The sequence below is a fragment of the Molothrus aeneus genome, chromosome 3, assembly GCF_037042795.1.
Source record: "Molothrus aeneus isolate 106 chromosome 3, BPBGC_Maene_1.0, whole genome shotgun sequence".
Taxonomy (NCBI): Eukaryota; Metazoa; Chordata; class Aves; order Passeriformes; family Icteridae; genus Molothrus; species Molothrus aeneus.
This window is the reverse complement of record NC_089648.1, coordinates 57,973,129-58,045,217: the sequence shown is the minus strand read 5'-3', so window position 1 is coordinate 58,045,217 and position 72,089 is coordinate 57,973,129. Positions and strand designations below refer to the sequence as shown.

At 39.4% G+C, this 72,089-nt stretch overlaps 1 protein-coding gene across 1 annotated transcript; it reads right to left on the bottom strand.

Annotated features, from left to right (window-relative positions):
• Positions 1-17,227: 17,227 nt before the first annotated feature.
• Positions 17,228-66,557, bottom strand: MOXD1 (monooxygenase DBH like 1). Its single transcript, XM_066545755.1, has 12 exons — positions 66,267-66,557; positions 53,635-53,781; positions 52,059-52,226; positions 51,629-51,712; positions 34,243-34,422; positions 31,776-31,878; positions 29,146-29,312; positions 27,575-27,766; positions 24,861-24,920; positions 22,978-23,120; positions 20,385-20,553; positions 17,228-17,698 (listed from the first exon to the last, which is right to left on the bottom strand). The coding sequence occupies exons 1-12, from the start codon at positions 66,555-66,557 to the stop codon at positions 17,534-17,536; spliced, it is 1,869 nt and encodes a 622-aa protein (XP_066401852.1). The 3' UTR covers positions 17,228-17,533.
• Positions 66,558-72,089: the final 5,532 nt, after the last annotated feature.

The window sequence follows — 72,089 nt, the reverse complement described above, 5'->3', positions numbered from 1 at the left end:
ATCTTCATTCCCTGTTCCTTAGTACTTGTAATTCATGGAGGCTAGGATCCTGGTGAAGGCTGTCAGCGAGCCAGCCATGCCTGCTGAGAGGCACTGGAAATGGTTCAGTGTTAAGGCTTTCCCTGGTACTCATCACAAGGGCCACTCGGCCACTCTACTCTAGTACGCAAGCCTGGGAGATGGTTCCTCTTCCCTTACCCTCCTAGAATATTTATTTCCTGTTGGCAAAGGAGCAGATCTGTCTTCTGGTTGATCCATAATGTGATTCTCTGTCAGACAACCCAAGACCATGGCTCCGGGGACACAAATCAGGGCTTCTTACAAGCCCATCATTCTGAGCTGAATATTAAGCATGCAGTGAACTAGATGCTGGATTTCTTACTATCTCTTTTCTAATGTCTTTAATCTGATGATGCTATTGCCTGTCACATTTCTCCTCACCTCTTTTTGTGATAGATCAAAGTCCTAGGAACAGAATTAAGCCAAATCTAAAGGATGCTATATTTAAACATCTTATCTGAAGAAAAATTCTTATCTCAATCTAAAGATCTATCTCCTAGTCTTTCACAGTAGAGTCATACCATTCAAAAGACTCAACACACCAAAATTACATTATTTTACATATACATAGACTGAATTCCGGAACAAGCCAGTCTGTTAAACTGAAAAAAAAAAAAAAAGGATGAAACATTAATTAATCATCAAACCATTCTAAATTGCTCACTCCTAAAAAAAGATTATTTTTCCTGTTATTGCTTACTATTCCAAATAGTAAATGATAAATTTTAAACAAGTAATAATAGGAAACCCTAGATTTGTGTCGTCTGAAGAATTGTGTGATTAAATATTTATGGTAGGTAAAAATATTTTACTAGGATAATTTCATATATTGCAGAAAGAAAAGGTAAAGCTGTCTGAAGGTCAGAAGGGAAAATTACATTTTCAGAGGAGGAGGTACATACAAAATTCAAGCTGGGACCAATATTTCCTAGTGCTATGATTTTCCTCTCTGTACATTTCTTATGATTAGAATTGCTTCATAATAAGCTCCCCCAGCAAAATTTCACTCTAAGGAACTTAAAAGTAAAACATATGTTATTCTTAAACAAGAACAGAAAGAGTTCTTGGAAAGAATGCTTGCTTTTTTACTCATGAAGTACTCTTAGTGAATTTACCTGATCATTTAACATGAGGTGATTTGGGGACATTTGCTTCTTTGATATCTTTTAATGACACACAGTAGGGATTGCTTAGGTGACCAAATATTAACAATAAATTTTCTTAACTATGCAGAACTTGCTAAATGTACCTCAATGTGGTACATTCCTACCTCTATTCTAATCTCTTTTTTCTACATCACTTCAGTTCCTAAGTATTGCTGAATTTTATTGTTTCTGGGCAGAGATCCTGTTTAATGTGTCTGAATACATTTCAGCACAGTAAGAGTCCAACCTTTCAAGGAGATACATTTTACCTTATTCAATATACAATTTATAGTTTTTATAGTAGATGACACATTAACAGAAGTACATTCTAAAGGGTTTTTTTCCCAAAGAAGCAGAGAAAATGAGAAGAGAATCTGAAGGAAATCCTGCACTGAACAACCAGGGAAAGGTCTGCCCAAGTCCTGCCATGGGCGTCTCTTAAACACATTATAGCACATAGTGTTCTCTATGGCAGGATCCCACAGACATATGAGAGCACAAATATTTATTTCACAAATTTGGACTCTCTGGTGGAACATAAACATTTTGTATGTTGCCTGTAGCTTATTATCACGGATCCAATGTTACATTTCTCAGAAATCAATCACCTAGAGTGCACTTTGTACTGAGATCCAGGGTAGGCAAGGAAAAATAAGGCTGTGTATTCCAATGATTATCCAGATGCAAGTATAGGTGTATCCCCCAGGAGCTTGCTGGAGAGCCCTGAGTGCCTTGACTGCGGGCCAAGCCATTGGTATTGTGCTGTTCATGGTCCTTTCCTCACATTCACAGCCAGCCCTGGAGCCTGCTCTGCCTGGGCTCTCCAAGAGAGCTGGGTGTTCTTGGCCAAGGAGCGGGTGTTTTTCCACAGCTGGGACAGGAAAGGCTCAAGTGGGTACTCATGAATGGAGGGGAGTTGGACGGGTCTCTGCTGCTGGGAAGAGGTAACTCCTGGTCAGGGGTAAGCTGTCAGCAGAGGAAGAGAGGTATGCACACGCCTTTCATGGAAGGAAAGACAGACACCTTGGTAGGAAACACACCCATTTCTCCACGGAGAAGTCTCATCACTGAGATCCACTTGGAGGTCTCAGCTGGCAGCCATGAAGGGTCTTTTGTGTCACATGTATCCACAGATATTTACACACTGGGGAGAATGTCATGTGTGATTTTAATTTGAGATTCATTGGAGTGAATCACATCTAATGCTAATTAGTTGACACTTCTTTACTTTCTCAGTAATTAGAATAATAGAATAATTAAAGGCACTACTTCTCCACCCACAAGACACACTTTGAACCATCCCTCTGCCGTATATTTGAAGAATATTCACTCTGACAACAAGAAGTATGTTTTATGAGTTGAAACAAAATATCCCTCAGTAGTAGAAAAATGTTATCCAACTGACTTTAAACCCACGTGTGCATTGGACTCTTTAAAAATGTATGGTATGACTTTTATAAACTGACTACAAAAAATTTGCAATTTTTGTTCTTAAATTATTGCCCAAGAATAACTACAAATCTCTTTTTGTGTTATGACACAACATAACAGAGGAGCTTTGATTTGTGATTTTGTTTTCTACAGACCATATTCCTCTCACCTTTTCTGAACCAGACGTGAATAAATGCTGCAGTTTTTCATGGTCTGCCACAGCTCACCAGATCACTATCTCTGTTTCAGTCCTATTCTTCAGCCATTTTGATTCTTGCCTGCAGTTGTGGTACCCACAGCACAAATCTGGGCAAATTCATGAGCTGCTCTAGCGTGCAGTCTCCCATCCATGATATTACCAGACCTTTCTATTACCCAGAATTGGCCAGGAACAAACCACTCTTTGTCACTTGTATGCCATGGGTGTCAGGAGAGGTAGAGTAAGGCACTGAAAGACCAATTGTGCTAACTTTATATTGCATGTGAGAAATCCCCTGAGGTTATATTTGGGAGAAATTGAAGACTATTGGTGTTTATGCAGGCATGCTGAGAGGCATTGATGTCACTGAGGACCAGAACCTGGCTCTCTATTCCCCTGATTGTGCTGAAAGCCCAAAGAATGAATTAATGACACTCCTACTGATTTCTTATGACTCTAGGACCCTGCAGCTTAGGAGAATAAAAAGAATCCCATATTGTACCTTGATGAGAGAAATTATATGATGAGATGAAATCTTCTATGAGGTATCAGTACTAAAATTTGGATTAATGCCCATTAATATAAGGATGAGTCAGGAACTGGCTCCTTAAGTCTCTCAGTGATTAAGGGAAGTAGTAAGCTTATGAAAACATCCAACATTACCAACATATAGGTAACCTGATTGGCTGCTGCATCCCTTCAGTGTTGACTCTCAACTTGACCACCTTAAAAACTTGCTATTATTGGTAAATTCTGCCACTTCACTTCCCAGCCACTTTCTAGAGAATTTCTGGATATGCTGAGCACAGATGCTTGCAGAACACAATGGATGACATCTTCTATTGTGAGAAGTTGGCACAGCTCTCTTGGTATTAAAATCCTTTTAGACCTGCAGAGACACCAAATCTAAGTACACAGCTGTGGCTCATCCCAGCAGTTATACCCCTCTGTCATGAAATAATCACCAACAGTGTCTTAAAAATATTTGTCACTCCTTAGATAGGTGAACTGAGAGAAGGATAGAGATTAAGAAATCATGAACAGTGCAATAGATTTGAATAAGAAATTATATTTAGAGTCTGTAGGCTGATTTTTAAAGGTTGCATGAGTCAGTAGTCATCATGAGGCTGAATCAGATTTCTTCTGAATATATAGGAAGGTATGAGGAATTTTTCAAAAATTATTTTAGGTTCCTCTTGCCAATGCTTTTGAGCACCCAGTTTGGGTGTCTGTCAGAAATCCAGAGCATCAAAATTCCCTCCAAAGAAATGAAATCGATAAATGATCAGTTACTCATTTCATTAAACAATCAGTAGAAAGATCATCTGAAACTGTCTTGTGAAACTTCAGGAAACCAAAACCTTGAGATGATTACTGTTTTAAATTGTTGTTTTTGTTGCTCTTGTTAATTGTGGATGTAGCAGGTCATCCGTCTTGAAGAGGATCAAAATTCACTTTTAAAATAGCCTCTGAGATTCAGTATAAGATGTTTCTTGTATTGATTTAAGATTGTACTTTTCAAAACTTCTATGACTTCTACAGTCTACAGTCTTCTATTTACGTGGTCATAAATTAATTAAAGTGAGGTTAAATGAAGTGCAATTTCACATGCATTAAAATAAATTGTTCTTCAACAATTGAGATTAAAAGAGAAACTAATTTAGATGAAGAGAGTGGTTAAAGCTCTAATTTAAAATAGGTGTAAACCAATTTGAAGATGACAGACCATCTGGGAAAGCTCAGAAGCAGAGAGAACATCTTGACTCAGTCTGCATCCAGGTGCAGAGGGCCAAGAAATTTCAAGGAGCTAATGACTGATTCAGGCTGAGTGCTAGTTAGAGACTGTCATATATCCAGTCTTTTCCCCATCTTTAAGTTTCCAGCCCAGAGCCTCAGCTGGCAACTCAACCTGTATGCTGCCATCCTGCTTACAGTCATCCAGTAACACACTGTGATATGTGGTGAGGGAAACAGCATCCTGCAGATAATGAATTGTTGGTTCTTCAACAATGTGTGTATGTGTGTGTACATAGAGAAAAATAGACTGTAGGTGATATAAAAAGAGAGAAAAAGAGAAACAGAGAGGAAAGAAAGCATTTGCCATTGATTAATATTTGCTATGAGGATGGCTTCTGTACAGAGAAAATATTTTCCCCATCAGACTGCTTTGGGGTTTTTTTTCCAAACTGTAGCCTGAAGAAAACAGGAAGAAAGAAACTGAAAATTTTTCCAAATACCATACCAGGATGCCAGCCTTTTCCTAGGTCATCATATCAACCTTGCTGATTGTTCAGCCCACTGCGATCTGCGTAAGATGTTTTAACAGTTGTGTATCAACAGCAAACATTTGCCTGTTGCCTTCCTGTGCCACTGAGCTCCTCTCTTTGCCCAGGAACTCTTGGCCAGCTGCCACAGACAGTAGACTCACCATCTTGACTTGGTCATGATCAGCAGCAGCAGGCATCCCTTACTCAGCTACTTTTCCTGACATGCTCCATACTCATGAGGTGCATTGTGTGATTGATTTGCAGGGTGGCTATCTTCACAGGGCTCTGGAGAAGGATGCAGTCAGAAAGTGTGAAGAGTTAAAACACAAGGCTCCAAAACAAGCCCTTTGAGCCTCTACAACTCCTAGGAAACAACCTTTTCCACACTGACTGATGAAAGCATGAATTAACAGACACAACCTTAATTAATTCACTGTCTCCAATGGAAAATGACATTTCTTGGCTTGCCAAAGAAAGGAAAGAATGTGAGTTTAAAGAAGGGAAAATATTACAGCTAAAAGGGCATAGTTATCTTCAGAGATGGTGATTAATTGCCTGGGAAATACATGGTCTGAGAGCTCATGTATAAATGTTTAGTAAGCACCCAAAACCAATTCATAACAAATTCCCTTGAACATAACTTTTGCCATGCTTGTCAGTTTTGCTTTTATCTTAAAGATGCACGGATGTGTTGCATTGAAGCCACAGCTGCAGAAAGGAGGAGTGTCAGTGACTGATACGGGTACCTGGCAGAATTGTTGCAGGGAATAGAAGGAAGAGATCATTCTGGCAGCCCCTTCCTGCCCTAATGATGCTTCTCATCTGCAGTGACTCTGGGTCATTCACATTCACAAAGAAAATCTAGAGAATGAGAGAGCCAAACAGTGATTTGTCTTGCATTGTCTGGTTTGAATTTTTCTTTCTAATGTGCTGAGCAGGACTGTTAAAGCTCCACTAAAAAAGTCCTGCAAGAGGAGAGTTAGTTTGATAGGTGCTGATTGGTGATCTCCAGATACTACCAGAGGTCTGTTGTGGGAAGGAGAAAGGAGTATTTTCACCACTGACAGCTGTAGCAAAAATCTCTATTAGTTTTATTGTATCTGGTTAAAATAGTTCTCAGCTGGGCTCTGCCTGGAAGTCAAGGCTACACATTGCCCCTGTTTTTCACTCTGAATAGGGATTTTGTTCCTCAGATCCTCTGATGTCATGAGCTCAATTTTACTCTTGATGCAATGCCCACTTGCTTTTTCCCTGGCTGCCAGCAGCACAGAAACAGGCACACAAGGATGAGGGAGCCCACGTGTCCAGTCACCTATCCACCAGGGCACAGGGCTGAAAACAGAAAAGGAAGATGAATAGAAAACAGTCCAAAAGCCAGTCCGAAAGAGCTGAATAAAGCTACAGAACTGGACAAAATGGTCCCTCTTACCTTCGGACCTGCTGTCTCAGCTCTGGAGGCAATAACAAGCTGGCTTTGTTTTTGTGATCCAGCCTCTGGTTTGTGGGAGAAGGCTGGCAGCCAGAGGCCCTTGCCCCATGCTGGCAAGGAGCTGGGGAACGCTCACTTCAGGACAGTCAGTGGGAAGATGAATTTAGGCATATTGTGCAAACCTCTATAAGTCTTCTTTTTTACCATTTTTTTGTTATTTGGGCAAGTATGAACCTTTCCAAGGAAGGGGTGATACAGTAAAAACACCCCTGTAATATTTTTCAAGTAACTGTTCCTTACCCTACTATTTTAAAAAAGAAATTGATAATCTATTGTTGGCATATGACCTGGTCTACTGAAAAGTCATTTGAGAATAGAGCAGAAGAGGAAGGGAGGCAAACTAAGTGATTTTGATATGTCATTTTCCAGGTGATTTCTATTTCATTATAAAAGCACAGAATTTGTTAAAATTTGCAATTGAATTAAGAATGAACAGCTGTGGGACAGTCTGGATAAGCCTGCAAGAAACTCAACAAAAATACTGAATTTCAAGTTTTTTGTAGTTCTCACTTCTAATAATCTCAGTTCAGAAAAATCTTCCCAGTTCTTCCCCAGGTAATCAAGATGTTGAAGAACAGAATGATAACAGTGAGTGGTAATATTTTATATTTGGTTTTGAAAAGTTCATTAATTTGTCTCAGCTACTGCTATATATGTCCACAGAAGATGAGTTAGAAGAGAGGTAAATATCAGCATTGATTAAAAAAAGGTGCAAAAGAATAAAAACATTTTTGTTGAATTATTCATCATTCCATTGGGATTAGTCTAAAACTGCTGAACAGAATCAGTTACTACCAAGGTTTCCCCATCATTTCCAATTTGCAGGTCCTGTTTTCAGTAGCATATAATGTTTCTGAATGCTTCATTTGGATGAAATTTTCCATGTCTAGTGTCTGCTTTAGGCTGCTTTGTTTGTGGAAAAAATCAGCCAAAATGATTCATTGGTTTCCAAGTAAGAGGTTAGTTAAAAATACATTGTTTTTCACACAGTAAAAATGTTCTGATCCCTTTTCCCTGAAGGCACTGAAGTATCCCTCTCATTTGAAACCTGGGATTGGGCTTGGCACAAAGGCTGAAAGGAGAGGGGTATTCAGTACAGGTGGGCCTAGGGAACACTCTAATATATAGGAATTAAATCAGCAAGCCCTGTAGTTTCTCTTCACTGGGCTTCTTCCAGCAGATGTCTGACAAATCTGTTGTTGGCTCATTCCTCTTCTGCCTATCACTCCTGCGCAAGTGCTGTGCAGCTGTCTGCAAGAACCAGGGAGCTTTGGACTGTATGCTTGGAATGCTCCCTGGCTGACCAAAAATTGCAGATCCTTCTGTATCCTTGTCCAGGAGAAACTGAATTGTGGGCATTTGGCTGCTGGATTGTCAACACCTGGGAAAAGCAGCTGGCATTTCCACGGGCAACACCTAGCAGCTTCTGTCTGATTTTCTTTTCTTGCTATTTTTAAGGATGAAATTGCAGGGGGCAAAAAAAGAACATATTCCAGGTTCTTTTCATCTGTGGTTTGTACAAGGTGTCTGCCTTATCAGTTGTAGAGAATAAACACAGGGAAACATGGATAATTCTAAGAACTGGCTGGCAAGTTTTAAGCAATGCACCAGCTGCTTATTCAGCATAGGAAAAAGTACATTGTTATGTGTCTCATCTCTTTGCACAGAGGAAATACAGAGGTGTGGTGCTGGGGGGAAATCCTAATAATCCATCATAGAAGTGGGGCACTTCTGGGAGACTGCTGGTCTGTGTGCTTGTATGGCCATGCCTGGCACTGCATCAGCACATCCTGTCCTGGCTTCCCACCCAGCTCCACTTTGAGTTATTTCCTTCTCTCTGTGTGTAGGTAAGGGGGCAGAAGTGTCAGGAGCTGGAGCAGGGTCATGTCTCCAGGTACCAGAACCCAGAGTGGGAGAGGGTTTGTGTGTCAGTGTGCAACTATCAGACAGTATCACACTGGCTTAGCTGCTGAGCAGGACAAGGGGCTTGCCTGGGAGTTGAGGGGGATGACTCTGTGTGTTTTTGAACACCAGCAAATGAAGCAAGGTGGTGGGACCTGGGGCCTTGTCTGTGCAGGGGACAACTATCAGAGGGATTCCTATTACATATATGCAAATATTTCCCACTGATGGGTCTTCATCATGAGCTGCTGGGGGAGGGAACAGGGTTAGGCTGTTTGTGCTGTCTGTGCATGTGCAAGTGTCACTGTTGGTGTTGCTTTTTGGGGTCAGTCTGTGTATTTGCATATAATGCATGCCTCATGTTTGTGCAGGTGTGCCTGTTGGGGATGCACGCTCAGTCTTGCCACTGGCTGGACTTGGGGACATGCAGCAGCAGCAGCAGCACCTTCACCCCTCTAGGGATGCCAGAATCAGCAAACCCAAATAGTTATGGTATTTCTAAATGCAGCGTAAGCACCCTGTGTGCTGATGGGAAGGTGAAATGGACAAAAAAAATAGGCAGATAAAATCGATACAAGTATTTTAATAGTTTCCATTAGGTGACAACTGAAATGTTGTATTTCAATAATGCTGTCATTTATTAATGCTGTATTTTAACCCCTGCGTCTCACACAGCCTATCATTTTTTTTAAACAGTGATGGGTGTTTGAGGCACTGCTGACTGCCAGAAAAGCAAGACCAGGACAGCTGCAGAACTCGAGTAATTCTCCCTCAGTACCACAAGATGGCAGGACCTTAGTTTTAAATCTTTTCTACTTCTGCCTTATTGGTTCTGCTTTTTTTTTTTTTCCCTGTCATTTTTGGGTTGCCTGACACTCTCGGATACTGCTATTTACATTGTTAAACTTAGAAGGTGAGTATGAATGATGTGTCTTCAGTGATGATTCTTTGTCTGCATAGCAGCTTTGCTTTAGCTCTGGAGGGGATTGAACACTTTAAAAATAATTCTGCTTTATAAGTATAACTTGGTGTAGGTAGGTGCACTTTTCTGGTTCTGTTTTTTGTACCAATTTTTCCCTTTTCTTTCTGGGAGTAGGCCAGCCACTGCAAATAACTTTATACTGGTATAAATTACAGATATAACAGTTTACACATAAAATGTTCCGTCTTTTGTCCCTGTACAATACCTTCGTAAAATGACTTATTTTTTGAAGAAGGCAGATGCTTAGCAGTTGTTGGGGGGTTTTCTACTTCTGTAAAGTGCATTGATAGTGCCTGATTTCAGCTCTTCCCCTCTGACCTCTGCACCTGCACCTGACACTACATCAGCAGGCACTAAACCAGATGGGCACTGAGGATGGGGTTCTAATGGCTGAGTGTACTTTGGGCCTTCCCTCCTTTCCTTCACTGCCACTGAGCTCTCTCTCTTGCCTGGGAAGGCAAGCAAGGCAAACAGCAGGGTTTAGGGTCGGCACAAAACACTGGTTAACATGAGCTCTTTGTTTCTTCCAGGGTATGAAGTGTCCCTTTTATCGAAAAGCTTAGAGCTGATAGCATGTGCAGATCTCTCAGAGGACAGCAGAGAGTGCTATTCAATAAGCAGTTATTTTTTCAGTCTGGTTCTCTCTTTTTCAGGTTTTAAAGCAAAATCGAAGAGGAAACCATGAAAGATTGGGGGGCGGGGGGGGGGGGGATGTGCAGGCAAGAAATATTTTATTCCTTCTGCTTGTAGGAAAGAGCCCTCCCTCCTCTACAAATTAAGATGGATGTGGTCAAAAAAAGACATGAAGAACCTCTCAAGTTTGGCTGGGTATCTCAGCTGTCCGTTGCTTCAAGGCTAGCAGATGGGCAGGGGGGTAAGACCGCAGCATATCGTGGGGAAACTGGCAATTACCTGCTACCATACCAGAAGTCAACACTTTAAAATTCCTCCTCTGCTGCTATCCCACTCTGTAGGCAGGAGCAGGAGAGAATACTTCAAGTATTTGTCACAGCCGAAGAAGGAAAATAACAATGTCTTTGTGCCAGACAGAGTAAAATCTGTGGCTTTAAAAAAAAAAAGACAAAGAAAAGTGAAAAGCTTTCTTAGTAACACCATCATTAGCTGGGATCTTGTGTTACCTGTTTTAAGGTAGCTGAGGACTAGAAAAATTCTAGCTAGGGTTAGAATAGGAATAAGGGGAGTGCCAGAGAAAGGAAATTATTGTGGTAAACCAGCTGGGAACTAAATCCAAAGAAATTAAGATATCCCTTAGTCCAATAACTACTAATAGAAGGAGAATAGCAATATTTGAAAATTGAGAGTTAAACTTTGAAGAGAATGTTATATAGATGGATCTATTTTACTCTCCCTGTTGGGGTTGAGGCTGACTAGAGAATATAATCTGTATATTTTTCTAATATGAAATCTTTTCTTTACCTTGCCATTTCAAAAACTTTAACCTGTTGCAATGTCATACAAATATTTTTTAGGGAAAAATAGTGAAACATTCTTAAAAACCCTAATCTGGTTCAAAAAAACCCCAACCAAAAAAATAAAAAACCCAGAAAAGAACAGTTTCTAAGAATCAACTTTGGCAGACAGATACTAGGCCTTTAACACAGGCCTAGTGTTAGAAAAAGGAGGTCCTTAGAAAAGGCATGTTTTATCTTTCTATTTACAAGGGAAAGATCTTGTCTGGTTACCAGACTACCTTCTGCCAAGACAGGAATGTCCCTCAAAGGGGAAAGTTTTTGCCAAATCTAAGATTACCTGTCCCAGATAAAAATCGCTAGGACTTCATATAGGAGAAGAACAACAAGATGGACAGATTTCATAATCTGAAACTCTTGGCTACTTGTCTTTTCCAGCCTTCCATAATTTTCTTTTGCCTAATTCTCCTCCCAATAAAATCTCTTTAATAATTTCTCTACTTCAGCACCATTACAGTCTCTGTGTATATATGGGAGTTCTCTGTCTCCCTATGGTATCCATTTTCACAGATTTATCCATCATCACCCTGTCTTGAAGGGTTTGGAGACATATTTCTGGTAATGGCATGGATACACTACTGAACTTGGGACTCCTAAGCTCTGTTCAACACCTTAACTATGAACTCAGTTGTTCTTTCCATCCATCGTGCTTTTCAAAAATACCAACAAATTTCATATTCAGTGATCATCTCTCTTCTCTCTGTAGCTCAGCTCTTCCACACCCTAGCTAAAAAGCACTAACCTTTGGAGATATGTTCAGCTGGACACATCTATCTTTCATTTTTTCCTCATGGTCTGGTTCCTGAGATGCCTTTCTCAACTTTCTGACCTACTTTTCTCTGTCTTGCCAGCCTTAGAACACTAACTCCTCAACTGCTGAAGGAGGAGGAAGATCCATATAGCTCTATAATGGATTTGTGTCACCTTACATCAGTAGCGAATCCAACCTGTCAAGTCTAAAAATGTGTCCAGGTTCAGTATTTCACTTAGAGTCTCCCAGAGAGGCACAACCTGGAAATAGCTTCGCTCAGATTTATTACATGATGTTACAAATAATGGCCAACACTCGAGCAGCTTCTATGGTTTGCACAGAATAGTGCAGATTTGTTATATATAAATTTACTGTATTCCCCAGAAATCCTTTGCAAGGTTTTGCACAGGTTATGAAGAAGTTTTCAAACCTTATCCTCTAAAATACTTTCAGACATCTTCTAAAGACAAACTAGTCATGCAATCTCAAGACAACCTGTGAGAAAGAAAAATATACTGCACAACATCCTCTTTTAGACCTAAGAGCATAAACTCTCCAGGAAACCAACAGGAGACCCACAGAAATGCTATTTGTCTTAACAAAGTGGGCATTTTTAATGTATTTTCTCTTGTACTGAGAATTTGCGATCATAGGCATTTGAGATTGTCACATTATTCTTATTTCTTCATAATGCAAAATGTTTCACAGTATCATGTCAAGCTTTAAGAACCTTTTATTCTCTAGTTCACAGGTTAGAGCAGGGGAAGGAGTTAGCAGCTTGGATTTTGCCAATTTTTCTCTCAAGAAATTGGAAATTTTTAGTGAAAAATACAGCTATGTTTCTTAAAAATCACTGCAAAGAGGGAAGTTTAAATCATGATTAAATAATGGCAATGTGCTCAGGAAACACTTGCTCAAGCCTCTAAAACTAAAAGACAGAGCAATATTTTTTTTTCTTTGCCATAATTTTGTAACAGCGTTGTAAACTCTACATCTTGTCTGGTCTGGCGTCTCTAGTGAAAGAAGCACATTCAGCTCCCAGCTGGCTTCTTGCTTGCTAGGATGCAAGAAACTCAGCATTTACAAGGTGATGTATATGCAACCCATGGGAGACACCCATAGGAAAGGAGAGAGCAGCCTCACAAAAGGCAATTTACCTTGCCAATAAGTCTCTGAGTCTCCAGGAGTATTTACACAATCTGTTTGTGTTTCACAAGCAGAGCTTTCTGTCTCTCAGAGCTCACCTCCACAGCACACTGTTAGTTGCCATTGGTAGTGCAACTGCAATATGTTGTCCTAGAGCAGATGTGAAGCCCCGGATTTCCTGTTACAGGAGTCTGTTGCATGCAGAGCAAAAAGACATTTTCTTGAAGTAAATATTTTTCTAGTATGCCCAGAAGCAGACTGTAAGTCACATTTTTAGTCATCTTAAATTTCCCAATGTTTGCTTGGTACCTTACCATTTTCCTGTAAACTGGAAACACCACAAAGCTAAAAATTCAATCTAGGTGAATAGTCTCCTTTGCTTAATTTGATGTGCAAACATAAATTATATTTACATTTTTCACCTAGGTGAGTACCCTAAGCGCCAGGCCTTAGGTGTTGGTTGATGGGGCAACTGCACCTGCACAACCTACACTTTGCAGGGGCTGAAGTAGGGAAACTCCATGGCTGTACCCACCCCCAGTGTCCAGTGCAGGACACTGGTGAGGTGATGGCAACTGCTTGTGAGGGCACCCATGACCTAGGGAGACCTCTCTGGGAGTGGAGGAAGGGGGCTAGAGGGGCTTTCTGTGTCACAGTTGTCATTTTCTTCTCCCAGTTTTACCCTCTGCTAAAAGGTTGAGGATGTTTGCTCTCTCTCTCTCTCTCTCTCTCTCCCCCTCACCCTTATAGGAGACACAGATGTACCAAAAATCAGAAATAAGAGGCAAAGGGCAGAAGGAATGAAAATTCTTAAACATTCCAGTAGTAATGATTGGTCTAAAAATAGTCACTTTCTGCTTGATGGGAGGAAAGAGGAGAATGAGGCCAGTGTTTCTGCTGGATTTTGTTTATTAAATTTGTGCTCCTATGGCATCTGGGATAATATGGCCAAACAGGCCTCTTTTAAACAAGCCAGACCTCCCCAGTGAAAGGAATTAAGCCCAATACAGTTGCACTCCCACAGCTGGGATTCAGCCTCTCACCCTTGCACTGGTCCACACTTGCACCCAGCCTAGATGTCACGCTATGCAGCCAAGAATGGGCTGACATGGGGTTGTATAGATGCCTGTATAGGGCCTCCAGCAGGGGAAATGAGATCAGAAAATGACATTCTCCTCTACAGGGACAAATGGTATAGCTACGTAAACACCAGTGTTCCTATTTCAGATGTCCTGCATCCTGTTTTCACTACACACAGGCAAAATCCCAAATGGTTGTCAATTTAGATGAGAGGGATATTTGAGGAGAGCCACATGTTTAAATGGAAGATCTGTAATGGATAAATAATAGACCCAAAAGGGATTAAATACTATAAATAGTACATCTATAGATAGTCTGCAGGTGATAGGTGACTGGATCATTTTGTGAGGAATATTATTAAAACAGAATGGGATTTTCAGCAACTATTGGAGAATGCAATCCACCAAATATTTAATACCACTAAAATATTTACATATCTGGCTTCTCACTAGAAACTTTTAACTATTTTTTTCACACAAAGTAAAGCATGAATGACATAATTGTTAAAATAATGTATTGTGTGTAGTCATTTTTGTGCTCATCATCTACAAGTCATAGATTTTCCAATGTATACACATCTTCACCACCATGGTTTGCTTGATAATAGTACTTACTGTATATGCTTTTAACTATAACTATTATAAATGCTTTGGGTAGAAACATAAAGAACATATGCTTTACTAGAGCTCAATAATGAGAGAAAACCACAGAGATCTGTGTCTGAGAGCTTTTTCTTGTGCAGTGTGACTAGGTGTGTGCTTGCTACATGTTTTTCTTCAGTGACATAGAGTTAGCTCATAGCATTTCTCACTTTTATCCTTGTTTGAATTCTCAACAATTTCAGACTGGTTTTTATTTGTTTTCTGGTTTTAAGTTTCTGTAATAATGTGTTCACATCTGTCTTGGATTCTTTTATTTGGAAATATCCCAGAACTCTATCACCAATTTCTCTTTTTATTTACCTGTGAAGCAAAATTTTCCTTTCCATTCCCCCAGAAATCATAAAACACTTGTGGGTTAAACAAAAATGAGTGTTTAGTGTATATGACAGGTCTGCCTGATATGCTGGCAGCTATCTCTCACAGACATTCTTTCTGAGCTGGCTTTGCTTTACATCATCTTGTGCCATACTGGATAGCAAAAACAAACACCCATCTGTTCACGTGTTCCTAGGATGGGTGCCCACAGAAAGGAAATCCCTGTAGATAAGAAACTGCATCAAATCAGAGAACAGACAGAATGGAAATTAACCCTAGATCTGATTTATATGTTTTGTAAATCAAGTCAACCCAGGATGGATGCCAGTAGTAGCAAATGAGACACAACACTGCATGTGAAAGGGTTCCCCTATCCAACACAAAAGCTCTTTTCTCATTTCATTGCCTGTTATTTTTCCTCTTGCTCCCTGAAGAAAAGCTGTTAAAACATGCCTAGATTAGGGATGGGTTTGAGCATAAGAAAGGCCAAGGTCCCTGCTGACTCCTGTTAGAATAGGATGCATCCTAGACTTCATGATATCTTAGTAGATGGAGGATGCCCCTCACTTTTTTTACATTCAGAAAAGATCTGTAAAAATAATCAGTCAGAAGACTTTTCTGCCTATAATTCACCATGACTACTCTTTTCAACCAGTTATATTTGGGACTACAAAACAGAAGAACATAGTTCTTCTGGCAGGAAGAAGACACCTACATAGTTACATTTCTTTATTGAAACTTCAGGAGCTTAATCCCAAAAAAACCCACATGCTATTTGGCATACACTACTTCCTTAGCTCATCCAGAACCAAAGGGAAGAATGACAGAATATATCACAGTCCAGGTATATTTAGAGCAAAAACCTGCCCAACAATGATAAAGAATTTTCCCATGTAGGAGTTTTTCCAAGCCAAGTACAGATACAGCATCAGGAGGATAAAGCTGGCCTTGTGAACTTTTATCTTCATGGCCCATCTTAAACTCCCTTTATGCATAAGTTCTCTAATGAGATTGCTATAGCTCCTAGAAAATTAATCTACCCTTGATTAAATCTTTCATCTCTACTTGAGACATGGAGCTGCTTCAGTGCCTCTCTCCTGTCAGCTATCACATGCATTGTAATTTTGGCTACATGCAGAGGAGCCCTACCAGCTCTGTGATGCTTTCCTTTTTACTTTTCAAATTCAGAGAAGACAGCTGCCAGATCCTCTCCTCATCTTCCTTCTTATGTGATATTTCTTTGCATAAAACAGCCTGCCCTGCTTAAGAAGAGGAGCTGCACGGAGAGCTGATATCAGTTGTTAAAAGTTAATGAACAAAAATGGGCAGAAAAGCATTTTAGCTCAGGTTCTTGATCTGCTCTGGACTCACCACACTGCACAGAAGTGCTCAATGTCATAAAATGTACATAGCAAAGCCTGTGTGTAACTAAGCCTAAAGAGGTTAGTTGTAGAGCAGGTGTTGCAGCGATCAGGGAAGCACTCTCAGCATCCAGACTAACTTATTTTTACAGCCACACTCCAAAAATGTTTATGCAAAACTGAAAAAATTATAGTTTACTGTAACTGCAGTGGGGCTACAAAAGTGAATGGTTTTTTTTTCAATGTTTAGTCCTTTTCTACTGTGTGGCATAATTTCACTGGGGAGCAATAAATTTTGTCTCTTTCAGGAATCTTCCCTACCCAACACCATCTGAGTTGAAAAGTTGCCAATTTCAGAATATAAATAAAACTTTGTACATATGAGACAGAAAAACAACCTCTTAATCAGCAGTTTGGCCTATTGCAATGCTCAGCATGTGCTAACAATAGCTGCTGGCAGGCTCAGTTCCCTGTGCATGGCAGAGCCTAAATGTGAGATAAATCTTTATTGCTCCTGCTGTCCAGATCAAATCTAGAAAAGGAATGCCTACTTCTCGCCAAAGATTTATTCACTGTGCAAATATCTTAGGACACAAGCAACGCCCTGAACTACCTGGGATCGGGAAAAAGAAATGCCAACAAAGCCAAAAGATTTGTACAGGATTCACAATGAGGAGATTTGGGGTTCTGCCTGTGTCTTTCATCCCTTTAGCACCCTTAGTTCTCATATCTCAGGAGCTAAGATGGTTTTGTAGTGTGCTGCTCCCAGAAATGTCCAGACTGAGTGAATCCTTCCCATAGCTTTATGGCACATGTCAGCCAGACATGCCCAAATTTATGTTTGCAAGTCCTGTCCATATAGCAATGATTTCATTACCTGCAGATAACAACAATCAAGCCAAAATAATACAACACAGACCAGGCTGATTGTGGTTAACTAAGTTGCTTTTAGTTTATTAATTTTACCCATATACATAGATGACTTTGAAAGCACCACATGAAAGAGGCAGGACAAAGTATAAGAAAATGGTACAGGAAAATATTTCAATATGCAATGTGTCAGTGTACCTACTGTATTTCATACATATTTTACATTGAAAACGAAAAACCCCACAGTTTCCAAAGGATGCACACATTTTGTTTTGATCCAGCAAATGTAGTTCATTAATAAGTAAAAAAATAAATCTACAATAGCAACAGTGCAAACACATCAGAACTTGCATGGCATACAGAACACAGATGAATAAAAATTATTATACAAAGGGCTCAGTGTTTCCTATGGTACTGGCTGTGATGTATACAATACACAACAGGGTAAGGAATAAACTGCAACTTAAACAGGAAGATGAACTGCATATTACTGGCTCTGTCTTGTATGGTCGCTCTATATCAGGAGGTAAAGCTGTCATGCCTTGGATCTGAAATTAAAATAGCAAAAAATTATCAGAGTTTTGTCACATAAGATTAGAAAACTCTTTTTGCTCTCAAGATAATTGGCAGCTTGCCTGATAGTCTATTGATAGTTTTGTACTTGGGCTGTGATTGTCACTGTGGAAACATCAAGCTCAGTAAAAATATTAATATACTGCATGCCAAATGATCAGCCAGTGTGCATATCCAACATTCTCAGCTCGAGAGCAGCAGTACACACTGGCATCCTCTACAGTCAAGCAAGGATAGACTTTAGTTGGTTTATTTGAGTAACCTTATTTTGCTTTGTGGGGTTGTTTGGCAGGTTTGGTTGTTGTTTTCATCTTTCTGTCAAATACAAACGAAAGCTGGCAGTGTCACTCTGCTGTGGGGATATAGGATGATATTTGAATGTGTTCATTTCTGAGTGCAAGGCTCACACTTGCACGTACAAAACAGCTAAAACTGTGTACACAGGTTTTGTTCCACAGAACCACAGAATGGTTGTGGTTGGAAAGGATCTCTGGAGGTCATTGGGTTCCATGTCCCTGCTCAAGCAAGGTCACATACAGCAGTGTCATATTGCCATGTACTGAGCATTTTTCACTCTTCCCATAGAACTCAGTGCAATTTTATGGGATTTGATGTAACTATGTGTTTGCTATCGTTTTGACATGAAATTGGAGACATTTGTGTACACAGCTCAGCTTGCTTTTCCTAAATTTACTCCCTACATGTTAAAGAAAATAAGCTTTGCAGAAAGTAAGCTCCTGGGCACATTTTTGAAAGGTTGAATGCCCACCTGTACAGCATATGCTTGCTTTGGGGACTTCATCTATGTTGCTATTATTCTGTACCCTAGAAAGAAACCCCAACTGAATATTGACTTAATCTTAGAAAACACAACACAAAAGTAAAACTGAAATACAGACCAACTCTATAGAAAAAAGAAGGTATTTTCAACTCAGTTCCTCTGCTTCAATTTTTTTCAGTCTTGCAACAACTGAGGGATTGTTTGGCCATTCAGGTTAAATCTGTCCCTGATTTTGATGAGGATGGTCATTTAAGTGTAATATCACTAATAAGGGAAGGGAAAGGAAAGAGTCCTAATCTTAGCTTTGAAGAATATGCCCATGTCATTTTGAAAAAGGAAACTATGATTAAGGAAGAGCTAAGAACTCCCAGTTTCAGTGAGCTCATTCTTTGAGTTGTAAGTATTGTTCCTTCATCCTGTAAGATAAAGAGCAACAGCATTTTCCAGAAAGTATACCATTAAAAAAACCTCAGCCTATCCCCTCTTGATAAAATTTCTGTGCTTTTCATCATCTTGACTTGTCCTCTGACAAATAATCAGTGAAAGGGTGGCTATGCAATTGCTACTAGTCATCAGCTGTAAAGGTCAAGAAGTTTAACCAAAACTGGTGAAAAGTCACAGTATTGTCTACAACTGGTTTTTTTCTGTCTACAACTACTTTCCACAGGAGGTCTACAATGGGACAGAACCTATTTCATTACTTATAGCACACAGTATTCCTTTGTCATCCAATGGGCAGAACAGTCTGACCTATGTTGGAAAAACACAAGAACGCTGCTGTAGGAGGGGCAATTTCTTCAACACCTGAAAGGACTGTGTGACACACTATGAGGAAGCATGGGCTATCTTCTAGGGTGAGGAGGATGAGGCAGAAATCCTTTCATAGGAATTACTTCATCAGTAGTATCTCACAGCAGCTCTGCTACACTAGACTGAAATCACAATAGGAAATAAGCTGGTACAGTGAGACTGCCTCTAATTCTGAACAGAAAATCTCAAAAAAGTAAAAGCCTCGAATTTGGAGTCTGTAAAGGAGTTCAAAGAGGAATACATATTTTAAAGCATTTTTTTTTAGGGATGATATGACATGCACTAGCCATTCTTTTTAAACAAACATCAACATTGAAGATGACAACTTTTCTCAGCAGTGTTCTGGTAAAATACCAATAGATATTTAGAATAAATAATAATTTATTGGGGAATTATATTTTCTCTTACAGGTTTTTTCATCAAGACAATAGGGAAAGTAAAACCATGGAAGATAAAATCTTAATAAGTTGCACAAAGGGAACAGACTATCCAATTTTATTTTTCTGGCCCAATACTATAGACAATTCTAGGATCATTAAAAAAGCATGACTTATTGCAAGAATATTCATACAGCTTTAGGTTGTCTAGATGCCCAAGTTAAGAAGGCAGATTCTTGAGGCTTCATTATGCAGTCAGTAAGCTTCCCCTAGAAGGTGTCTCAGAGAGGAAACCTGATTTAGGGATTTCAAATCATCTGTTGCAAGACCCTAACATAAGTCCCTGACCATGGAGGTAGCCAAGGTAGGACAGTTTCCTGTCATGGTCACTTCACCTGATGTACATGGCTGCTCTCTGATCAGTCCCAGCCCCACTGAAAGACTCCATCTTCCTATTACTGATCCCAGGTGCTGATTAAAGCTCCAACTTCTCTATTCTTTTTAAATGCTTCTAGAACTCAAGTTAGATGAAAGCACTGGTAAAACATTCTCATCATTTGTTATTGTATGTAAATGAAATATAGCTGTGTAAACATCCTAAAGACATATAATCATATAGTTATTCACATGCATTGAAACACAGTAAATCAAAGTAGTTTCATGTCATCGTTGCCTCCTTTTCAGCACACTTACCGACCATTCAGCATTATCTGTTTTAGAACATCTCACGTTCACAGGTAGTTTAAGCACAAGTTGATTATAGGAGAGACCCTCTGATCTGGACCATTTGAATTTGTTCATTGCATCCATAAAAGACAGGTTTTTATATTGCTTAGGACTCTTGATAATGAAAGGCCAAGTCCTAAAGAAAAACAAACAATTAATTTTAAAAAATAGATAAAAAACTATCAGGCTGAAATGAACGAGGAAAACTTCTGGGGAACTTTAGAAAAATAAATGCACTACAGCTATGTATATTATGCCTAGCTCACAAAGTTCTCTTTTCAACTAAGTTCTCTTCTACTGAAAACTGATGCAGTTTCATTGATTTTGACAGACTCATGGAAGGCTATCAGCAGGTTAGTACTTGCTACCAGATGCTTTTGGAAATGAAGGACTTCAAGAGGTACATTGCTCTTTTCTGATCCACAAACTCAATGCACAAGCAATACAAAGCAGATCTGCTGTAACTTCTGAAGAAAACAAAAACAAAAACAAAGGAAAGCCACACGCTCTCCGAGGTTTGGCAGGCCAGGTTGCCAAGGAACCTTTGCCATTAGAAAGCTGCTTGCAGACGGTTCTGCCAAGCTCAGGTCAGAACTGAGGAGTTGCTCTTCACTGGTGGGCAGCAGATAATAACCAGGGTTGTGGACTCTCCCTTTGGCATATTCCTACAAGCTGGCTGCAAGGGCACTTTTGGCCAGAGGTGGTTCAGAGACCTGCTGCACTGCTCTGAAAGATCTGTCTGGCCAAGTGTGGAAATCTTTCCCATGAACAAATGGGGACAATCTCATTTCTCACCAGCCACATGGAAAGGGAAGGAATGAGATTTCATTTAGTAAAGAAAACTAAAAAAAGTAACATAGGAAAATTAAAAAAAAACCAAAAATCCATAACCCACAACCTTTTCAATTGTTTCTGCTTTCTCCTTGTTTGACTTTACTGGATGAACGGAAAAAACATGGTGGAGGAATCAAACTTTTACAAACACAAAATCAATACAGCTAGAGGAAGAACAGAAGTATCTAAACCTTTATCAAGTACCTAATTAATACTGTGATTGGAGCACGAGTTATCTTTTCAGAATACTTTAAACAGATCTGTGTTATCTTGTAGTAGGCTGTCTCCCACTTGCTTTGGGGAAATTGTCTATGCCAGAGTTCTGCTCCACTCAACATCTAGGCATAGAGACTGATTTTAACCAAGTATTATGGTACTCAAGCCCAATTTTATCTCTTCTCCTCATGATTTAAACTGTTGTCTGTGCCACCAAACAGAGGAAAAATGTTTTTAAGTGAGCCACAACGCCTTGATCCTACTCCCAGTTTGCATTTGTAAGTCAAGAGAGACTTTGAAAAAGTCAGTGAAGCAATTCTAGTGTTAGACTGACACAAGAGAGATGAGGATCAGGTCACATATCCTTAGGCTGACAGAGTTTAATGAAACAAGAATTGTGGATTAGGTCATAAATACTAGAGGCATTAATAATCTCCTCTTCTAATTACTATTCCATTTGTGGCAGACAGTCTGCATACTTACTCTATTCAGAACATCTTTATTTCCCCAGGCCAAATGTGCATTTTTTCCTTAAGTACAGTTATCATGAATGAACACTCAAGAGAGCATACATTTGTTAGAATATTTTCTTTCTAAGCTCAGAAAGACTCTTTTAGATAGGACTAATTTAGAAACTCTGTTCTCCCTGCATTAAAAGAGGTTGTAAATGGAAATAGTGTGGAAAATTATGTAGACATTGATTGCACTGTGACTTCCTTCAAACTCTTCTTGAATATAAATTTCAGAACGAAGACCACTAAGCCTGTATGTCAAATTATTTTGCAATAATAGCTTTATAGGGTTTGTTAAGATAAACTGTATAAGCAAAGACAACTTTTAAAATTTGTGATGACACACTATTAGTCTATCCATTTGATTTTAAAATCTTACTATTACAGTAGTTTAGTGCAACTAAAAATACAAATGCAATTCACCTTTCACCACAAAATGTTCATTCAACTTTTTATTGTTTGATTATTTTTCTGCATTTCATTCATTTGGGAACATTCCACTTTTGACTGTTCTCACTGTTTACAATCTCCTGTTGAGATGCTTTAATTTTAAGCACTATAAGGAACATATTTTTGTCCTCGGAATTCCTGTCAACAAAACTACCGAGGGAAATTCAATAACCAGCTCACAAACTCTTTTTCAAAATTACTTCTCTATATATGAAACATTGACATGTTTTAATAAATTGATAGATTTAAAACATTGATATATAGCCTTTTCACAGATGTATGTGGTAAAAAAACAAAAACAAAAACAAAAACAATGTTAACAGTATTATTTCCTTAAAAGAAGAAACTGCTTTTCTATCAGAAGAAAAAAAGATGCAAAATAATTTGGCAGGAAAAATGGCAGCACAACATATTGACCAAAAGAAGTGGCACAGTGACTATGTTTCTTTTCTTCCTACCAGAAAGAAAGAAAAGTTGTATAAAAATGATCCAAGAATCCCACAGACAGAGAGAGAGGTGCTGCACATATTCATAAAAATTTTACATACCTGACTGGTCGATAGATTTCCTTAACACCAATGAACTGGAGCTGTTCCATTATATCTGGAATGCTCGCACAGCGGGTGAGGTTGATTCTCGGGTAATAGAGCAGGTATGACAGGCACATTTCATTCCTGGTGCTCAGACCACCCTGAAAATGGGATTTTTCATTAATCAGGGTAGCACTGGAATCCCACAAATTAAACCACTGATTAGCATTCAGATGCTAATGAAAGTGTATCAGAAGGCCAAATTTGACAAGTTTATCTCGTACATGAGGTTGTCAAGTAGCAAGAGGCTATTACATAATTAATTACAAAATACTCTGGAAGCTCAAGCAATAGCTTCTAAGTTAAAAGACATCAGAAAGAACACCTGTGAATAAAATAAGGCTCATATTATATTGAAGTGTACTATCTGAGAAGTTCAGGTTTGCTTTCAGTTGCCCCCAAGGTACTTAGATTCACCACATTTCAGAAAAGTGGAACAGATAAGGAAAAAAATCTTGTAGGACAATTAATATGTTTAATAAGAAATTAATTGAGCTTTGCCTAGTAAAACAGAGGCTGGGATGGAAGATTCATGCTCCTTACAACCTATGAACTTAGGTTGTAAGTACATATGCCAGTAAAAACCAAGAAGGAAAAGAATTATTTCTATTAACAGATAATGTTGACTCAAGAAAAAATGAGCATGCATTATAAAATTAGTTATTAGAATAATATTTCTAGCTAACAGAAGAAACAGATTCTTAAGCAATCTTCCATTGAGAACCATGGGGCAAACAACCAACTTAAAATTAATCTTGGTAAACATGGACAAGATTATAAACTATATGTTCCTAAATCCTGGGTGGGAACACTTCCACAAGTCTCATGGAACCACAGGAACAGGAATGGAGAAAACACATGAGCCAAGAGTTAGTGTGGTCACCACACAAGAAAACAGGACATAAAACTCAAAAGTCTTCATTCTTGCTCTTTTGCTTTTCATTAAATAACTACTGCATATGCCTACGTGCAATCCATTACTCAGGGAGAAGTATCCCTTTGCCCTCTGGATGCCAGGAACAGCTTTTCCCTGCAAAACAGACAGCCCTCAGGTCTCACTTCCCAGAGGTCTGGATCCAGCCACTCCCCCAGGAAGCAGCATCAGACCTTGGCACAGGCAGCTATATCCCTCCCATAGACATAGTTTGTTTGGCATCACTCTATATGCTCCTAGACAACTGGGACAGTGCAGCCCATGTCCGAGTAACCAAATTTACTTCACCTCCAAAAGCTAGTGACTGCACTGCAATGCCCAGTGCCTCTGTTAACCTATCAAGCTGCTTCTGGGAGACTGTGCCAAACCAGAGCTGGACACCCTCAGCAGGGAGGAGTGGTTTCCCAACACCTCTTCCCAACCCAAAGGACCTTCATTCTGCCTGGATTCTGTATTAGGCGCAAAACTAAATAGTTGGAAAACCTTCTGATCACAGCTTATCTAAAAATCAATACAAAAGAACTGGCAATTACAACTCCAGGAAAAATGCGTAACAACTTCATAAAAATGATTCATTACAGTACGCAGAATTTGCATGTTAATACATGTTGCAAAGAAAGCACTCCTTATACTAGAAAAGTTTGACTTCTAAGGATTTTTTATGAGCTGACGTGCTTATTTTTACAAACTAGTCATATGAATGCCTTAAGCAAAAGATCAGACTAAGATCACAATAGCTCAGATGACTTTAAAACCTAAGAATCTATGAAAGGAAAGACAATAAATAGTTATGTGCACACAGGAATTAGTAAGTAAATTCACTTTTTTAAAACAGTGTTCTGTGAAAAAGGTTTTAGTCCCCAATATTATCTGTGTACTTATTTTGATCCACCAAAATATTGCTTACCCACGTCATGCGAATTCGGTCCACAGTACTGTAGTGGCATTCTGTGACTAAATTATCACCCTGAAATACAAAATTTAGGAAGTTCACAGTTCTGAACTTTATCAACACCAGCTTCAGGTAACCACAGATGACAGCAAGCACTCAAGTAATAAATATCAGAGCAGTGGATATGACTTTTTGAAAGAGTGAAGGATTAGGCAATTGCCATATGTTAAGGCCTTGGCACTTAGCATTCATATTATCCAGATCCTCAGGGATCCCCCATGGATTTAAACAGTTTTAATAAGAGTGTTGTTTGACTTTCTTTTAAAATAGCAATGAAGGTACCCAGTTACCATCCAATTTTCTGGAAAATTATATAGTAGACAATGTAAACAAATTATTCTTGCTGCAAAACTCATCCACTGCTACTTAACCCAGGCTAATTTACACTGCCAACTTCAATAGAGATATTTGGCAAATGAGGAAAAGAAGGCTTTCCACATCACAAAAACAACTATATCTCTGCCAAGCCTGGGAGTAGAGGAGTGGCAGGCAAAGACTTCACTACATTGACAGATATGTATGGGAAAGGCTGAATACTTACCTTCTCAAGCACATATACAATTAACTTTTTGGTGTCTTGACAAACTGGTAATACTTACAGTCTGGAAATACTTTAACTCCCTATACCTAATCAAGTACAAATTTGAAAATCCCCGTGATAATCAAGTGGATTTTTTTTGTATCATCTTCCCTTATCAACCATTATGCTTCCCTAAAAAGAAACAGATCACCTTTCAAAGGCTGAGAATTTCTCCTTTCCTATAGGCTGTTTCTCCAGATCAAGGCTAGCACAATCTGTACTCCAGACTGCTGGAAGAAGGTGCATCAGCCTCATGTCAGCCAAATGGAGACAGAGGTTTCTGAAGTAGCTTAAGCTGGCACAGTGTCACTGCTTCCAGTGGGAATACTCTGTTCCTGTCAATGAGGTCTCTGGCTCTCGTATCTTACAGACTGGATAACATTCACTAAAATTGTTCCTTCTGTGAGACTAGATCTGCTGCTTCCAAATGGAGAAGAGAGTGCTACTATGTGAGGAAAAAAAATAACATGTGCTCCACAAGCTGAAAGAAGGTTACACTCTTGGGAGAGCTTGTAGGAAGAGAGACTAACAAGAACTTACATGAAAAATCATACTATTAGTTAATTGATTAAACTGTTCTCTGAATTACACCAGATGATGTATGTAAAGTTGCACTGGTAGTTTTGCGTAAGATGAAAATGAAAGGCATAAAAAATGGTTCTCTTCAGAGAAAGACTTCCATCTTCTACTTGACCTAGTTTTTTTTGTTGTTCTGCTGTTACTATCAAATGCTCTTTATAGTTTTTCTGTTGTCTATTCCCTTATGTTCTTGAATTTTAAGAGGCCTTCTGTTATAATTGCATGAATTTTCCTAAAAATGTTACAGGCTTTCTCTGCAAACCTGTCATCTTCTGCCAGCCCTCTTCCTAAACCCTTCAACCTTCTTTCTTGAAGGAGGTAACTTTGTCTTTGAGGCCCCTAGATTATGAGCAATTTTACTTCAAAGAGTAAATTCTGCACTTGAACATCCAGGTTTTGCTGTAAAAATTAAACTATAAAGTTAGCATTTTAGCTTCTTGTCTCTAAAGTACAAATATCAAAGTCTCACAGTGCGGGAGAAGAGACATAAGAGAGAAAGGGGCTTGAAGAGAAGCCCCTGAAGTTTAAACCATGGGGCTCCTGACCATACTTGAAGTTCAGTCATTTCAATGTTCTTTTCAGATCTGTCTCCCTTAGTGATTCCAATTGTAAATAAATTCAATTTTTTGGCATTTTGCAACGGACAATTTAAAAACATGCTTGTTCACATGCACCAGGACAAGCTGCTCTCCTGGACAGATATGGAGCATTCAGGCTTTGTAGCATTAAAATTTCTGTCATCATGCCAAAACTTAAATGTAGATACTGGGTAGAACAAAAGAAGAGTGAATAATTTTTAAATGAGTGACACACTAAAAATGCAGACTCTTTTCATGCAATAACTATGCATAGCTACTGCTTTATAATATAATTTTAGTTGGAATATTTCTACAAGTTCTGTTGCACTGTTTTCAGGAATACAGTAAATGGAGTTGTATGATTTCTTCTTTCAAAGGGTTTTGTTTACTAGTGAAATATTGGGTGGAACATGAGCATGGAGTTTTACTCCCAACAAGAAAAAGTGTGAAACAAACAGAAGACTTGGCTGATTTTTAAACAGGTTTGTAAGGCTGGATACTTGCTGGGTGCAAATACTGAAGATATGCTACTTGGTTCCACAGCTCTGTAAAGCCATACAGAGGCATTTCCATTATTCATCTTTCTGGATGGATGAAGATGGTACAGCCAAGCACACAAGGGATTTTCTAATCTGCTTTGTTCAAACATTTGTGATCATAAAGTTCAGGTTATTATGGATATCAAATGCACCCAAAGAATAGCTTGATTTGGTGAACCAAGCCAGTTCTGTGGTGACTCATGTGGACACTCCCAAGACACTGAAACTTTAATGCATGAGTGACTCTGCGATAAATGGAAAAATTAACAGAACTCCAAGAATTCTATGATGCTAGGCTAAGAAATTCTGTGGCAAATTTAATCCTAAAGGTGAGAAAATGATAGGCACATGATCTCTTAAACACTTCCAGGAAAAGTATTAAGAGTGCCATACTGGCAAGATGGTTCTTTCTTCATTCAGGTACTGAAACTCCTGGAAGTTGAAATCAAACTCGTCATCATAAGCAAGTAGTTTCTGCTCCTCGCCATTGTGGAAGTGGCGCATCCTGATAGCTCTGCCAGCAAGGTGAGCATGGAGAAGTACTGCAAACACTTGAATCCCAGCAGGTCTCTCAGCACCCAGAGCCTGGCCAAGAGAAACCAACACCATCAGTGTTCCCAAATGAAAAGTAATGTAATGTAATATAATTCCATCTACAAATACATTCATTAATGCATTTTGAATTCACTCAGTTTACTGAAAAATGCAGTCTGGAGCAAAACCAAAACATTAAGTGAAATTCAGGGTTTATGTCCAAAAAAGGCTGGGGTTTTTTCTGTGATTATTTTTTAAAACAAAAACATATTTTTACTCCTATATGAACCCATTTGTTAAAATGAAAATCAACTGGACTGCAAATAATTCTCAATAGTTTTAAGACTTTCAAAGGAATAGTACTAAAACCTGCACATTATTTTGGTGCTAATGGCTAACACTAATGAATGTGGATGTTTATTGTGAAAATGAATTTCTCTGCAGTTATGAATGATGCCAAGAGACACACTTTAAACTGAGAGGTTGCAGTTGTAACATCCTCTACTTTCCATCTTTAAGTGAACTGGTAGGGAAATACCATAAGTTTACATCTAGAAGTTTTTTCCAGGTCAAAAACATTTGCAAATTAACTTTTCCAAATTGACACAAATCTGGCATCACTCCCAATCTAGCTGACATCTACTGATCTAAACTTTATGTTGAGTATGCTCAGCTTTAATTCTTGTTCAGAGCTCAAGGTAGAAATAATCTGTCATCACAATACCTTTCAAGAACAGCCCTAGGGTCAGAAGCCTCATGATAATGGATTGCTCAAGAGTTTTAAGGCTGAAAATGCCAGGACAATACCCAACATTTAACACCACCAAGAACAAATCTAAATTTTATATCTAATTTAGCCTTCATTGTAAACCATGTTATTAATTCAACCTTTCCCTATAGATGACAAAGTATATGAGAATCTCCCATTATACAGTTACCACAGATTTTAGACAGTGCTTCCATTAACTGCAGAGATATATAAATTATCGTAATGAAACCAAGAATTAATAAATGTAAAACCTGCTCAGGTCTTCAGTTTCTGTGGCTGGTGTAAGAATACCTTTCAGGCTTTCATTTCATCATTAGAAGCCTTTTGCACATTCCCAGGTCTGAATTAGTCTAAACTTTTTTTTCTGGGCTAGCTATACCAAGTTATTAATAGCTTTGCCACAGAAAGCAGTGCATGCTTACATAAACACAAAATAAAAAGCCCTGTGTCATCCATTATTACTCAAATAAATAAAGCAGCCTGAGTAGTGAGCATGCCAAGTACCCAGTTCAAAAGGACAACATTTTGGAGGACAACATGTACCATCAGATGTCTTTGCTCACATCTTTCAAGTGAAACTATCAATCTTTCTAAGAAGCTCAAGTGACTCTTCCAATTATTTCCATGAATGAAAACCAGTGGATTCAGGCAAGGGACATACCTCTTCCAGACATTCCAGTGTGCAGTGACCCTCTGACACAAATTCAGGCATGCCTGGTGGGATATTGTGGAACAGGCTGACCCAAAGACCAGCTTCAATAACCCCAGCATCGTATTTCCTTAAAACTGGAGTATAAATTAGCCTCAAACCAGAGTTATCTATCAAGCCTGCAACAAAAGAACACAGTTAGCTGTGGCTAAAAATCAGATTTTTAAAGAAGAAAAAACCCCAAGCCATATTGCTTCATGTTTTCCATGCTGTGTCATAAGTTTTCTACATGAAAATCAAGGAATCAATCTCAATATTATGGAAATGTGTGAAACCATATGCAGAAAGTGTTTTTTCTCTTTAAAATTTTCAAGCCACATGTTGTCTTCTAGTTGACAATTTTGTCTATTTCTTCATCTTGGATGCTACCATTAATTATATTTTCCCTTTGCTTTGGATTGCCTGTTACATTACAGACTACCTGAGATGAAAAAAAATACATCCCTTTTACAATCTTTCCAATTAAGAGAGCATCAATTAAACCTGAAAATTACCTTACTAAATCCCACACTTGTAGACAATACCCCCACCTTGAGTGAAGCAGACAAGAGAATTACAGAGTACGTTAATGTTGCTCTGACTCAAGGACTTATCTTGATTTCAAAAATTGGTTTAAAGAACCGAAGCCTGCTGTTTGGAGGCTGTGTTTCTAAGAGTCAAAATAATACAAATCTATTTTGTTCACCCACATATGTTTAGCCATATGTGTTTGTTTGTGCATCTATTAATAATTTATGTTGCCTTTATCATCTAAATGCTTAGAATACTTTTCTTCTTTTAGTCATTTTTATTTGTAAAGATATACACAAAAAATTATTAATCTGTTTGTGCACAGGAACTAAATTCTGTTAGCTCATCTATTCATCTCTTTGTATTTTTGAATAATACCTGAAATACTTTCAATTTTGAAAATGAAAAATTCAAAAACATATCGAATATCTCAGAGAAGGTAAGATGCTTCCTAATGACCTATATTAGTCTTCTGAAAAACAAAGCAGACATAGCAGTGCCTGAAGCCAAATTTTACATCAATATGATATCAGCAGTCTATTTTAAGATAAGCAAATGTCAGAGGTACAGAGCAGGGACTGTTACACAGTCACTAAAATAGCTAAGATGGAGTAGTGCATATAAATATTAAGGAACAAAGGATATGAACTGTGCATAGCCAATTAAGAATGGTAGTCATACACTCTTCTGTATGGCAAAACTCTGGTACGTCAGAGTTTCTGATAAACAATCTCAAAACAGGCCACCTTTCAAATGAGAAGTAAATGTTAAGGACTACGAAACCAGAAACAGTGAAACCCATCCATGTTAAACTAAAAAATGTTTCAACTCCTCCTAACTGGGAGCCAAAAGCCACTACCAATCTGAGTCACTTAGGAAAACATTACCCCAGGTCACAATGTGAGGCAAACTGTGCAGCCTTTCACCAAACTGGGAAAATGCAGGTGCCAAAACCCACAAAGGAAGGTGACCCAGTGGCAGGTTTGCTGTTGTGTCAGGAGAACTCATTTGTCCCCACCAGAAACAGATGGAGCATCCAGGTCTGCTCTCTTGCACTCCTGGCACAATCTTACACTGTGTATTTTGCCAGGGAGGAGGAGAAGCATGACCTGGATTACAAACACCCTGCTCTGCCTATGCTGTCTGAATTTTCCCAGGTCTTTTGGGACTGTCCCAGCAAGGCAAAATTGTTCCTATAGCTTAAAAGGAAACAAAACATTACCAATTTCCAGTTTTTCGTATGTGCCACTTCAGCTAAACCAACACTATCATACAGCACAGTAAATTAAAATGATGGATTTAAGAACGCAACCAAATCAAAGGGACACAATTTTTCAGCACATGATTTCTTGGGCTTTCATGCAACATTTGATGAAAAAGCATACAATATCAAGGATGCAAATTAAGTTTATTGCATCCCACATGCTGAAAGCACAGAGTCTGTCACTAAATTAAAAAAATTTAATTAATTTAAAAGATGAAGATGGGAAATGACAGTAAGGCATAGCCCACATAGAAAAATTTCTTTTAACACATAGGGCTGTAAAGAAAGGCCAGTATACTATGCTGCATTGGATTTTACTCAGTTCATATGTAGCAACCACCACAATATTCTTGGGTACAGTAGGTTAATAAACTTCTGTTTCAGAACAAAAAAGTATCTTTCCAAGAGGCATCTTCAAAGTTCCCCTGATTTTCCTGGGATTTTTTGTTTCTCCCTTTTACTTCTTCTAAATATAAATTAAATTCAGGAAGAACAATTTTAAAACACTATTACAAATTAAAAGCTTATCTTTTAAGATAAACTGATTTTACCCAGTGAATGGTCTAGACACCTGCATTTATATTACTTCAGAAACTGTCCACTGTTCAGGTAGATGTATATCTAAAAAATACAGAAAAAAAAATTCAAGGGCAATGAGAAAAACACTGTAAACCAGGAACTATTGATCAGGACCAAAAATAACCCTCAGCTTTTTATTTGCTCTGTTTGCCATGCAGTGCAGGGATGAGCACTTGTGTGTAGTACATTTTCCAGTCTGGCATGTTTTAAAGCCTGTGGGGCTACAAACCTTCTGTCTCTGATGGATTGTCATAATGCACCTCCATAAGGACAAACAGAGGGTCAGCTGCTGTGCCGATGGATAAGCCAACGTGAGGAGGGTAGGTGAAGCCCTGGAAACCAATACACACAGAAATCAATACAGAGTTAAGGCATTTTTTGCCATAGTTAAGAGTTAATTTCTCTTTGTAAGTACATTGACTCCTTCTTGCAATGATATCATCCTGCAAGATATCATCATATTAATAATAAAATTTACAAATACCACTTATTTTACAGCTTTCTGAACATGGCATTGTGATAAAATATACTTATTATGTACTCAATAAACTTAAAAACTATGTCAATACAAAATAGTAGATCTAATGCTTCCCAGAGGACAAGGCTCTGGGCAAACTAGTCTAATTTCACCTCTGACCCTGCTTCGAGTAGGAGGCTAGATTAGAGACTTCCTGAGGTCCTTTCCAACCTGCATTATCCTGTGATCTTATGATTATTTATTCTGTATTTATTGTTTGAGCAGAAAAGGAAAATTCCATTTTAAACTTACAAACATTGCATCATCAAGCACTTAGTCTGACAATAAAACCCTTATGAAGAAATAAATCAACATTTCAAATGTTCCCAGCTTCTAAAAGCAGTAATTTCCAGGGAATACTGAGGTTGCATGTAATTAACTTGCTTTTTGTGCACAAATAACTCTATTCTAAGTAAAATTATTTGAACGATAAAGGTGATCTTTATGGCTATGTTTCCATTAGCAAGCCAATAAAGAAGCAGCTCTGCATGGTGAAACAGCTTGTGCTGGACCCACTGCCCCCAAATGATGCTCCTCTGGACAAGCGCTGGTCAGGTCCCATTTATTGCTCAAGGTGCTGAGTTCACCCCTGCACATTTATTTTAACTTCATCCCAGAGAGGCCTGTGCAACTTCTCAAACCACTTATGATGATAAACAAAGATCTGTAAGTGGGAATAACTGGGAGATTTACTTCAAAAGGTCACTCCTGATTCAACCCAAAATACCAGTATCTCCTAAGTGAACTCATTTACCAAATTCACTTTAATTGGAATTTTATAGTATATAGATAATATTTTATAGTATATAGATAATATTTTATAGTTTTATAGCACCATTTTATAGTATATAGATAATATTTTAATGTGCAATTTCACATTCTAACTTTCTGAAATGTGCAATTCGAGATTCCAGCTTTCTGGAATCCAGCTTGATGGACATTAATGAATTAATTGTAGTATATATATAAATAATTATCACCTTCATTCTACATAATGGTAAGCTAAAGTTAGTGAAATGGGTACTTGGGCAAACCTGAATGTAACCCAGATCTGTCAGATTCCTCTCTACAGATCTTTAACAGCAGGATCATCCTTGCAAAAACCTCCATAGGGCTTGTCAAATGATAACTTATTTATATGAGTTTTTAATTTCACTTAGATTAAGACAGTTAAAAGTACAAATACTAGGTCAGAGCATAGCTGATGGCAAAAATGCACAAAGCATACACCAGGGATAAAGCTCCTAGTGGACTACACTTCTTTTGATGGGTCCATGTAACAACTCTTGCTTCCTCACACTGCAGCACGTGCAAATGGTTTTGGACTGCAGGCTGGCAAACAAAGGTTCCAGAAAGTTTCATCACCCCAGTCGCTCTCTGTGCCCAAGCCATCATTTGGGTGGGCACACAGTGAATCAAGGGTGTAAAGAGCTGGGATTCTTTTGATAGTCATGCTGTGTTATGTCAGCTGAAAGCATTTATTTTAATGCAGCCTAAATTAACATGAAATAAGCTGCAAACACAGCCTGGGGTGAGCATGGCATCACAGCCTGTATTTTCAGTAGATATGCCCCACTGCCTTATATAAAGTGGTCCTTATGCTGGCCCTGCACTGACACAGGATCTCTCCGACACAGAAATGATGTTTCTTTGCACAGGTAAGAAACTTCAGAATGATATGCCAGAATGGGGCAACAGTGAAACCAGGTCCTGGTGAGGCACCAAATTAATTAAATTCATGTATCACTTCATTTGGAGAGTTGTGCCTCTGTGTCTTTTATGAAGCCACCTAGAGACACTGCTTTTCTTTCTGTCATTATCCACAGGTAGCAGATACTGGTCATTGCTGGATGCACTGTATTTCCATGTCAGATAAGACAAGCTGATAGAGCAAGAGATTTCCATGCTCCAAAGCTATTTTTCTCCCCTAAGGCATCAACTCCCTCTCTACTATTTTCATTACTTTTGGGTTGTCACTCAGGATTACCACAGCACTACATATTTGAAAGGCCTAGAGGAGGTTGAGTAGTTACTGCTGAGGCATTTAGGGACTGTGATCCCATACCCTTAAGAACACACAGATTAAGTAATCACTAATATACTAGGAAGAAATTTCCTGATGATACGCACTCTCAAAAACCCCCATTGATGAACCATGCTAGACAGACATTCATCCTACCTCTCCTCCAATGGCCCAAGCAAAAATGACTGTCTCACATGTAAGAAAAGAGTCTGGCATGTTGGGGTGGTAACACTCATGCCCATAGTCCAGAACACTGTCATTCAAATTGCTGCTGCACTGGTACAGGAGGATATGGTGCACCAGGTTCTCGTGGCCTTTTTGGATCAATGGCTGAACCTGTCAGTGGGAAAATTAAAAGAAAAAAAAAAAAAGAAAACATATGTCAATGTGACTATTTCAATGCAGGTATGAAGACAGGACTAAAAATTCTATGGTATTTTCATTTTAGAAGAGGAGAGTCGATGTTAGATAGTACTTAGCTTGAGATGTAACCCCAGGACTCTGCAAACTCAAGGAGTGAAGTTTCCAAAATTTTCATTTTGCCCAAGTTTTCTTTTGCATCTCTGAGGGTCAGGAAAAACATTCAGCATCTGGACAAAACCTCTGTTACAATCTTACTTGTTTTCTCTTCTCCCATCCTAGCCTTGCACTGTCACTTTTCTTTCTCCCTGCCCAATCTTGTTTAGCCACATTCCAGCAGGAGGGGGGATATAAACCAGCTGAAAATGTGTTCTGCTGAACCAGCTTGGTGTCTGAACTACTCAGACGTTTTCATCCCTGTTTCTGCCTCTTTTGTACTATTTCAAAAGATGGCTGCCCATAAATTCTGTATATCTAGGGTGAGCCTAGAGGTATACCCCACATTCCTCAGCAGATCAAAATGGACTTTGAAATTTTTTTGACATCTACAAGAAATTAGATTTTTTTCTTTTTAATTCACTCAGTTGTAAAGACTTTATTAACATGAAGTCATTCTTGAGAAGTTGGATGCTCCAGCCTGTTTATGGCAGGGATGAGCTGGAGGGCTCTCAGGGGTGCTCCAGTGCCCCCAGTATAATTACACCACAGAATTTCTGCATAGGCTAGAATTATTTAATTTCCATGTAAGTGTTCACTCCCTGTTTGGATGGGTGATGTTAAATCATCTCTGTCAGAGATGATGTTCCTGGGGCAAATATGAATACTTCTGAAAATAATTATTTTGCATTTCAGAATGATCATATTCCACAAAATACCAGCATATAGAGGACAGTATTAAAATGAAAGGAGTTTTTCCCTTACTTTTCCTTTCAAAGATTTCATCCCATTCTATCATATCTACCTTCAAGTTCAATAAAATAAAGATTAATACTTTCCCAAGAAAAGTAAAGATTCGACAACGCAATTCTTAAGATGCAGGGTGCCATGCAGTATTTCATTTCAGTATTAGAAAAGAGAGGGTTACTTTAAAAAGGAGAATATAAATGCATCCTAAATTTGCATCCATTTCATTTTGCAGGCACATTTTCATGTGCTACTGGAGGACAACAACAGGGTAAGCAGGAGCAGTTTATTACATTATTAAAATATTGTCAAAACAATTTCTCTCTCTTCATTTTGTTCAAACCACTAGACTAATTACAAAAGAGGAAGGGCAGGAGGAAGCACCCAGAGCCTGTGTGCATCAAGGCCACCCTTGCTTACAAGAATCTGCAAAGTTCACTGAAGTTGGGCTCTTGGAGGGGTCAGATGCTGCTGAGCACCTGCAAGAGATGTCCGCCCAAGAAGAGCACAACCCACTTCACTGCACTTAGAAATCAGTGGAAGGATGCCAATTGATTCAGATGCACCAAAGTTTTATTCTGGAGGCAAGACTGAAATACTCCATAGGGGATCATCTGTAGCGTTCTCAGTAATCCCTGTTTCAGTTAGCATTACCATTATGGTGAATTACTGCACTGCGGAAGTAAAAGGTATTTTTGAAGAAGATGAGTCAGTTTTTCCATGAAATAAGAATGTATTCCCCAATATATCAGACTGAATGACAAAGATTCAGAAATCCATTCCAGCTTGATGCGGCTTCTTGCCTCTTTCCATCACACACCTGCATATTTATCCAAGTACTGCAGAGCCCAAACACAGTCAAAACAGGGCAGCTTATATATTAAATAACAGAATGTGCCTCTAGATTTTTGAAGCTCTGCATACTGTATATGTTAGTCAAGAAAATGGTTGTGGAAATATTATCCCTCTATCTACCAAGAAAAAAAGGGAACTTTTGTCCCAACATGTGATAGTTCTGCCTGCTGCTACAAGGTCCCAACACCTGCTGTGCTTACAATCACTACTTCAAAACCAGCTTCCCCTCAAAACAATGGGACATCACCAAAATTAGAAACTCACATCCTGTCACTAGTTTTTAGTGTCAGTTACCTAAACAATTACAGCACTTCAAAAAGCAGTTTTGTTCAGCTTTCTTTAGTGAAGAAAAGAAAAACAAAAACTAAAACAAATCCTTACACATCTTTCCAATGCATCTTGTAGGAAAACTTACATTCTTCAGATGCAGAAATAAATAACGAAGAGCAGCAGTGAAGTTATGCTTTTCACACATTTTTATTACAAGGTGGTTAAAGAGAAATTTCTTTTTCCACTTTTAAATAGCATATAAATAAGAAAGAAAGAAAATACTAGAGAGGTCGAAATTATATTTAAAAAAATCTTAGGAAAATCTCATTAATCCTGCATTATTCCAAAATGCATGGAAATATTTTAATGGCTAGCTCCTTAAGGCTCACAGCACTACTGCTAAATGAACCTAGAGAAGGAAGAGGACCAGAGCTCTTAGACACTTCTCTGATCTGAAGAATAATTAACTGTATTTACATACTAGGATAACTTCAGCAGAAAACAAAATTAAAAAGTACAATCCCATACTCTATTGTAGTGTTTAACTGGAGCAGGAGTTTCAGTATGTCATTCTATATCCCGGGTGAGTGCTGCCCCATTTGCTCAGCTATTGGTCATTTTAGCTTATAGAATAGATTAGTTATTTAGGCTGCCTCACACTTCCTCTCTGACTTTCCACAAAGTACATCTGTACAGATCACTTTGCTCCAAGCCAGAAAGGAATTCCCAAATCTCATTTTTTTTCCTCAAATAAAAACAATCTTGTCTTCTGGCCAGCCTTACAAGTAATGATGAATAACTGAGTTTCTCAAATAAGGAGCCAAGTTCAGGAAATTATAGTGCATTCAGAAGTGCACGTAAGTAGTCTTAGGTGTAAAATTAGTTGCTAAAGTAGGTATCCATAATTAAGTATCTAGATCAGGGTGGCCTGTTTACCAGAGTACTTATAGCCTCAATGAATGATAACACAATTTTCAGAGCTCTACTTTTCCTGGTCTCCAGTCACAATGATAGGGGACCAGCCCTGAAGAGTCACCAGGACCATTTTGTTAATTTGTGTAACTTTTAGGATAATTATGGAAAGAAAATAATTCAAAGTATGTGCACACTAGGGCCACTTCAGGAGTGAAGTATACACAAAAATTGATAAAAACAGGCATGGTACATAATATTCAGTAAACTCTGCACATGTAAGTCAACAGCTAATTTTTATTTGGATTCTTATTTATACACAGCCTTGTTTGCTCTCTTACTACAAGGGAACACTAAAACGACACTTGGAGCCAAGCAATAAGATAAGCAATAATTAAGTAATTTAGATGGGATGTAGTGAAAATGGGAATCCACCTTTCATTTTCATTAATTATGAAGAAACCTGTGACTTTGAAATGTATTTCCTTCCTCAGTCCTTGCCACTTCCTACCAATCTCTTGTTAGGCAAAGAAGTAAAGGAAGAAATTGAAAGGTGACTAAAAATGCATAAAAATGCACTAATACATACTAAAATGGAATATGCATATAACTACCTATCTTCCCCATTTTACCTCATTCTTTGAAGACCATCTGTGGAATTTTAACTGTTGCTGACATGCAAGGAAGACCCAGCTGTCAGGGTTCATCTCTTTGCCATGTTGTGAATGAGCCTGCAGGGATACTGCACCACTGGGCACCTCAGTGACTTCTTCTCCTGCAGGCAAAGTGCATTTTCTGCTTTACATTTCCTAACTGCCAGAGGCATGGAGAACGAAAGCCCTACATCAACTCTATATCAAAATGCCCAAAGTGTTTGGGATTGCAAAAACATAAGTGCATGCAACAAGGCACAACCTCTTCTGTTTTCCATGAAACTTGCAGGAAGAAGATCATTATTTATTATTCATGATTGTTTGCTTTCTGCTTCTTTCTCTCCACCCTTCTTGAAAGCTTGGCCAAAAAGTCTTTCAAACTGAGCAACTGGCATACATGAACAACACTCCCACTAACAGAGGTAAAAAAAATTAGATGTACTATAAACCACCAGTACTTCAAATCAGGGCTCCCAAGGAAGGAGGTATTTAAAATATATCACAATCAAATGTAAGTGAAGGTAATGCCTTCTGCAACCAAAAGTATGGGTTATGGTCATGGTGCTTGGTTTGTACTCATCAGGCAGGCTGAGAGGTTTTACAGAGCTCCCATCATGGCAGTGAATCTCTTAGGACTTGTGAAAATGCTGACTTTCAAAAAATACAAAATAAAAAATTTTATAGTCATTATAATGTTAAGCCAGATGACATGTGTGCTGTTCACCTCTCATTTTTACAGAAGCCTTGTTTTAGTCAACAGGTTGACATCACATGAACAAAGAAAATGTTTATATCCGCCAGGTCTGGCTTACTCATCTTCAATTCTTCTTCCTCTCTTCTCTGTTTCCTATTATCACTTTATCTAATGCACAGTCTGAGCATTGTCATATGTTTAGGGTTTTTTTCCTTATAAAAGAAGCCAAAATTTTAACATAACAGTGCTTTGCATCTCAAGCTGATGATAAGCAGGGTCAAAATACTAATGTGTGATGTATTAAACAGGAGGAAAATGCAAACAGTTCAAGTGGTTCAAGAAGTTAAATTTCCTACAAGTTAAAAACATCTCCAGAAACCTGGAAGTCTTTCTTGCTTATTCCTGTTTTTCTACCTTTTTATTTCCTCTGATTTCTTTGATGATAATAAACATGGTTTGTTCTTTATGCCTGCTTGTGCAAAGATGAAAGTTACTAAAATATATCCATAGTCTCACCATAGAGTTCCTATTTAGAAAATATGGCCCACCAAATGTCAGAAAACAAAAACCTGACTTTATTTTTATATATGGAAATAGCAGCAGGTGTCTGATCTCCTTGCACCAATGTTACTACACTAAAATGTCAAAGAAATTAATGATTTTTTTTCTGGGGCTCAAACAGATAATACCAAATTAATCTTACATTTTAAAGACACAATGGTATGATATATTGCCATGTAAATGATTCTGAATAAGGCCTTACACAACACCTCATGCAGGTAGACAGTGGTGACACACGGAAGAAAATTTAATTCTTTCATCTCAAAATGGAAAGTAAAAATTTGATTTTTATGCTAGCACTGCTACATCTAGGACAGTTGTTTAATTCATTTATATGAACTTGCCATGTCTCTGATTAACTCAGAGCAAAAAGTGATGGCTGTGAAACTGAGTACTGGCAGAGTTCACTTGAAAATTTTCACTACAGACCAAGTCATAGGGTCTCTGCTTCCTGTACTCCTCATCAGGAAGAACTATTACATGCTTACTGATTACTTTGGTGTCTTTGTACTTTTGAAAATGGGTACCAAGCATATATATTAAATAATTATCTGACTTAGAAAACTTTTTCAAAGGGGGACATGATTTCTTCTCATTAGAATTCATCAATATTTTTCTGAGTTTTTTAAAGTGTAATTGTGAAATGAACAAATATTTATCTAAAACATTACCTTTCGGGTTTCAGATTTTTCTTTAGAAAAGCAAATACTTAAAATATTTGGCTTTATAAAGTTAGGTCTTTTTCAGAAAAAAAAAAATCTATGTATTCCAGAAAAATATTCTCAGTAATATGGCTTTATTTTCCCATAAACATTCTGAAATAAAACCACCAGACATTTGTTGCCTAACACTGCATCTTGCACAAACCCAGAGGTGTGCTGAGCTAAAACAAGAGCTGGAAATGCCTTTAGGCTGGGGTAGATGTTGAAGTCCCTGACTGCAGGGTGGAGCAGGATTTTAGCACCAACAACTGAACAGCTATCTCACGTTACCAGGAGAGCCTGCCTACACCAGTGTCACATCTGGGACACGAATCTGCTGCAGACTTTCAGCCCAGAGTTAAGGCGTTCTGAGGTCAGGCAGGGACCACCCTCCCCATGCCTCCACCCTACCCCATCTGTCAGAAAGCATTAAATTAATGCCACAGAATAGTTAAAGCTGAAAGAGACACTTCCAGTGCTCAGCTGGCTGCAGTCTAGTGTTGACCAGCTGCTGTAATCTTTCCTGAGATCATTTGAACATAACACAGCTTAGTGCTCATTCTGTTTTCCTCACTGTACAATCCAGATCTTAAATTCAATCATCACCTCTAACAAATCCCTTTAAATCATTCTCTATTACAAGGGCTTCTGAGTTTATACTGTGCCACTTAGAAAGGTGCATATTTTGGTGAGTTAATTGCAGGAAATAGAGCAAAGCCACTGCTTCTGGTTCCCTCATGGTCATCAGGGATGATTATTTCTGAGGTACAAGTGGGAGCATTACTGCTTAACTTGAATTGCCCTTCAAAGGTAAAAATGTTAAACCAAATTATTCTCATACACATTTTTCGTACCTTCAAACTGGAGAAAAATCTAACCTGAGCATTTAGTGGCAGCTCCTGATTTTTGTATTTGAATAAAAACAGAGATGTAGACAAGAAAAAGGCCCAGGCAACAGAAACCATCCCCAGCCCTAATCTCATAATGTGATTAGGTATGGTTTCCTTGGAGGATGGAAGTTTTCCAGACTGAAAGTTCTATGCAATGTGTGGAGGTTTTCCCCCCCTGAAGTGAGATTAAAATAATAATTTTAATTTGAAATAACAATGTAATCTGATTGATTGATTGATTGATTGATTGATTGATTTAAGCTGTATTGTTGGCATTTGGGTTTACCTGGTTTTGGGTACTCTTTTAAATGTAGAATAAAAATTCTAACATAACTGAGGAGGAAAGATCCTTACCACGTAAATGGAAAATCTAATTCAAAGCACAGATATTTCCTGTTCTTGGTGTAAAAAAAGGATTTGTTTACTCTGTGACTGTGTTGTTCAATGAAGGCTGTTATTTAGGTTTTGTTTCTCTACAGCATTAAGAAGTAATTACCATACCTCTGTTTTAAGCTTTAGAATTTTTATTGGAAAAAAATATGTGCTTTCAGGTAAAATTTAAGGGCTGCTGTGCTTTTAGCTTGGAGAGAAGGCTATATATCTAAATTTACATAAATCTTTCTATCCCCATATAGTCCTAATAATAATTACACTGTATATCCAGAATTTCTGCAGCACAACTTAAATATTTTAATTAAGAAAGAGGAATCAAAAAACATAATAAACAATAAGCCCAAACATTTAAAAACGAGAGTTAGAAATGGTTTCTTGTTCTCTCTGTTATAATGCCCATTCCTAAATTTTTATTCCTAATTAATTACCTGGAACTCTGCCACTCATAAAGAGTTTCAGACTTTAAAGACTTACAGTAATTTAGACTAAATCCAAAAGAAGTTTAGCTCAAAGAAATACCAATAAAACATTGTTTCTGCCTGACGTATGCCTGAAGATTTAAGATAATGCATTTACTAATAGTTAAGAAGTATAACCCTGAGGAGAAATCTCATAAAAAGCTCAAGTCAAGCAAAAACATGTTTCTTTTGGTTAAGCATCCTGGCAGTACACTCATTGTACTCCTAAGCAGCAGAGCCACTGGCAGTGGTTGTGGTCTAAAGGATGACCATAGTCTCTCAGCACAGCTGACACACTTCAAGCGGAATTAATTGGCAATTAATCATGAGCATCATTACTTCCTTATGAAAACAGTATCATAATAAATTAACATGTAACCAAATATGTATCAGGTCTAAGGCCAAAGCAGGTAACCAATAAAGAGTTTATGGTTATTCAAGAGGAACGTACAATTTGAACAGTATAAATAATAAAGTCAGCGAAGGTACTCCCATTTGTTCCTGGAATCACCATTCGAGGGCAAAATGGCAGAGGTTTTGATTCTATTGTAGAACTGCAAAACAATCCCCTCAATCATGCAGCTAAAATAACATTATGCTTTTTCTCCTCCTGCTTACGAGTGAGCGCGCAGCTTTGCCTGAAGACAGAACACATGAGAATTGACAGTGTGTCCCTTTCTTGTTTTGCATGTGCAGAAGTACACTATCAGGAAACATGTTTTCTGAAAATGACATGCTGACTTCTGTGAAGGGCTACCAAAAAGGACCATATGTGAGAAAAACCTTAGGTGTTTGGGTATGAGCTCCCAGAGGAGCCACCAACCTGCACACCCTAGCACCTTCAGTTTGAAGGGAAAGCAGGGGATAAAGTAAGCACAAGGCTCCTGATTTTGACATAACAGAGTCCAGAGCAACACTCAGGAACTACTGCTCATAGCCCTCTAAAAATTTGTATCTGCAGGGTTAATATACAAACATAAGAGGGCTTACAAGTAAGTAGTTAAGTAACAATCACATTAATACTATTTCCACATTTTCTCACCCAGAGTCACATCCTGGTATACCCTTTTGCAGGACTTCATCACTCATCAACACATGCAGGAAGTCACACAACAAGGGCTATTATCAGATTACATGGTTCTTTGAAAGTCTGCATTAAAATTATACTATAGCAATTCTCTAGAAACGAAAACTGTAATTGGCATTTCATAAAACAGAAAGACACAGTTTCAGTCCCAGAAGTTCCAGTCACAGTAATGGAAAGGTCACAGCAGTGCAAGAAGAAGGGGAAAGGGGGTTACGGTCAGTTCATCACATCTTGTTTCTCCCACTTCTCAGGGAGACAAGTCTTCCTCCTACTCCAGTGTGGGGTCCCTGTCATAGGTGATCTCCATGAGCTTCTCCAATGCGAGTCCATCCCATGGACAACAGTTCTCCACAAAGTGCTCCAAGTAGGTCACTATTCCACAGGATGCAGTCCTGAGTCCATCAGGCACAACCTGCTCCAGACACATTTCCCACAGGGTCACAGTCTCCTCTCAGGCATCCACCTGCTCCAGCATGGGCTCCTCCACAGGCTGCAGGTGGATCTCTGCATCCCTGAGATCCTCCATGGGCTGCAGGGGCACAGCTGCCTCACCACGGTCTGCACCAGGGGCTGCAGCAGATTCTCAGCTCCAGTACCTGGAGCAGCTCCTGCCCCTCTTTCTTCAGTGACCTTGGGGTCTGAACAGTTGTTCCTCTTCTCACTCTGCTTTTCACTAGCCACAATTACATCTGCACAATAATTCTTCTTTTTCTTCTTCTTAGATCTGTTATAACAGAGGCATTCCCACCATTTCTGATGGGCCCAGCCTTGGCCAGTGGAATGTCCATCCTGGAGCCACCAGGGATTGGCTCTGCTGCACATGGGGCAAGCTTCTGGTGGCTTCTCACAGAAGCCACCCTGTAGGCCCCCTGCCATCAGAACATAGCCATGCAAACCCAATACGGTCTGCTATGCATGGACATGGTGAAGAGGCCTTTTCTGACCATTGTCTGTCTATTTTTTCACTGTTACTAATGTGGAATTTATGAATCTATGCTTTGTTCATAGCTGTGACTACTGCGCACTGCAAGTGAAAGCAAAGAGGGAGAGAGTCATAATATCATTTTCTGAAACTACCACCAGTAGCTGGGGTTGCAGATTAAAAGATTGGTATGGAAGAGAAATAATTCAATTAGATGGGGATAGTTGTGTTCAATTTAAATACCATAGGAGCAATTTAATTTGCCTTATTGAAAATCTGTTTAAGATGCTGCTACAATGTGATTTGTCTGAATTCGAAGGTTGAACTTCAGAAACAATGCCAAGATGCTAGCAGAACCAAGCTAGGTTTGTTTTGTGATCCATCCACACAAGTCCCATCAAGAGAGATTTTACTACCTATGAGCTTGCTGTTCTGGTACTCCCACAAAAGATGCTTTGGAACTGCTCATCTAAGGACAAATGCTACTCTGAAGTGTTTTGTTGCCTGCTATGATAAGATGCTGGATGCTGGATGTTTGGCTGCAGACAATTTTCTTATCTTTTCAGTGCATCACCTAGTCATAGGTTTACTTTAAAATCATATATAAAGCTAAGAATAAGGAAAAAAAAATAAAGACATGGGACTAGACAAAATAGGGTCAACCAATAGCAATGGTCTCCTGAAGATCACCCCAAAAATTCTCTCAGAATTGGGAGGTAAAACTCAGAGATCTTCACAAAAATTGTACTTCCCCCTTTTCCATGCTTACTTTTGGTCACATTTTAAAATAAGGTTGACTTTTATTTAACCAAAAAATCACACAACACACATACTTTCCTACCACCTGCTGGCATAGTCAATACATTGCCATAATGGATGATGTTGCTTTTATTTAGAAAGCAAAAATCAAAGAAAATGGATTAAATTAACTAGACATTCAACTTTGCTGATGACAGAAGTAGGTTATTTTTGCATGTCAAATATGGAATAAATAATGCAGCAATAACTGCATAATTTAATAATTCTTTTAGTTAAGATATTCAAGTGAAATGAAAGAAGACTACCACAAAATAAAAATATGTAAGAAATATAAAGTTTGGTAGGACAGCAAAATCTGTGGTCATGTATAATTTAATCTGTGGTCACAGAATGGAATAATACATTAAACAATTTTGTATATTAAATAATTTAGCAGAATATGAGAAAATAATGCATTTCTGTTATTTCTTCAGACAGTGCTTGGGAAACTTAATTTTCAGCCTGTTCAGTTACATGAATCTCAGCACTGGAAAGCCTAATGGGCCAATTCAGGCTTGCACCAAAGAGCCAGCCCTGCAGATCAAAGGGCAGATAGCTTACAAGCTCTGCAGCGTAAGATGATTGTTTGGTTGCCAATCTAATTTACTTGGGCTGAAATTGCTTTGTAGGGGAATGCATGGGAAAATATAGAACATTTGTTTATGTCAGGTTGCATGATGCAATTTGCTAGAGTTATCACATTTAGCAAAATGTAAAAGTTCAGGCCAGAGAGTAACAAGCAGTTACTGTCTGCTATCACTCAAGTTAAAAATCAGTGCCCTCATTTAGGTACTGCAGGCTACAAGCTGCCCTTCTGGCTTCCAATCAATCAGTCTCTTAAACTGGAGTCCCTTTGTATTTTCACACTGGGGTCTTTGGTATTACTAAAGCATTCCACTGTCAAAAAGCACAGTTACCCATGGCAACAAGTTTTCTGGAGTTTTTACTTCCTTATCAGTTTGCCCCAAAACAGAACATGAAGATTAACTGGCAGCTGCTGGTGTGTTCTAATACAGGCCTTCCTTTAATTGAAAAGAGGCTCCCTCTTCTAAGGACATCAGCAATGGAAAACTTTAGTGCTGATATAAAAATACGCCTAATGTAACACTTCTCAGCTATTGCTAAATAATTAGGGTTTTTTTCTGCTTTTATGATTAGCCTGTTGCACTAGTCACATCACAGGCTTAGTGCCAAAAAATTACACAGGGCTGTGGTTGAGAGAAGATCATTTTTCCCACGGGCAATTTTTTTTTAAAAGTATTATTTTGCAATTTTTGCTTTTATCACAGTCTCTTCTCTCTCCTGACCTTTTTGGTTCAGATATATCTTCCCTGATTCATTCATCTGGGCATTACTTACCTAACACAGGCTGGTGGTCTGGGTTCTCTCATCCATCAGTGGAGAGAGAGATTGAACCATACACAGGATGCTTGAGCTCATACATTTCTGACAACTCCTCTAGGATGATACAAACAGCAAGTGTTGCCACTGTGAAGTCAATTAAGCAGCTGGCTCAGGCCCACAGATAAGTCAGGTTAAATGAGAGGAAGCCGCTCTCTGTGGCTGAAAATTTACTGTCTCTAATATGTTGCCTGAGTATCCGTAAGTTGTACTGAAGAGATACTGCATTTTGACCACACAGCTTAATCCCCAGTGTGGGGATTCTTCCCCATTTCAGCAGAGCTAAACCTGCTTACACCATTCTCATAAGCAGGTTCAAATAATGCACGTGGAAGGACTGCTTTATACAAGAACCAAAGATTCTAAGAGCTTACAAAATGCAACTGCCATCCTCCTTTCCAATGCCAAATGCCCTCTAATACTAGATGTCCCATTTAAAAAGTTCTCTTCCAGAATAAGGAATATTTTATGCTCTTGGGCACAGCCACATCACAGCATTTCTCCTCATATTTCTCTGACTATACTAGTTTTGAAACAACCTATAAAGTTTAGAACGAAGGAAAAATGAGTTATTCTTAGAGAAAAGACATGCAGATACAAGTGACTGTACTACCCAATTTTGGGGTTTATTTTACATAAAATTTTTTTCCTACTCTTGGAGGAAAATTCAATATTTGACATGTTTTTGACTAGGGGATTATTACTAATGAAGCCTGAGGAACTACTTTTCCTGAGGAAAACACAGTGTTTTTAAAAGAAATTAAGAAAACATAGTGGGGAAATTTAGTGTTGGAACTAGCACAGGCATGCTATGCTGAAAAGTCTCACACAAATACATTATGGCACGTCTGGAATGTAGGATATGCATACCAATCTTTCACCAGTATATACTCTAAATTTCCAGTTTACACACAGCATTAAACACTTTGTCAGGTGGAGAGGGAGACCACAGGTCTATAGGATTCACAGAAAATGTAGACAGTAGAAGAAACATTGTATCTTAAGGTCTTTTAATTGAAGCAGAAAAAACAATCAAGCACATGGAAGACTTGATGTAAATGCAAAGACAGAGTAATGAATCCTTAGCAGATGCAGTTATTTGAATAAGCAATACAGTTAAATTGAAGTGACAGAAGACATGGAGTATTGAAACCTAAACTAAAGATAGTAATAAAAAAGAGCTGTAGAACCACAAGTAGAAAAAGCAGTTAAGAGCAAGCTTTGACTATAAAGCAAGAGCTGAAACACTGGGAAGTATTTCTCATGAATGTGGAACAAATTTTCACTTTCTTGCTGCTGGTAAATACCTTCATGATGCCTGCTCACAGCAAGGAAAAAATAAATTCGGCAAATAGGCTGAAAAAATCTATCAGCAAATAGTCTTAAAACATGTTAAAATAGAGAGATGTGTGTCAGCACACACAGATCCACACACAGTGACAATCATGAAAATCGGACATCTCAACAGTACAAAAATGACAAGAATTCAAAAGATCCAGTCGACTGTCACTGAATAACTTTTTTTTTTTCAATTGAATGAGCAAAAAGAAAGAGACAATCCAGGTAATTTACAAGGGGGAGGATATTGCAGAGACCCGTTTTCAGGATATGCTCCCTGGGATGATCACCTCTCTCAGCCCTGCTCCCAGCCTGGTGCAGTGGTGTCTCTGCCTGTGTGGGCTCTTCACACCCAGGAACCTGCCCTCAGCATGGCTTTAGCAGGGAGACAGAAAGACATTTTCATGCAAAGGTAGGTGTGTGGACCTGCCTGGATGTCTGCTCTACCAGTGGATCCCGCTCTCCCTCCTTCTAAGAGGTCCTGCTGGAGTGGAGTTTCTTCCTGAGGTGCACTTGGCGAAACCAGAGAATTTTCTTTAGGAATGTGATTAAAGGGCACATTCAAGACCAGTCGGAATAATGACATTTACAGAGAACTGCAAACAATCCTAGCAAGACATAGTCTTAAACCCATCACCAGAAAGTCTGGGCTAATAAGTGGAATGCACTTTTCTAAGAAACCTACTTCTGAGAAAGCTCCTAGCTAATTTCTGCATGTGAGAAAAGTGAAAATCCCTTGGGTAGTGAGCCTGAGGCACACACCACTGCCTGAAGCTCAGAGCAGCAGAACAGGTCAATGCACAGTATATAGCTGCAGGAGGAGTTTGCAGACAGGCAGCCGACTGCATGTGAAGAGCAGCCAAAGTCCACCACTTTGGGACCACTGCAGGGCCATCCTGCAAATATCTGATTTGAATGCCCGCTATTACCTCCAAGCAAGCCTTTCTATCTGTTCTGCCTATATTATTTTCAAAATTTACCTATTACCCTTATCATTAGTTCTGTTAATAGAAAATGCTCCGAGGGGAAATCCTATAGAAATTTAATAAATTTTTAAGGAGCCACAATTCAGCCAGGTAGACAGTTTAAAGCTGAGGAGTGATGCAAACCATTAGAGCCACAAAACCAGCTCAGTGCCAGGTTTTGGTTGTTTCCTGTATCACTATTGTCACTATTATGCCCAGCTATTGAGAAGCTGTCTTATTCTCTTTCATTTCTTAGCAGTCATGTTATTATGAGCTGTCTCTCCAGAAGTTCCTGGAGGCATTAGAAACAGAAGGCATTGTAGGGACATGTAGGAGGAAGACACAATCTCTTCCCTGAAGAGAATGTTGCAAGAAATGTGAAACAAAAGAAGATTTAACAGAGAAGTTCTAAACCTGAATGGGTGTCCCCTTATTGCAGTGAAGATCTGCTCTCCACTGGTAAATGCAGCATAAGGAGAAATTACTTGTCCATGTCCTTATTCTACCTCTGAAATGAACAGAAGATTACAATCTTATCTGTTGCACAATTTACATATCTTGTAGAGCAGCTTGATCAATGAAAATATGCTGTTTCCCATTACCTGTGATTCCTGGAAAGTAACATGAATATTATCTAAAGAGAAAGAAAAGACCTAAGGTCTTACATAATTTATCTTTGATTAGTACTGAGATCTCTTGCACTAGTTATTTCTTCCTCTTGTGCAAACAGAAGAAACTAAAACACTACTGCAGGTGAACCCTAAGACCCATGTGTTATCAGGTACCCAGCTTTGGCACCATTAGACTGTATTTACAATACATATTTGTAAATACCTTAAATATATTCTGGTTTAAAGACAATATTTTTTTTAATAATGCATTTTTAATAGACATTAAAAAACGCTTTAAATTCAGAATCTGAATTCAGAATCTAGTATTTGTTAACCAGAGACAATTAAAAGTCTTGACCTCTACCTTTAATGACAGGTCTAATTTTTTTTCAGTGTCCTTCTTAAAACATCATGCTTTCCAGACGAAACTGATATTTAAGAAGTACTTTGTTATAAAGTGCTCATAGCAAATTTCAAGAAGGAAGAAATGACAGAGAACGGTGGAACATAGGAAAAAAAATTCCAGTTATGGCTGATGCACCTCCTTGAGACCCCAGGTCACCGTCAGATTTACACACCAGTTCAGCTAAGTGCACACTGTTGATGCCACACATTGTCCAGCAAGTGCCAAACTGACTAGTTCAACACTCCACAAAACCCTACAGGAGCACAGAAACGGCCAAAGCCAGCTCACATGTACACTGCTGAAGTAGACTAAGTTATGCCACAGAGAAATTTGCACCATGTCTACACCTCTTTTTTTCTGTCTGCAAAAATGAGATGTGTAGGTTTGTGTGAAAACTGTGCTACAGAGGGAATCCAGAATCAACATCTATGTAAGTATTTAACTAACCCGGACAGTTTGATCAGGGCAGAGAGCTCATCCGCCCTCCCCTTTGTGGAACTCAGGCTCTGTTTGCACAGCTAATATCTTCCCCAGTAGCCATAAGCCCCATCCTTTGTGTATCAGTAGGCTTTAGGAAATGTTTAATCAGTTTGCAAGAGCACATAGATACAATTCCACAACAACCCTCTATGTGGCATCTAAAAGTGCCACTTAAAGGAAAATATAAGTTGTGCCCCTGAAAAGAAAGGCTATGGAAGTGTTCCTACTTAAATCTACTCTCTTTCTGTATTCATTTTTCGCTCTCTAAAAATTTTTAAGCAACAAAATGAAATTTTCTTGCTTTTGTGAAGATGGAAAATCACTGAGGGTTTTACTTTAATTTTTAACTTTATAAAATATATGCTGATTTGAAAATATGACTTCTAAAACATTAATATTTTTTATCCATTATTGTAAAAACAAAGAATATAAAATTATCTTTAAAAATCAACCAGTGTATTTCTGAGCTAAAATTTTGTTTTAGCTTCAACCAAACACTATTTTTTAAGGACTGAGCAACTGTATGTGCAGTCAGGCAAAGCATTTAGAAAATAAAATCAGAAATTATAAATAATGAATACTTCCGGGGAACTTTTTTAGCAGAGCAGCAAATAACCACAACTTCCACCAAATTTAACATGAGAAGCTTGATTCTGATACTACCATTTTGAAGGTCTCTCACTTTAAAGCAGAAAAACTAGGGATCTTGACATACATATAATAACACAAGCAAATTCTCTATTTCATACAGTGAAAGTAGCTGTCACAAATTTCAAATGTGATTAAAGATCAAGTACCTGAAGGCAGAAATTTGGGTCTTGCAATTGTTCATTCTGATAAAGTGTAGAAACATGCAATATTTCAGAGTAATTAAAGGTATTTATCATACAGACATTGATATCACATGTTAAAGTTCTCTGAATTAATTAAAAATTTCAGCCTTACTGAATGCGCTGAAGAAATAAGACTGACAATGGTAACAAAACAGAAGAAGTAGAATTCTACACAATGCATCTGTGGGTTCAAACAAAGATAAAAATGAGGGCCAGAACTATCTCACTGTACTATCCTCAGCATATTAGAAGAATAAGAATTTGTTGTTTCATTAGGTCTTCAGTATATTGCTTTTGGGGAGAAATGTGAGAATCATCTTTCCCTCAGCACTCAAGCTTTAGATTTAAAATAGAAAGAAAAGTTACAAAACGTGTTATAGGAAAACGTGCTTATGCGTATGAGTTTTCAAGTCACCTAGGATCCTGGTGAGCCTTGTGTAAATGTTTATTCACACATTTTCATTATTTTTTAAATAAATGGCAATGTTTGTCTCTTTTTGAAATAATATTTAGGTTTTAAACTGCTGAAAACACTGGTGGGTGTTCTTATGTGATGTATCCTGGCTCCACACTGGTCATCACAAGAAAGACGACTGGAATCAAATAAGAGCCTGGCCCTTTATTTAAACAAACATCACCATTTAATTATTTTTTAAATTTAAAATTACTATCTGTTAAAAGAAATTCATTAAATTCCTATATAAAAGTAAAAACTTGATGTAACATGCTTTTAGACAATTTTACTTAGTCCTTGTCAGAAATATTTACAGACAACAAATAATTTTCAACCTCATTTTCTTATGGGAGAGAGGATGAAGGAAAAAAGAACTGCAAGAAAGAGGCTCTGTCACTGTTCAGGGCAGTTTGAAGGGCGCACCTGAGCCAGTTTCTGGGCTCACATACACAAACATTTGATCCATATTTGTGATTACAGAAAGAGGTTTTGTTTCCCTCCAGTAAGCAGTGAAAAAAACTTCAAAAGTGCAAGAACTGATTTGAAGTGTAACTATAATCTAAATTCCTCTAAATTTTCTGAGTCTGAATCACTCACCTTTGTCACGTGATGCTTTTCATGTTGTACAGGAATCTTAAACATTTGGCACCAATATGTTGTGTCCTTGTCTGGCACAGGCACCTGTCTTAATAAAAAGGGCACGAACACAGTATTATCATAGAATCACAGAATGGTTTGGGTTGGAAGGGACCTTAGAGGTCCAGATCCAGTTCCAATCCCCTTGCTTTGGGCACGGACATCTTGCACTAGACCAGGTTGCCCAAAGCCCCATCCCTTGAACACTTCCAGGGATCCACAGCTTCTCTAGGCAGGGTGTTCCAATGCCTCATCAACCTCATAGTGAAGAATTTCTTCCTTATATTTAATCTACATATAAAAGTCACACTACTCATTGTGTGAGTCAAGGCTTTGGCTACCACCTTATTCCCATGTGCACAGAAACCCACAGCACCTAGGAGTAACTTACGTCTTTGTTTGTCAAGTCAAAGTATGGCAAAGAGGCAGATGAGACTTCCTCTCTCTCAGGGTTCAGCAAGCGCAGACTCTTTGTACCACGATTCGATCCATGGTAATTTTGCCCTGCTTCTCCCATATCTTTGTGGTGGTAGGCCCATATTACCCGCACTGTGCTCTCCTGAAAAATCAAAGCAGAATATCCTCAAGGGATAGGAGCAACATCTTCCTTACACAGTTCCTATAATTCCTACAACAGCTGTGACACAGGTGTATTTAAGCAATCACAATGTATTCTAGAGGAGCAGTCATCTACCTACAGAATTTGGCCTTTGAAATAAATAACGTTTTATACTCAGTGGGTTAACTGGAAATACACAGAAATTAAATTGTTCTCTGAAAAACTCCTTCCCTAATGTTGTGAACTGAAATCGTATCTTCAAATGGCAGAAAAGACTCATAAAGAAGTAACCCGCTAAATGCATTACAAACATTTCTCTAGAGATGTTATTTATTTGATCAGCAACCAGAATGTTTCCCCGCCAGACATTTTCCAGGCTCAAGTCTGTGAAGATGTGAATACCTTCAGTGAATTGTTGTCCTTAGATATTATGGATAATTAACATTCAATTACAGAACAGATTTACATCTTAAAAATCAATCTACAGCCACTATACAGATCAGTTCTCTGTAAACCATTCTCAGATTACAAGAATGACCCTTGAGACAAAGTGCTATAATAAATCCTGAAGTGTCTCAAAATGCTAAATTATACTGAGAATTTGGAGCAGGTGTGCAAACCAGAGATCCACTGACTGCCTGGGAAACTGGTGGTTTATACAGGTGGCGTTTGCTTCCTGCATTTTCAGCCTCTCATGTTGCTATAATTGCATATATTGTAAAAACACAGATAATTAATATAGTATTTTACTCCTATAGTAATGCTTCCAAAAGAAGAAGTAAACAAGCCAAAGCAGAGAAAGCCTTGCAAATCTCTCTAACCTTTCTGTCATTTCCAATACCAAAGTCATCACCTTCATGTAATTTAAGATTGTATTTAGGAAATAGCACAGCAATCCCTAGGGCAACAGAAGAATTTACCATGAAAATTATTTTACCATGGAAAGCTTTACCATAATTTTTTTTCACTTTTAATTTTGAATAAAGCAAACAGACCCTTTAAATATATATTCTCAATTTTTTTAAAAAAATCTGTTTCTTAGATCAATTAAAAGTTAGTGCAGAATCTTAAAAATATTTCTCAATTTGGCCTCCCTTGAATGGTTGTAACAATGGCATATAGGACTTGATGGCACAGAAGTATCTATTCCAATCTTGTGTCCACTTGTTAGAAATTACAGAACATAATGTATTAAAGTACAAAAACAAAGAAAGCTGAAATTTAAACATAATAGTTTAAAAAAACTAGCACAAGTATTTTACCTGAGCAAACAGATATTTTGGAAAGTAAATTTCTCTAATTCTGTCCTTTTACTAAAAAGATATTTTAATTACCAGCTTAATAAGCACACACACATTTATCCTGTGTTAATTACTTCATCTGTCTACATACAGTCAGAGACTCTTACCGTTATGCTCTTGTCATTTGTGTCACAAGTGTGCAGCTCTCTGCTAAAAGCCAGTATTGTATGTGTACTGTTTTCCATGGCATATTCCAGATGGTAATCCTGTTGGGGGTCCTTTTTTAGTACTCTATTTTCATCTGTAAAATAATCCTGTTATGAAAGAAAGGTGCCCCAATATTAAAATCTAATATTAAACATGAAACTCGATGTCCAGTACTGAAGCCTTTTTCAAAACATGTAAAATTCTGCAGTGTCAGTTTTGAAATAAACAATAAATTTGAGGTGGCACTGAACTGTTTTTCATACAAAATGTCCAAGAAAGCAACCCTCCTTGATAAACAGCTTAAAGAATGCTTTAAGTAATTTTAGCAACATGCTGCCTGTATGTAACTGCAGAAATAAAGGTTGAACCCAGCAACCAAGAAGCTTTATTTATCATAACTGGGATATCATAAACACCAGGAGAAATTACAGAGAGAATGAAATTCACTTAATACTTGCATCAACAATAGTGTCACTCCTTTTTTCCACAACTTTTCCTATGCTTTTTTCTTTCCCACAAAAAACAAACCTCTTGAATGAACATTGACTGGAACTAGAAACCCCATGGCTTAACTAGCACGAAAAGTGCTCATTTCATACAAAAGCTGCTGGGATTAGGCTGAGGTTTTGGAAGAGGCAAGGGAGCTGTTTGTAAGAAAGATGCTTCCCATCCAGGGTTCTGCAGAGGCCCAGCACAAAGGAGTAGCATGGCAGCAATGTCAGGTCATTAACCTCCTCACCCCGGATTCCTGCAGCCCCGCGCAGCTGGGACCCGTCCCTCCCTCTCCTCCCACCCTGGCCACCTAGGAAGGGTTGGCCACTGCCTCAGATGCACCTCCTCTTGTCACCCTCCTTTGAGTTTTAGGCTGTTTCTGCTTGCTTTGGGGTAGGGAAGGGTCTTTGGGGTAGAAAGTAAGCAATGTATTTCTCATGCCAAACAGGCTACTGGCAGACACCATTAATTGTGCGGTGTCTTTGCAAAATAATGCAGCACTGTCTGGTCCCAACAGGCATTTATTTCTGTATCTGCTTGGACCTCTGTTCACTTTTGGACATTTTTAACTTTCCCCTTTCATTAAGGTTGAGGTAACCATCTGAAAAACAGTAAAAGATTCGGTCCAAGTATTTCGATAGCAGTAAAAAAAATAACTGAAACTTCATTAATTCACTAAAGGGTCATTTAGGAGCTGTAATCTTAAACTTAATTCCACCCTAGAAATCTGTGTGTGGGCAAGACACCAGAGAGTTCTTCTTTTCCTGTCACCACTTCTTACAAATACAAATGATTAAGTACATACATGAGAGAATAGGCAAATGGAAAAATAATCACTAAAAAGAACAAAACACAGGCCTGGGACCTGAAAGAAAGTGAACTGATGAGTTGTATTTGTTTAGAGAAATAACTTGGATTTGCTGTTTTCCAGACAGAAATAGTAAGAGTTGTTTTGCGCTGGTTCTTTGAAGATAGATACTTTATGGGATCAAAACCCTCCACTTTTACCATGCATCAGAACTTGGAAAGAGGCAGTGTATTGCCTATACATAATACAATTCCTGCTCTGAAAACACTCTTTTGTGGAATCTCTGTTTCCATCTTTTAGTAAGCGTTTGCCTGGACAAGAATTGTAACCCTGTGAACATCAGTTTTATTGAACTGTGATATCTTTGCTTAAATGTTACCTTAAATTGGAGGAAGAGATTCTAGGTGAATGTGCCTACACTTTGAAATATTGAGGAATACAAATTCAAGAGCAGCTTTTGCTCATGTGAACAGACTCAAAGTCTCTGCCTGAAACCAGTGTGAAGGGAAGCTGAGAAATGTGAAGAAAAGATGTGCACACTCAAATGTTTTGTGGTGAGCTTCAAAATTTCATCACAAGTCTAGAGGACACAGCTCTAACCAGAAAAAACCCTCTAGTGATATAGTCCTGATTTCCATGAGCCTGAGGCAAGAATACAACAACGATGCAAAGAAGTTCTGTAATTAAGGTATAAGCTCAGATATGCCTTGATAACGTGCTTGTCAGTGTAATTATCTCACCCAGCTGGATGACAGTCATAGACAGGTCACAGTTCTGGCTCACCAAGAGGGGCCCATTTTGTGGCTGCTGGTGAATGCTTTGGGGAAGGTGGCCCCAAATCCCAGGTCCCCAGAGAGGACCAGGCTGCTCCCCATGGGATGAGAACTGTACTGAGCACTCACACTGCTGCCTGCTCAGGCACTGGGTGCCCACACCTGCTGTCAAAAATGAAGAGAACCTTGCTGATTTCAGTGATTTCACTGAAATTATTTAGTGGCTCTATGTAGTTAATGCTATTTTTACTTCCTTTGTTGAAAATTATCCAGATGTTCATCATAAAAATAAAATCAAATTATGTCACACAAAAAGAGCCACCAACAAAATCCCCCAAAACAAAACAAAGAACAACAACATAAAACAGCAAAAACAAAAAGCCTGAACAACTAAAAATTTGATTGCTCAACCTCTCACATGAAAATGGTTTGTGTTCCAGTTTTAAAACAAAATAATGCCACATTGTCCAGGAACCAAATGAATCCCTCTCTGTTCACACAGAAGATTTTAAGTCTAACTATGTAGACTTTGCTCAATTTACTCATCAGAGCTTAAAAGCCTTTAAGATGTGTTTGTGTACAAAACAAAATGAACAAAAGGTTTTCAAAAATGACAACACAGTGACAATCTGTGATGCCACATCTTTTTCAGCCACAATTTGCAAAAATCTGCAATCTGGAAAAGTAAAAACATGTTACATATATCTATCTAGCTATATGTCTGTATCGTTATATATATTCTGTGGTTCATTTCAGAGTAGAAAAATAAAAATAAAGTCCTGCTGCCAAAAGTCCTGGTGCAAATGCAATCAAAACCATCACATTTGGACTGCCTACACTCCACTCTTTTGTCTAGTCAAGGGAAAAAGCTATATAGCTCTGAAGGCCTTTGAAATGTGGCAGTACAGAGGATGGATCTACCAGAGCCCAGAGAGGGTAAACTGGGCATCTGGGTTTCAGTTAAACTAAGGGAATATAAATTTAATTTGAAACTCTCTCAGGCCTAGACTACTATAACACAGAGCTCATCCAAATTCACAAGTTTCACTTATTTAATTCTGTAAAGAAAGGAGTGGGATGTTTTAATCCACAGCATTCCAGTGCTTTGATATCTATCACAGATAGTTCTAAAATGGGCTTTGTACTGGAACAGTTTATCCTTCCCAACAAGCAGAAAAAGGCTCTAACATGGTACAACCTTTTCCTACACAGATCTGGTTTTGCTACCCCAGACAGTTAGCCAGAAAACCTGTGTCTTTTGTAGGGTAGATTATACTGATATAAGTCCCCTGAATTTCATGAAGTTCCAACAGATCTACAATAATTGTGAAGTCCTGGAAACTGGATTTCTAAAACACTCACATGTATGTGGAAAAACCCACAATATGGTTTTATATACTGATTCTGTACTTGCATCCAGGTTCTCCAGTTTCTTATACACACAAAAAATATGTTTAATTAGGTTTTCAAACTACTCATCAGCTTTACAGAAGTATAAGAATTAGTTGAAGAGAAGAATGAATTCCCTATATTTTTCTTTTGGTCCTTTAAAAACTAAGTGTTTAAAAAAGCTTCAGAAGTGTTATTGGTCATCCTACATGATTACGAAGATGTTTGTTTCAGGATTTAGGTATGTAAATTGTTTACATGCGAAACATTTAAATTTATTGTACTTCCTTTGATAATATTGCAAAAAATGGCATATTGAACTCTGGACTAAGTTATGCAATCCATCAAATAATTAAGTATCTCCTTCCTCATATTACCTAGAAGTTGAAACAACATATGGAAAATGAAAAATCTTCCTGACATTACAAGATATTGTATGCTCTTTTCCAGATGTGAGGCAGATCATGTTATACAGTTTTTCAGATACCATTAGCCACTCTCCTTCTTAAAAAAAAATACTTTGTGGTATATATGGTTTCTGATTTCTGTTCCACAAACAGTCAGGGAGAGTAATTTCTTAAGGATGTGAAAAGACGCTGGTTTCTCCTTTGAGAATGCAAGCACAGCTGCAGAGGGAAGCCCAACCCCAAAAGCCCCACCAGCTGTCATCACACACTGAAACAGGTGCTTATGGGACTCTCCCCCCAGATCTTTACAATGTACAAGATTGTTTTGTTTATGATATCAATTTCCCGTCCTAAATTATATATATCACCTTTCAACTTCAAGGAGCATAAAATAATTCTCAGATTGTGGCCCCATCCAGTAATCACCTCATGAGCTCAGCTTGTGAGAAACTCAGCCACCCCATTTATGTGCACTACCTTTCTCTAACTGGGCCATCACTGCTGTTCCAGCACCAGTCTAACACTCAAAAGTGGAAAAAGGGACAAGTCAGGAACGGGCAATGGTAGAAAAATAAGCTGTGTTTCCACTTGTCCTCACTGATGTTCTGCAGCAAATCCATGGAATTTGAAACATCCCTGTCCTGGTTTAGGGCAAATTTGGGAGGAAACTTCCAAAGGGGTTCCTCTAGAAAGCAGATTCAAGTGGCCTCTCCCCCAACTGGTTCAGAAAAAGATTTCCTGGGAGAAAAGTGGAAAAAAACTGTTTATTTAGCAGAGTATTCACAAGCATAAAAAATGAATAATATCAAACAATAAAACCTCTTGCTGTTCTGAAGAGATGGCAAATTCAGGAAGTCCTTTTCGTGGGGTTTAGCTCAGCTCACTCAGTCTCTTATCCATCCCTCCTGTGCTGGAAAATGCCATGTCCTGGGCCACAGTGGGCCACAGGTGTGAGCTCCCGGTGTTTTTCTGCATTTTTTGGTCCAAAGCAGGCTGATCAGTTCCAAGAAAACAGTCCTGGGAACTTCTCTGCCTCCGCTAGCTAAAAACTAACCAAAAGCAAAGGAGAGGTCTCTCCTGCTCTCTCCATGCTGCAGACACCACAGTGAGCAGGAATGCTGAAGCTCTTATCTCTGCTTTTGAATACAGTCACCTCAGACATTCCACCCTTCTCCCCACTTCACTCTCAGATCTACTTTTAAAGGTGCAGAAACTTAATATCCAGCATGAACAGAACAGACAATTTCAGATACAAGCATCATAAAGTCACTCTAGGACAATCCCCAAATTACCAAGCTGATGCCAATGACCAGGACCAAAGAGAGACCTGGCAAAAAGGATCGTGAAGGTGTCACAAAGATGAAAGTTGGTGTACGAGAGGATTTATCTTAGTATAAATAGGCTGGATAAACTGCTACGGTAAGGAAAAGAATGGAACCAAACATTTGTTTGAAATAAGCACCAAGTTATGCCTTTCTGGGTTTCCAAAAAAATAACTGTGGTTAACATTTCTCTTTTTTTTATTGTTGCGTTCAATTTAAATGGAATCCTGCTGCTCAAGGTTCCAGTACACACTAGATGTTACCACCTAAAAGAAGCTGGTTTTACACTGTATTTGGCAAGAACCAAACAGAGCATGAGTTTACAAATAAGCAAACCGAACTGTTTTGCAACCTCAAATAAATTTCAGCTTGAGTTTCAGGCAAAGATCTTACTATGCTCTTATGCTGGGGAAAAGCAGAGCCCACTCACAGCAGCCAAACATGAGGCAGGAGCCTGAAAGCATCACTGTTCTGTGTAAGAACACCTTGAGAGCATTCCAGTTGACTGAACCAATCTTGAGATTGGCTGCAAATGAAAAAATAACCATACAAAAGGGTACAACAACAGCAATCAAGTAGTTACAGTAAGTTCCTAAAGTAACTGAGATCAGTAAGTTCACAGTCACTGTCCCATGGGCAGTCTGTTTATAATTGATTTATTAGTTTGAGGGGGGGTGGGGGCATGTTGCATTGGTTTTTTGTTCAGGAGTTTTTTTATTTGCTTCTGGTTGTTTGGGTGGGCGGGTTTTTGGGGGGGGTTGGGCTTGGGTTTTTGGGCTTTGCTTTTTTATCTACACAGCAGATTAGTAGAAGTGATTCAGTCCTTGCTAGGAAGCCTGGATCTCGCTCACATGGGCAGTTTTGAGAAGCTGTACACAATTCCTGGTACAACTCCAGGAATTAAACTAGCTGACATGTACTAGGTTGTGGACTATTTACTTCAGTTGTACTACTAACTCTGACAAGGACAGAAAATTTTTATCTCTAACAAATAATTGTGTGTGTCTGTACTTTAAATGCAAACATAAACATATACACAAAGACACACATTTCCATTTGTGTATTTACAGAAACAGATAATGCCTGTGTGTGTGTGTACATGTTCATATATTTTCTTCACAAAAGAGGGCTTGTGTTTTTTAATACATGAAACACAATTATTTATTTAGAAATATGCCTTTTCTCATTCAGACTTTAATACACTTCTGTATATTTCTTATATCCAGTTAAATGGTGCCCAGGGTGGCTTACAGCTGGCAGTGACATCCCTTTGTTTTTCTGAAATTCATGAGAAGTAAAACACATCACTTTCTCTGCATACAAATGAAAACACTGGAGTGTGGAGACCTGTCTAACTTAGCACAAGAAGGTATAAGAGGCACTAGTGGCTACAGGCTGAAATATGACTGTCCTGGTTTAGGACAAATTTGGGAGGAAACTTCCAAAGGGGTTCCTCTGGAAAGCAGATTCAAGCTGCCCCTCCCCCAGCTGGTTCAGGAAAAGATTTCCTGGGAGAAAAGTGGAAGAAAACTGTTTATTTAGCAAACAAAGTATTCACAAGCATAAAAATTGAATAGTATCAAACAATAAAACCTCTTGCTGTCCCGAAGAGATGGCAAATTCAGAGAGTCCTTGTGATGGGCTGTAGCTTGGCTTGCTCAGTCTCTTATCTGTCCGTCCTGTGCTGGAAAACGCCGTGTCCCGGGCCCCAGTGGGCCACAGGTGTGAGCTCCCGATATTCTGGTTTTTTTGATCCAGAGCATGGCCAGTCATTTCCAAGAAAAAGAAAAGCCACAGTCCAAGGTACTTCTCTGCCTCAGCTAGCTCAAAAAAAAAAAAACTACCCAAAAGCAAAGGAGAGCTCTCTCCTGCTGTTCATGCTGCAGGCAACACAGTCTGTGAGCAGGAATGCTGAAGCTCTCATCTCTATGTTTTTGAATACAGTCACCTCAGACAATCCACCACTTCTCCTTCTCCCCCCCTTCACTCTCAGATCTAGTTTGAAAGGTGCAAAACTTACTTCTGGGCTGAAAAGACAAATGGGGATACAATTCCACATCATAAAGTCACCCCATGACAATGACATTGCATATTGACATGGATAATTCGACATTGTGGTGGAGTCCCAAGGCCCTATACAAGTCTTTACATCAAGAATAAATGTCAGTTTAAGAGTTTATATTCCAGTTATATCAGAAAATATAAAGCTAGATTAAAGGCTGTCCTAACAGAAAGAGACTAGACAAAACATGTAACAAAGTGTTTTAAGGGAAAGAAAATCTGTAATGAGGAGATACTGCATGATACAATCTTAGAACTGCAGTTTATCACAAGGAACATTCCTTACATAGGAGCCACATTTATTCAGTACAAGTTTTCTCGGTTTAATTATTTTAATTACTTCAATTATGAGGAAGATTAAAAACACTTAGGGGATTTTCAAGCACAACAATTAGGGATGCTTGTTCCCAAAATTTCTGGATCTGCCTTAGAAAATCTCCCTTCCTCCCTTTCCTACTTCTGTGGTACTTGTTTATATGGGGAATTTAATCATCCCCCCACTATTTTAAGTCTTTGCATCACTCACAGTGGCTAAAATTCCATATTTTTGGGGAGATGTGAGAAAATTTCATTTTCTTGGTGTTTCCAAAATCCAAAGGAGAACAAAATATATGACAAAGGAAAAAAAAAGAAAAAACAATCCCAACCAAACACTTGAAAACAGTCCCCTGAAGGCCTGCAAATTACAAGCTTCAGAATTCTTCTCATCTTTTGTTCACCAACTGTTGCTTCCTTGTCCTAACTATTGTACCTCTCAAAGGGAACTACAAAGCACCCAGCCAGTGGAGATGTACACTGGAGTGTCTCTTTATGCCCCACATTGAAGCCAAGAGGGAGACATTAGTCATCTGGAGATTCTGCCCCAATGCCCAAAGGCATTAAATACCTCCAACAAAACACCGACTGAGATATGTCAGTGTGGCACTCGCTTCGCATCTCTCTCTTGGTGCCTTTCAAGTTGTTTTCTAAACACTTCTTTTGTTGCTGTTGGCATGAGTGCACTTAAAAGCGGCATATCGTTAAGTACTGAAAATGCTCACTGTTTTCTGTCCTTTAAAATCTCTTCCAAGTACTTCCCTGTGAGCAATTAAGCTAACTCTATGGGATACATTTGATAACAGATATTCTTTAGTTTGGGTGACAGTTAACAAGCAAGGCTCTAATGAATAATAAAGTACTTTTTAGTGACATACAGTCCCTATTCACCCTGAGTAGGGACTATTTTTGTGCAAGTTCAACAGAAGATTCTAACAATGCAACCCTCTTGTATAACTTGCACAAAATAGGCATTCATCAAGGAGGATTACTCTCCCCAAAATGGGGCTCTCAGAAGCTACGTGCTGTGGGTGGGGATGCACAATTCCAGACAGGGGTGGAGACCAAGGAAAAGGCATGGGTCTAGCAAGAAAATGCATGCTGTGTCAATTCATAAGCACAAAAGAGATGCATTAGGGGGAAAAAAAAAAGGAAAAAAGGAAAAGAAAAAAAAGAAGAAAAGAAAAAAAAGAAAAGAATGAAGAAAACTAGATGCAAAATCTAAGGCTGCCCCAAGATCTTGTATGAATAGTAACACATGCTGCAAATGACCATGGAAATATTTCAAGGTAACATTTTGCTAAGAATGAGCTCTCCTAAGTCCAACTCCTCCCTATAGAGACAAAGACAGCTCCCAGCTTTCCAATACCGACCCCCATGGGCATCTTCTTGTTCTCAAACATGCTCAGCCAAACGCTACACAATCTGCTGCTCTGACAACACAGGCTCTCAGTAATGTGTGAGAACAGTCTGTTCACTGATCTCCTTTTTCTCCTTCTGCTTGGTGGAGGTGCCTCCCTCATGACAAAGCACTAAGTCTTGCATGTATGTATACACATATCCATTCTATGACTTCCCAAAATATGTCAAGGTTCCCATTTCAAGTATCAAACTTCTTAAATGTTAGGACTGTAAATGTATAATTCCCAGATCATTCCAATGCTCTTCAAAAAACTTTTTCTTCTTCTTTCATGACATCGTAACACTTTCCATCCTGATATATAAAACTAAGCCACAGGCTTACAAACTGTTTTAGCCTTTCCTTATGTCAGACACCTTTTCAGATTAAATACAGCTCCAATACAAAAAAGCAAACCAAACAAACAGGTCATTGCACCCAAGTTCAGGATACACTGAAAACTGAGAAAGTAAAATCCAACCCAGGATATCCAGGACTTTGAGTTTTTTCAATGCAAACACTGCCTGCTGATGGTAGTAATAGCATTTACTTGCTCTGAGAGGATGAAGACTAAATGCCAGAGGAAATATTTTTTTTTTCTTTTCTCTGAAAACTACCTGGCAGTTTTCCTCTACCCCAATACATGGATCTTCCACAGACAGGATTATGTGCTTTTACCCAAACTGGCAGCTGTAGTCTAACTATATTTACATGTTTATTCCCAGAAGAGAACTCTTACCTCTGAGAACACTTTCTATTTTTAAAGAAGGTGAGAGAATTTGGGGGGGGGGGGGGGAGGGAAAAGGCAAAACTGACCCAAGGGACTAGCAATTTCAATGCCCACTTGAAAGGCTAAAAAGGTGTTTCAGAATATCTGAATGTCAGGCCACTAACAAGCATCTCAAAACTTTCAAAGAAACCAAAAAATGACCCCTCTAAGAGTTTAGACCACGATGCACATTTTCCAACAGATGGTCATGGAATAAAAACATATTTCTAAAACCAAAAAGAAAAGTAAGTTCATTCATTATAGGGTGTACATATTTCATGGAGTTCAGCTAGGCATAAAACCACATCTTTCAAGGGTGCTATCTATGAAAAAATCTTTTTCAGTAGTAATAATCTAAATTATGATGGTATACACTTAACACAGAATGTATTTTTAAAATATTAACTGTATTTGTTTGTCCAGTAGAGTGAAGAATTGGATATTATTGAAACAACATCCGAGAACAATTTGTTCATTTTCTAGCAATCCCTGCTGCCTGACCAGAAAAAGCCTCTGAACAAATTTTGTTTATCATCTTTGTTTCTGGCCGTTCCTTGTTGGTGCAAGTATGGAAAAATTTTAACCGAGCAACTTTTAAAAAAACCTCAGTTCAGTTTAGAAAGAAACCATGCTCCCTAGAACTGAAGAAGGAATGGGGATGGAGCAAGCCTCAAGTGGCAAGCAAGCATAACAAAAGTATTTCTTCTTACCTGCTCAAAAGTGCAACAAAATAACTCATAGCTCTTAGCATAACAATTTGTGTACTAAATTAGTGTTTCAGGAAAAATATCAGTAGGTTTCTATTGGTGGGCATTTGCTACAGTCCTTTTCTATTTGTAACAGAATGTTGGTGGACAAAACCTGGTGGAAGAATGGAGTTAGCATGGGGCCATTTTTAAAGATATTGAAAACCTGTGAAGGGTGCTGAAAAAAGCCACAAAAGTGCTCTGAGTGCTGGGGGAAATGTCCTGTGATGCTAAAGAGCTCAATCTATTTATTTAACAAAAAAGAAAATGGAGCAGCGACTTGTCTCAATTGCAGTATATAAATAACTTTATGAAGGCGGTATGCAAGGGGAGTCGAGTTTTTAATATAGTAGAGAAAATGCATAGCTGAAAGCTAAACCAAGACAAACTAATCCTGGCAATCAGGAACAGAAGAGACACAAACTAGCAAGGGAAGTGATGGATCCTCCACCACTGGATGTCTTTACACTAGGTTTGGATGCCTCTCTAAAATACTTGCTTTAGCCTAACAGAATCTATGAACTAACCAGAAAAAAAAGCTGGGGTTTCTTTTAATGGTTAATAGGTGTGTCTTCTGAATTGCAAAGCCTTTCAGAAAGCCTTTCATTCTGTGAGTGAAGAGCTCACTGCTCAATGAACAGCCTAGAGTGGGTTTTTTTACTATTATTAGTCTTTTATTTATGCTTCAAGAAAAATTATCTTCATTTTGAAATATGGAGAAAGCAATATTCTGAAAATCACTGGTCTGCACTTAAGGAAGACAAATATTTGCCTAAACTTCATACAGCAAATGAATAGAGAAAAGAAAAAGACATTTTTAAAGGAAAATATTTGTACCAAAAGCTCAATTCTTCTGGAAAAGTTTTGATTTTATAAAACCTTGACAAACAGTAGGGAGATCATATTCTGCATTTTGTTTTCTTATGGTGAATTGTTAATAGAAAATCCATATTCTTATGGGAAAACCTCTTAAATTTAAGCAGCAGCCTGAAAGATCATCTAGCTCTAGCATAAAGAAGGAAAGACAGATGACTTCTCCTAGGCCATACTCTAACAATCACTCTGCTCTTAAACTGCGCCTCTGACTTATTCAAGCATCTGGGGGTGACAACATGTCATTCCAGGCCCGACTGCCCTTTCAGTCATCCATGGGACAAGCTGTCCCTGCTCCCCTGACCCCAGAGCAACTCCTGCCAGCTGGATCTCAGGTTGATGAGATGGGAGGAAAGGTGTGGGTCCCCTCCCCTGTCATGGCTCCTACTTCACCAGCCCCCAGTCCCTCTTGGAGGGGATGACTTGCTGTAAGCACCAGCAAGGCCTCTGTTCCACACTCCTGTTCCCAGACGTAGCCCTGACAATATCCAGACTACTACAGAAACATCCCAAGGAAATTATACCAGTAGAGTTGGGCACCTCTGAGATTGCTTTGCCAGACCAAGGACATGTACCAGGAGTCCTCCCAGTGGTTACTCTGCAAGTCCTTTCCAACTTCTGGGTCAAAACACTTCCAGGGGAGGAGAGGAGGAACACCAAGAACAGGAGCAGCACTGGCTGTGCGCCAGCAGAAGGGGACGTCAGCAGGCTTGGAAGCTGGTGGGATGTTGCCCTCATGCCGGGGGGATTAGAAAGAGCAAGCTCAGGCAGCACCGAGAGGGCCAAGCTCCACCAGCTGTTAGCAAGGTGAAAGGAAAGGTGCCCCACCTCCCTGGGAGAAACTCTGCCCTCCCATCCCTCTCCTCCGCGGGTCTAGGCTCAGCGGGCAGGCAGGAGAGAGTGCCCAAAGGAGAGAGGATAGGGCTGTTAACATCTTCTGGATAAAGAGCAAAGAAACCTGACACCTCTAACGAAATCTATGTAGAAGTTTAGAGGGAAGGTTGGCAAGGAGAGGATCGAAAAGAACTGTCTCCTCCAGGGGAAAGGAAGGCAGAAGAATAGGGATTACCCGAAGAGTAGAAGGAAGAAGTAAAGAGGTACAGGGATGCAGGACAAGAAGGCTGCAGAAGAAACGTGGGGCAGGGAAAGAAGGGCGTCCGAGAGAGGGATAGCGCGGGGAAAGTGGGCGGACAAGGAGGACCCGGCTCGGCGGCCGAGGGGAAGGAGCAGGGCCTTACCTGCAGGTAGGGCTGGCCCCTCTCCACGCCCCCCACCACGATGTCGGCCGAGGCCATGCCGCCGCTGGCCGAGAGCCCGAAGCCCACGTAGCCGCGGGTGCGCACCTCCAGGCGGAGGGCGAGGGCGCTGCCGCGGCGGCCCCAGCGCAGGCGGTAGGCGCCCGCGCCGTCCAGCACCGCGCTGTGCGGGTAGCTCCGCGCCGCTGCACCGGCCCCGGCCCCGGCCCCGGCACCGGCCCAGGCACACAGGAGCCCGCCCAGCACCAGCGCCCAGGGGCGCAGCCGCCGCATCCTCTCGCCGCGCACCAGCGGCCGCCTGTGCGTCTCGGCGTGTGTCCGGGCGCGGTGTGCGTGTGCGGGGGCTGTGTGTCTGTGTCTGTGTGTCTGTGCGTGTGTGTGTGTGGGGAAGGGGGGCCGGGTGCCCCGGTCACCCCGCCCCCGCTGCGGGCGGCTCCGCGCCGGCCCCGTCGGGGCAGCACGCCCTCGGCAGCGCTTTGTTCGCCCCCGCCCCGGCCCGGCGCTGCCCGTCGGGGCTGGGCCGGACCCCGCCGCGCCGGGAGCACCTGCCGGGCGCTGGCCGCGGGGGCTTCTCGCCGAGATGCTCGGAGTTCGCGTTAGCGACCAAAACCCTCCTCCTGACCGAGGGAGCGGAGGGAAGGCGGTGGACGGGAGACCTCCCCGGCCTCCCGGCAACTCTAACTCCGCTGGAAGAATTCACGGGAGGAAGCCCAGAGGCAAACGAGCGCTTCCCCACTCTCGGCCGCCTCCTCACTCAGTGCGAGCGCACGGTGTTGCGGATGGACGGAGCTAAGCAGGAGATTCCCCCTTCGGGAGAGTTCTTTTGCATTTTAAGTGGAAAACGGGGGACCCCCCCCCGAGTGGTTTGCACTGAGACGGCTACAAAAGCACATCTCAAAACCGCACTCGCGTCCCTTGACGGCCCCGCAGTCATCCCCGGCGGCACCGCCGCTCGGCCAGCCCGGCCACGCGGTCCCCGACGCTCCCGCAGCAGAAGCTGCCTCCCCTTGCCCTGCTCACAGCATCACCGCCGCGGCGGGGGCGAGAGCAACGAGCAGAAAGATGCTCTTGGAGGAATGTTCCCCAGCCCTCTGCAAATCTGGACGGAAACAAAAAAAAAGCGTGGCACCCAAAACGGGAAAGTTAGGGACCACAAGAAGTCATATTGACCCTTGAAAGCTCTGAGCTGTATGAAATCAGTTTTAAAAGGAAGGTATGCTACTTGAAATGTGTTCCCATTTAAATGAAAGAGCCTGGTACTCAACCAAAAATGCATACTAATTCAGTAAAAACCGATCAAATTAGTACATAAAGGAAATTAGTAATGCTTCCCTTTTTTTGGCTTTTGCATGACAATATTTCACAAGTGTCACTAGGGTTTCTAGAATACAGCCACCCATTGTAATGTGAGGAATGTATCAAACTACAAAACAACTTTTAGAAAAGAAAATGCTTATAAAAGGATAAGTACCAAAAATTACTTTTACCTAAGGCATCATAAGAAATTAGAGGAAAAAAATTTAAAGACTGGTGAAATGAAAGCAATCTTTAGAGGTAATAGATTAGTGTGACTATTCTTGCAATTACAGCAGTAACTTCAAAGGTACAGACTCAAATTACTGACAAAACAGAAAATTATGAGATGCTGAGTGTTTAGATTCTCTTCTACAAAATCGTTAACACCTGCAAGTGGATATGGATTAATTTAAGGAGAAATTGCAGGTGTGTGATAGGCCCTGCCAAGACCAAAGGTGTGACCTTGGCACTTAACTGGGGGCACTCAGCCTTTGTAAAATTGTGTGCTAAAGGAGGGATCCTTAGGACAATTCCAAAAGCGCACATTTATCTTTTCTGAGGGCAAGGATGATGAAGGAATGAAGAATGTTTCTTAAATGCAGGTTTTTTCTTAATTTTCTAATAAGACTGTGCATTATGTTCTTAGAAACCCCTAGATAAAGTTTCAATCACACAGAGATGACAAACTCGCTCTTCAAAAGAATGATTGAATCTAGTACAAAATTAGTACAAAATTTGTACATCTAGTACAAAATTGCTGCCTTTAAAGCACAGCAGTGGTATTGAAGTCCAACTAGTGTTTCCCAGAGCATGCATTGCATAAGCATTTGTACAAAAGAGTGCAAAATGTACTTTGAAGTACTCCAGCACTTCTCAGTTTGGTAAGGGTGGTGCTGATGACATTTTAGGAGCCTGTACACAACATGGGATGTTGTAGTACAGGGAGGGTTGATGGACTATCCCACACAGCATGCTGGGCTACACAGCACAACAGATAGAGATAGGGTTTCCCAACTAGCCTGGATGCAGATGCCATGAGGGAAGCAGAGCTGGAGATAGGTGTGCACTGCAGAGACTGTCAGAGGAACAGCTGCACACCCCCCCATACAACCCTGCCCCCTGCATGTCCAACCCCCTGCTCCTCTCACAGCAAACAGGCACAGAAAGAAAACTCCAACACACACAAACTTGTGGTTGGCTGGGTTCTCCTCAGTCATTCTGCCAAAAGCCAAAGCAGCAGGACCATCTAGTGCCTTGGACACACTGCAGTATGTCAGGCAAGACAGGCCAGAGTTTTGCTTTACTGGGTCTGGTAGAAGTGGTAACACTCACAGGGGACAGCTGTGCTATTTCTGGTGAGCTGCAGTGGCCATGGAGGGTGGGCAGTTCCACCCAGCCCAGCATGGGAGTCCTGTGTTGGCAGAGCCAGTGGCCAGGACATCCCTATTCCATGGCTCTGGAGCTACCACCAGATTGCTCCTGAGCTTTACTTTGCCTATGCAGAGAAATTTGGCATTTTGGAGACTGAGAGTTGGAATAGAAACAATGCTTGAATTCTTGAAATCTCCTATGAGACTAGATGATTTTGTCTGTGCAGAGCTCAAGGGTCAGCCTGCTACTTCTTTGCAGCTCTGAAGTCTGTACATCCCAAATCCTTGTGACTTTCCACCAAAACCTGGTGGCGATGCTATCCTGTCTTCCAGAGTTACACCACACTCAGCAGCACTGCTCACCCCATCGTGATGGCAACATTCAGACCAGTAGAAGTGCAGGAATAGCAGTCCTATTCCTTTCCAATTTCCAGCAAATATTTTTCCATTAAAATAAATCATCCAAACAGTTTTACAGAGCTGCACACTTGATCTACAAATACTGTGACAAAACCAACCTTTTTCAACTTGCTGCTATTTATAATCCCAAGAACAATGCTCATGTAATAAAACTTTCCTAGTAGAAGAGGAACTTTGTGGGTAGGGCTGCACAATTCCCAAAACTCACATTAGGAGACTTTGGCAACTTCATCAGAAATTTTTTGCATCATTAGGAGACCAAACATATGAAGAAAACACAGTCTATATAATTCTAAATCTAATCTTGGCCTATAAGTAATGCTGCTGGCAGGAGCACATGGATACATCAGGTTACCACCTTCTCTGAACTGAACCTCCTCTTCTGGAGGAAGGCAGTCACCTAACCAAGTCCAGAGAGATTCAGCAAGTGTTTTTCTTTTTTAAAAACTCTTACTACCATTACTAAATATCAGCTTGTCCATTTCTCCCTCAAACCATTGCATGACATGGTTCATATACTGAAATACTGATTAAAAAGTCACAGAATAATAGAATGGTCTGTGTTAAAGATTGGAGAGTTCAAACTCTCCTGCCATGAGCTTGGGACATCTTCCACTAGACCAGGTTGCTCAAAGCCCCATCCAACCTGGCCTTGAACACATCCAAGAATGGTGCATCCATAGCTTCTCTGGGCAAGCTCTTCTAGTGCCTCACCACCCTCACAGGGAAGATTTTTTTTCCTAGTATTTAATCTAAACCTACTCTTTCAGATTGAAGCCATTCTCCCTTGTCCTGTCATTACGTATCCTTGTAAGAGGTCTCTCCTCTTCTTCCTTGTAGGCTCCCTTGAGGTACTGCAAGGCCAAAATTAGGTTATCCCTAAATGTCTCTTTTCTAGACTGAACAATCCTAATTCTCTTAGCCTTTTTCTCACAGGAGAGGTTTTCCCTCCCTTGAATCAGCTTGGTGGCCTGCTTGGGACTTGCTAAAACAGAGTGATGTCCTTTTTGTGCTGAGGACCCCAGAGCTGGATGCAGCTCTCCAGGTGGGGTCTCACCAGAACAGATAGAAGGAAGGAATCCCCTCCCTCACCCTGCTGGCCACACTGCTTTTGAGACAGCCCAGGATACAACTGGATTTCTGGGCTGTAAGTGCACATTGCTGGGTCATGTCCAGCCTCTCACCCACCAGCACTCCTAAGTCCTTCTCGGCAGGTCAGCCCTCAGTCTGTTCATCCCCCAAACTCTGTTGATACCTGGTGCTACCTCAAGCCAGATACAGCATCCTGTACCTGGAATTGTTAAACCACATGAGATTCCATGCCTCAGGATAGCATCCTGTTTTTCAAGTGTGTGCTTCTCTACTGTTCCTTAATGAGTCAATTAATTATGAAGATTTGGCCTGATGATGGGTAGTGACCTATCACCTGGTTTATCCCTGCTGGTGTATCCTGGAATTGAGGTGTTCTTGCTAGAGAGCAGTCCAGCATGATCTGTGTGTCCCGTCCATTTGCAGGCAGCAAGATTTCTCAAAGGCATAAAAAGGTTAGGTTGCAGCCTATTTCTAATGTATACCTTGTACTATGTGACATGCTTTTAGTTAGTTGTTTGCTGGCCTTTCTCTTACACAATTTAGCCTCCATGCAGGAAATTCATGAATATTGAACATTGATTTTATACTAATAAAAATAATTAATTATTAACTATTAATTATTAAAAATTAATGCAAAGTCTTATAAATTTTTTTTGTAAAGTAGATAGCCAATAGCTATATCATCTTTCTAATAGAGGGCAACAAGAATTCTTCTCTCACCTGTGAAATGTAAATTAATCACCATTTATTTACCTTTTAAATGTAATGATTTTTATCATTGTATTGATCTCCATGAATCCAGATTTTGACATCAATGCAATGCAAAAGGGTTAGAGAAGCATCTTGCAGATCCAGCTGGAAGATTTTTACATTGGGGTAATGCTTATTCAGAATAAAACCATCTTCACTGACAATCCAGTTTGTGTTCAATATGGACGGGGAACTTAGAGCAGGAAAGGTTTTGGGTTGAACTGGATGTTGTCTTTGGAATGCTGAGCCAGCAGGATGAGTTCCTAGGAAACATTACTGCCAGCACAGGTTGAAGGGGTTAGAAAACTTTTCTGTCTTGATCCAAGTCCAATGCTTCAAGAGCAAGGTGGACACATTCCCCACCCATGCCTCTGTCAGCATCATACATTTCCTCAGGCACACATGATAACCTGACTGCCCTTAAACATGTTTTAAAGTATATATCTTAAAGAAAAAAAACTTTGTTTGAAAAAAAATTTTGTTTGTTGTCTTAACCTCCTTAACTAAGGTGAAAGGACAAAGCACCATGCTTATTTTATTAATGCTGATTAAAGATGCACTGGGGAGAATAGCAATATAGCCATGTAAATGTGACAGAAGTGTGTATTGGTTTTTTAAGCTTTATTCCCATCTTGGCCTTTTCCCAAATACTTGAATTTTTTTTTTACATTTTAAAGTGGAAAATGCCTACGATTTAAGTGATCACTGTAAACAGAGTACTTGTATGAAGGTTTTTAGAAATTTTTAGTTCTCATTCTATGCATTTTATGTCCTTGTTTCGAATTTTTCTTTTCTTTTGCAGGGAGTACGAGAGAAGAAGACACAGTTGGTTTTGCTTTCTGATAGGCATACTGAGGAGATGCAAATTCTTCTTATG

What these genes read in the sequence shown, in the direction of transcription:
- MOXD1 (XM_066545755.1), bottom strand. Translation starts at nt 66,557, where the DNA reads ATGCGGCGGCTGCGCCCCTGGGCGCTGGTGCTGGGCGGGCTCCTGTGT. An exon ending in CAATCCATCAGAGACAGAAG is followed by an intron (nt 29,313 to 31,775) that starts GTTTGTAGCCCC and finishes CTTTTGTTGCAG; the next exon opens with GCTTGATAGATAACTCTGGT. An exon ending in GAAATCTATCGACCAGTCAG is followed by an intron (nt 20,554 to 22,977) that starts GTATGTAAAATT and finishes GTTTTTCTTTAG; the next exon opens with GACTTGGCCTTTCATTATCA.